General features: G+C 38.7%; 3 protein-coding genes across 5 annotated transcripts; all 3 read left to right on the top strand.

The window, feature by feature from the left end:
* Positions 1-2,783: 2,783 nt before the first annotated feature.
* Positions 2,784-19,838, top strand: si:ch211-171h4.5 (sialoadhesin). 3 transcript variants are annotated; one of them, XM_044336640.1, is made up of 12 exons: positions 2,784-2,857; positions 3,253-3,306; positions 4,323-4,531; positions 5,855-6,008; positions 7,980-8,140; positions 9,368-9,521; positions 12,175-12,311; positions 13,353-13,491; positions 15,001-15,100; positions 15,325-15,343; positions 19,105-19,182; positions 19,532-19,838. In XM_044336640.1, the coding sequence occupies exons 2-12, from the start codon at positions 3,258-3,260 to the stop codon at positions 19,613-19,615; spliced, it is 1,284 nt and encodes a 427-aa protein (XP_044192575.1). In that variant the 5' UTR covers positions 2,784-2,857; positions 3,253-3,257; the 3' UTR covers positions 19,616-19,838. The 3 variants fall into 3 exon arrangements, 2 of the variants coding, with proteins under 2 accessions (XP_044192575.1, XP_044192574.1); XM_044336639.1 differs by having other exon boundaries at positions 19,511-19,838; XR_006399216.1 differs by lacking the exon at positions 15,325-15,343 and having other exon boundaries at positions 19,532-19,576.
* Positions 19,839-34,751: 14,913 nt separating this feature from the next.
* Positions 34,752-39,294, top strand: LOC122970321. Its single transcript, XM_044336453.1, has 6 exons — positions 34,752-34,862; positions 35,081-35,356; positions 36,248-36,421; positions 37,320-37,415; positions 37,549-37,716; positions 39,014-39,294. Exons 1-6 carry the CDS (start codon positions 34,752-34,754, stop codon positions 39,182-39,184), a joined length of 996 nt encoding a protein of 331 aa, XP_044192388.1. The 3' UTR covers positions 39,185-39,294.
* Positions 39,295-43,784: 4,490 nt separating this feature from the next.
* On the top strand, positions 43,785-50,660 carry LOC122969230 (serine/threonine-protein kinase SBK2-like). The gene is made up of 5 exons (XM_044334770.1): positions 43,785-44,090; positions 48,034-48,178; positions 48,298-48,500; positions 49,400-49,561; positions 49,731-50,660. The coding sequence occupies exons 1-5, from the start codon at positions 44,085-44,087 to the stop codon at positions 50,367-50,369; spliced, it is 1,155 nt and encodes a 384-aa protein (XP_044190705.1). The 5' UTR covers positions 43,785-44,084; the 3' UTR covers positions 50,370-50,660.
* Positions 50,661-55,409: the final 4,749 nt, after the last annotated feature.

Genomic DNA, 55,409 nt, shown 5'->3' with positions numbered 1-55,409 from the left:
TTCCATAAAAGTCCTGCGGGCACTGCCCTCACAACTTGAGTGCAATCACATTAACAAAAAGGCTGCTGCACACATAAGGTCAAATACAAATTAAATAGAGATGTTAATACACCACTGTTATAAGTGTCTAATTTAATTATCATTTCTATATTTGCAAGAAAATAAAAACCCCTTAAAGTCTTTCTATCCCCTAACTAAAGCGGCACTCCACCGATTTTACACTTAAAGGTCAGTTTACTCATCATGGTTACTACTCCTCATCCTGTGAAAACTGTTGTGTAATATCTTCTGTGGCTCTGCAGGAACGCTGTCAAATCTGAGAGAATAATCCCGATTATGTCCTAGTGATGTCATCAAGGTTGTCTCAGCTTGATCTTTGAGACGAGGCACGGAGGGTCAGTCTAATGAAAGATTCTGTTATACTACATTATGGGAAGTGTAGGGCTCAGAGTTTTTAGAGCTTTGACCCATACTATGGACTTCAAAGTCAGAATTTGTCAGTCTCTGCTGCATGTTTTTTAAACATCCCTTTATTAATCTGCCTCTTGCAAGTGGCTAAAACTAAATGTTATTATTACTCTTTGACTTTGACTAACATGTGATCCATTAGTAGTGCGATCTTTGAACAAATAGAACGAGAACACTCTTGACATCATTACTTTTCATCTCACAGCTGTTCCCTAGCACTGCTTACAATGCACTAAGAAATAAACTGCACTAAGAACTAAAAAATGGCTTTTGCCCACTAGTATTGAAGCCCTCACCAGGAAAGTCAATATGGAGTTATTGTGGAACATTTATCAGAGCTGAGATTCAAATCCAGGACATTCTTGCAGCAAGACCACAACCACTGAACCAACCTGCTAGACAGGTATGTTGACCTAGTAGGAGGAGAGCAGAGTCTCGCTCACCGCAGTAAGGAGCATTTTTGTTTCAGGAGTGCTCTGCTCAGCTAGTTAATTAACAGGTCTAACAATGGCAGTGAGTGAGAATTAAATCTGGTTGATGCAGTTGGCAGGACTCTCAATTAAGATAGATCAGCAATGAATGGAAGATTAATAAAATCTCGGATCATCAACATGTGCAACAAAGAGACACATGCATTCAGTAAATTGCATAAAGTGCTGCTGGCAAACAAAAAGTTGAATCAGATCAAATTGTTTACTGCCCACAGCTGTGGTTGTTAGAGGCCAACCGTGAAATAGAGAGCTTAAGTTTCAGGGAGTGTTGGATCAGTGTTTCTCTAGTCGCTTTCACATAAATTCCAGTGACTGACACCAAGTCATGCATCACTTTCTTTAAATGGGCAAACACACCAAACGGGTTAAGTTTGACAGCACCCAGAGGATGTGTCAAACTTAAAAGTAACCTAATAATAGAGTGAAACCTAAATTTAATCTTTTTTTACATTCCGAGAATTGCAGGATTACAAGAAGGCGTTCTAAAGGCCCCGATAGGCTCTAAAACAAACATAGATGTGGAAGAGATTGTGTTTATACTACATTGAGTGTAGGCATAGGTGGCACTGCAGTCATCTGTGCAGTCGTATGGTTTAACAGTGTGTGCAGATATGCAGCAGTGGAAAGCACACAAGCTCCACACAACCCCCATGAGGCATAGTTGTTGCTGGTGGTATGAATATATATCTAAACTAAGTTTCTGTCGGGGGAAGATAAAAAGGCAAACCATAGCTGCAAGTTATCGCCGCTCTGCACAGAACACACAGCTCATCGCTCGGTTTTACGATAGCATGGCCGGCAGTATTACCTCCTCCTTAGAGAGTAATTCCCCAGACCCACACACAGAGACACCAAGCCGGCACCGCTCTCCTCCAGTTATTTCTGTGAGAAATACGGAGGGCGATGGGCACACTGACACAACATCTAATGCTCTGTTGAGGCAGCTGATGGTGATGTGTTCATGGACTGCTCCATCAGCTAGGCCCTGTCGATGGACCAATCTTCCATTTATAGAGGGTTTGGTGGTGGAGAGGGCCGAATTGGAATATCACAGCTAGTCATACGTCCTCTGATGCAGTTTTACAAGGAATGGCATCACAGCTGTGCTTTATCAGAGTGGATGGACAAAACACTGAGACTGGGTTATTCACTCCAGTTCTGCTGTGTGCCTCCTCCATTCTATAGCAGGATTCAAATCTGTCCTCCCAAGAGGAGATAGATTCCATCTCTGAGGAGATCCAGGACCTGTTGCTGAAACAGGCTCGATCATTCCCACTCACGACAGAAGGGGTTTTACGCCTCATACTTCCTGGTTCCCAAGAAGGCAGGAGGTTTCAGACCCATTTTGGGTGTCCGCATTCTGAACTAATGTATCACCCGAAAGACATTCTACATACTGACCATCAGGAGATTGCTGGAACTGGTTCAACCAGATGACTGGTTCACCATCATTGACCTGAGATGCTTATTTTCACTCAGTTTTAAAAATGCTATTCTCACTTTGATGTTGTGGGTTATAATGTCTAAATACAGCTAGAAAAAGTTATATTTGATTTATTTTCATTTCCATGATATAACAAAAGATAAGGATTTTGACAGGCTATGATGATTTTCTAGAGGCACTGTACATAATGTGCGGTATATAAATATATACACATTAACACATGCTCTCAGATGTTTATTACAAATTCACATCAAAATTATTTTTCTAACACACACAGCCCAAGTTTGACCTAACATTCACCATGACTACTTTTACACAACAAGAAAAATTTCTTACTCCAACACTTCCTTTTTTTAAGGTTCATTCCTCTTTCACTCATGCATACACACACGCACAAACACACACTCAAACACACAGGAGTCTGCCTTGGATGAGCTGCTCTATTATCTGACAGGTAAAGACATATGAATGTGTGTTGTCACTTGTATAAAAGAATTAAAAAAATGGTAATTGGGTTTTAACTCTTGTTTAACTTTTATGTTTCCTTGGTACTCTAAACTTTAATGTCTGTTGATTTAGTCAAGATTCTGTGTTTGGGAAACAGAGTAACAGATGTTTCTCACATTTTTTTCATTTTCATCAGTGTGACTCCTGTTTTTAGCTTGTTTGTAGTGACTGTAGAGTTAGGGGTTCAGTTCCTCAGTAGACTGTTATACGCTATATTATATAACACCAACTATAAAATGTACTATGTACTGCATGTTGAACTGTATTTGTTCCTAGAATTTATTCTTCATCCTAATTTTTATTTTCAAATGTCTGATGGTTCGAACTGTTCATCTCCTCCAGCTGAGATGGGTGTTGGTCTAGCAGTGGTCACTTTGTTCATCACTCTGATGCAAGGTTGGTAGTTCCCCCATTTGTACATATAGTCTTACCAGTTTTTCTAGTTGTTTGTGAAAGCTCCTTTGTTCTTTGTCAGCGAAATCCAAACACAGCTTCCTCCTTATGCTGGGAGAGTAAAGTATCAAAATTACATTGCATGAATGTGCAGGATGAACATGCTGATAGAGAGTATGTGCCTGTGCATCATCCCATACATCTCTCTATTAAAGGAAAGAATCTCTGTGGGTCTGTATGTATGTATGTCCGCTGCGTATCTCTTGTACCGTTCACCCGATCAACTCCACACTTGGCAAGTGTACGGCTGTGGACCAAAGGGAGTGCAGTGTCAAATTTGGTGCAATTTGGACAGGCAAAACATTTAGAATTGATAAACTTTGAAGAAACCGGCAATCAGTGAGTCGCTCCACTCTGTGTAGGGGTAGGGCAGAGCTTCAGGGCTCTGCCCACTAACTCCAGCATGTCAGGGAGAGACCAGAGACAAGGCGTGACCTATGTCAGAGAAAAGTGCTCTAAAAAGAGAAAAGTAGACAGCGAAAACAGAGCTTTTAATCAAGAACAGACATTCTCAAGCTGTGTCTAGACAGAAAGCATAGAAGTTAAAGGTATGTTTAGCAGATCAGCAGCTGTAGCAAGTGACTACACAGGAGGCGTTCAGGTACAATCTTAAGCATAGGTTACCCGCATTTTGGAAGCACTCAGAGTCCAGTTCAAAACCAGTTTCTCTTATATGCTCCAAGACCATGGTGATTGTGAAGCGCCACTACAGACAAAACACAAATCTTTGGAGCAAACATACCCACTCAAATCCAAACTAAATGCACAGAAAATAGGAATTATCGAAGAGGATCTGATCGATCCACTTTATGTTAGGATGCACATTATTTGATTTTTGAGTACTTATTATTTATGATATCTGTGAATAATAGAATGTCACGTTTTGAACAGACACTGCACCGGTCTGGATAAATCTGTGTTTTAAAGATTCTGTAAAGATTTGTTTTTTGCCCTTCCAGTTGTGCTGTGTAAAAACTGGAATTTGATGCTTCCTCAAAGAATCATGGCCATCAGTGGCTCCTGTGTTACAATCCCATGTCACTTCGAGGTCCCCGACGATTATGAATCAGACATCCACAACTGCTCCAGAGGCGGGGTTTGGAAGAAAGGAGTTGCTACTAATCCACCTGTCTTCAGTGCAAGCAATGTTCACGGTAACATCATACAAGTAAGTCCTCTCTTTCTTTCTCTTCTTCAATCTACTGAACATCATGAAAGTCGACAGCAACGCCATCAAGCAATGCCTTGATCATAGACCTGAAAGCCCTGATCTGTAGGGTTTGAAAATTTCTGACTTTGGTGCCTCCCCTCGGTACTGTGAAAAACGACACCTCATTTGTAACAAACAAAAATGTATAGCACAAGTGGCAACTATCATGGCTTGAGGCTAAAGCCAATGTGGAAGTACCTTAACCCCTTAACATCCACCCTTTTTACAGAATTTTCACCTATTTGGCACACCCAAATGGAAAAGCTTATAACAGAAGAACTATAAGTCCATTGTGCATGTATTAGGCTTCATTTGACAAGTGACATCTTCTAGTTTCTGGAAATGTGTTTGTTTAGCATGTGACTAAAACACAAACAAAATTCAATCAGTTCAAATAAGGCTCAAAAAAGTGTTTTTGGTCCTCGTCTATCATGAGTCATATTTGAAAACCAATAATTAGGACATGCTTTATGCCAGAACTATGCAGAACACCATAAACCTTCTACATCTTGTCAACCTGTATAAAATTCCAGACCCAACTGGCTTAAGTGGGTCGCCGGCGACCTGGTGGATGTTCAAAGGTTAAAGTGCCACCAACAGCTGCTCCAACTGACTCCAATTCAAAAATCATCAACTTCTCTCTAGAAATACTATTTCAATAATTTTTTTCAACAAGTGTTTATGGTCTCAATCACTAAATTCAAGCCCTCTAAAATGTGTGCTGGTGGTTATTTTGGAAATTATTGCTCCATTAATGAGATTTGTAGACTTATAGTAGGCTTTGATGTCTGTCGTAATTGACAGCTGTGATTTACAGATTTTTTTTCTTATCCATTTAATCTACCTTAAATGTAATGGGGAACTATTAAGGAACAAGCAACCTTGACATTTTGTAAGACAAATATGTCTAAATGTGAGTGTGGCAAGAAGTCGTCAACAGACATTTGCCCTGAATCATTCAGCAAACAGAAATGCACAGTGTCCTGGGTGTTTTAAAGTAGCCTGAAGACATTTAAAGATTTTTTTTTTCTCACGTCAAATGGAACTGTCTTGTGCATCATTTTATGATACTTTCACTAAAATTCTGCCTCATGTATTTGGGATCTTTGCTTAAATTTAAAATAAAGCTTTGTGAGTTTGAACAATGCTTGGTTGTTTAACATGCCTTGTCTTGCCCAGCATTTATTTTAAAAGCTCTAGATACCCCTGATGATGTTTGTTAGTTTGAATAAATGTATTTTGTGCTCCCAGTGCTACTTATTGCTCTCAAAACTCTTTCAGGGGCAAACACTCGGGGACGAGACAAAGAAGAACTGCACCACAGTGTTTTACAGCATCCCAAAGAACTACAGTGACATTTACTTCTTCAGGCTGGAGTGTCCGAACAAGGCCAAGTTCACTTTCTCAAACGGAGTCTACATTATTATTCAACCAGGTATGAGTTGCTCACGACACAGTGACTTGTGGTTCTTCGGTGTCTTCTTCAGTGACTTACCATGACTAAAGAAAAGGAAAAGGAAACGCTTTGTTGTCTTGTGCTTGTTGTTGTTTACCAGATTCCCTTTCAGTTGTTGTTGTAACTGTTGTAACTCTTTTAAAACAGCCAGAGAGACAAAAGAGACCAGACTAAAGGCACAACCTGTAGGAAATTCACCTTAAAGGGGATGTATCATGCACATTGTCAGGCCTATATTTTTAGTATGGGGTTCTACTGGAATATCTCTTTATTTAAAAAGAAGGAAAAGCCTGGGAACTGCAGCAAGATGCTGCCTTTCCACACTGTGTGGGACACGCAAAATGGTAGGCGTGTCCTGATTGGCTGGCTACGTACATGTAAATTTCATTAGGCAATTGCATGCGTGTGATTGGAGGAGCGTATTACCCATAGAGTCCAGTAGAGGGCGGAGTCTTTGTGAGATAGAACTGAATGACAAGCAAACTCAATTCTCAAGACAGGTGTTGGGACAAGTATTTATTTTATTTCAAGAGAAAAAATGAGAAAATACAGCTTCGATAATAGGGAATATTCATTCAGAAGGCTAACGACAGCTCAGTGATGATGATAAAATTATAGAACACGCATACAAACAAGCAAAATGCACAATAACATTTTTTAAAGCATGATTTTTCCCTCAGGCAGTGTGCAGCTGCTCAGGTTGATGTGTGTGGAAAGACAGGGCAGAAAATAAAAACAAATGATGTACTTAGTTCAAACAGATCAAACACAACATATGAAGAATAACCGGCTCTCCAGATCTCTGTCAGTATAAATCTTGTGTCTTTTGTGTCTTGCATCATTTGCACAAAAGAAAAAAAAATAGTTCTTTATGATGTTATTTCAATTAAATTCAACGTGGCACCTGTGTTTTTTTTTTTTATTTCCCATTACAAGTTCATGAAACAGCCAGAGAGACGAAAGAGACCAGACTAAAGGCACAACCTGTAGGAAATTCACCTTAAAGGGGATGTATCATGCACATTGTCAGGCCTATATTTTCATTATTGTGTTCTACTGGAATATCTCTTTATTTATCTCATACTAGCCCTTTATGGACAGGCCATTTTAGCTCCTGTCTGTTTAAGGCCCCCCTCCCACTCTGTTCCAATTGGCCAGCTTCCAGAGGCTACGTAAACAAACAGTAGTTGTCAGATTTCACTTATTTTTTCTCGTTTTTTACTCAAAATATAAACTTCTCAAATACATCCGTACATGAGCCAAAATCAGATCTGAAATTTGCAGCTGGACAACATGAACAACCTGAAGAACAACCTTAGCAACAAAGGCTACAGAACAGATAACTGTTTCTGGGCATGCACAAACAGTTTGATGGGAAAGTAGAGGTAACTTTGCGAAGGGAGCATTGAGAGCAGGCTGAAGTCTGGGCTTTTGGCTCTCAGAGAGCATTTCTACATTCATCTTAAATTCTGGAACTTTGCTCATGTTCAACATAGACATCCTAACAGTATAAAATAACAGAAAATCACAAGCGTAATATGTCCCCTTTAACGAACAGAGTTCTGAGTCTGAAGCATTTTCACAGTGACAATGAGCAAACAAGGCAAACCTTAAAAGTGACTAAAATAATGTAATGTAGGGAGGGAATGTAGAACTTTAGACTTGTTTATGTTTATGATGTTTACGGCAGCTCAGCTGCTTTAAAAGCAGGTTTTGTACATGTAACTGTCAGATTTTAAAATACGTTATTTTTGTCTCTTGCAAGACACTTTTCTACCTAAGTCGAACAAGAAACTTCCACATTCTTCAGTTTTTTAAATCTACACTGTCTCAATAACGTTTGTTTTGCATGTTGTTGAGATAGTTTTAGATAGTTCAGTAGTGTTCTCTGCTGTGATACTGCCTTGCATCTTTTGTTATCTGTTATCTGATATGTGTCCTCAACAACAGGCCCGTCCCCTCCCAAGATGACCTCCATGATTCAGATGTTGGAGGGAATCCAGATGATGAGGCTGCAGTGTTCAGTCCCAGTGCCCTGCCCCGCCTTGCCCCCCTCCCTCACCTGGCTCCCCCGGGACGACTCCAGACAGCAGCAGACACAAATACTGCAGGTGATGGACCTGCAGACTTTATGGTTCAATAACTACATAACACTACTTCCTCCTTTGCTCCTGACGAACAAAAGTCATAATTCCTACAACCGCTAGAAGGCTTTATCATTTAAACAACATTTTACAGAAATGCCTAGTGGTGAAATGTAACTAAGTACTTTACTTGAGTATTTTCATTTATGCTATTTGATACTTCTACACCACTACATTTCAGAGGGAAAAGTTGTACTTTTTTGCTCCACGACATTTATTTTACAGCTTCAGTTACTTTTCAGGTTAAAATTTTTCATAAAATAACATAATGATGAGCTTATAAATTACACTGCATTGTTAAAGATTAGACCAGTGGTTCCCTAACTTTACAAACTTACAAAAAAATCAGTGTGTAGTTATGTCTCCTTGTCATTTTTCATATGTTAAGTTGTTTGCAATTCCACCAAAGAAACATTTCCCCTCACATGGATATTAAATTCTCTCAACTCTTTGAAGTAAAACTCTCCATTATGTCACAAAAAACGCAAAGATTAAAGAAAAGTTCTAAAACTGTAATCCAAATGTGTAGCAGAACTGGGGTTTTTTTGTCTTTCCTACCCAATCTATCATCTCAGCCCAAATTTATGTTAACAGACACTTTTACTTTAGTATTTTAAGGATATTTTGCCAGTAATATTTCTATATATTTTACTTAAGTAGGATTTTAAATGCAGGACTTTTTCTTGTAATAAAGTATTTTACATTGTGGTATTGATACTTTTACACACAGTAAGTAAAGGATCTGAGTACTTCTTCCACCACTGGAAACACCTGATACTATCATTTTGAGACAATAAGTATACATAAGTGATAATACCTGACAAGTTGTATGTTCCATGATTGTAATGGAGTAATCATCCAACACAAAGCCTAATCTGGAGCACAAGGAGTACATTTACTTTTAAACCATAAGTACATTTTGCACATATTACTGCTGTTATTCTGAACGACTGCTACATTTACTGAAGTAAAAAAATCTGAATAGTTCCTCCACTGTTTATTCATTCTTTTTATAGTAATGGAAAAACGATCATCCCTGTTGTAAAATCAAGTTTAGTTGGATTTGCAGTTATTTTCCCAGTTGTTTTTGTGTTAACTGCACAATTTTATGAACATATTTTATTTCACGTCTGTCTCACCTGCCCTGACCATTTCACCATATTTAGGTGTTTTCTTCCTCTTTTGATAAAGCAGAATCAGGACGGACAGATGACCATGGTGTCCACACTGACCTTCATCGCCTCAGCCGACCTTCACAACCAGAGCATCATCTGTTCTGTCTCCTACCCTCTGGCAAAAGGGGGCAGCACTGAGCCGTCTGCAACAACTCAGAGACTCAACATCCAGTGTGAGAGACTCTGACCTCAGTGTTTGTATAAGTAGAAGTACTGATATTTTACTCACATGAAAATTAAAGTACTGATATCAAAATCTGCTAATGTGAAAGTGACAAAAAGCTCATCTGAATTGTCCTCAAGAGTAAAAGTAAAAAGACAGTGTGGAGTTTAAGAAATTCTTTCTTTTGCTGACCATTCAGTCCAAATGCTTTCTATTGATGCTTCAGGAGACCAAAAAATATTCTTATGTAGGGATGAACAGCAGATTTACTAAATTTATAACTGATTTAGTAAAACTGCAGACTTTAAGATGTGATTTTTTTCAAATTATCTGTGAAATTCACATGTTGCAGCAACAGAACAAACAGGTAAAGAGATAAAAGTCAAAATAATATTTAAAATAAAACAAGAAATTATAATTAAATTCAGATGCTATCACTTATATACATTACAATACCTTTCAATACCTTAGACCAGTGGTTCCCAACCTGGAGCAGTGATGGTAAAGTATACTTACTAAAATACTGTTCGTACAAACAATTTTTAGGTATTTGTACTTGAACTCTTGACTTTTTTGTATTTCTTTCTAAATCTATTCAACTGTCCGACAAGCAGGTCTGATGGAGTGTATCAGCCCCTTAACAGTTCAACCAAAGAGTGATTTACACTCTAAACTCCTCAGAAGATTTAATTTAAATAACTGTTTGAGGTCCAAAAAGGTCAGCTCATCCAATTCACAAAAAGCAAAAGATCCAAGTCCCAAGAATGAATGCAAATTTATGAAAAAGAACTAACTCCAGCTTGACCAGCTACTACAAGTAAAATGCTTATTGCAGAACACGTATACTTAAAGTACATTTTGCTGATAATACTGTATTTTTACGTAAGTGGATTTTGAATGCAGGACTTTTACTTGTAATGGAGTATTTTTGCATCGTTTGTATTGGTACTTTTACTAAAGTGAATGATCTGAATACTTCTTCTACCACTGCTGAGATGTCATGAGATGATTAATCAAATAGCAAAGAATCAAAAACACAAAATTGTGTTTATTTTTCAGACTTCAACAATCATAGCTATTTTTTTTATGAAACCCTGGATAGTTTTATCTCTTCAGCCTCTAAAAGTTATTCAAATTAGAAAAAGCTGAAGAGGGCAACTCACTCTAAGGTTAACACATACAATATTAAACCCATAACAAGCAGTCACAACTAGACCTTTCTTTGTTTTAAGGAGACATAAGTAAAAAAAAGTTACCGTAAACCACAGGAAAAACATTTGTGCAGTAATATATCAATGGAAGCTGCACTGTACTGCTTTACTGTAGGTATTTTTACTTTAAAAATATTTTAAAAATACAATTAAATAACACAAAAGTGTACTCTGTTAAAACAACAGAAGTTCATTTGGTTGCTTTTGCTCTGGGAACTACAACATAATACCCAGACATTGATGATTCATTCATTTCCGGGTTCATTTGTTCATTCATTAAATTATTCACTGACATATCTGACAGTTCCTTCCCTCCTTCTGCTTCCTCCCTGCCCTCCTTATGTCATGAAGAGTACACTGATGCTGATTTATTGCCCAGTGTTGATGAACGTGTCAGACACAATATAAAACAGTTTAAGACTACAGGTGACTTGTTTCTACATGACTTTGTCTGACTTTACCTGAAGGGAATTTTTTTTTTTTTTTGCACAGACGGAAGCATTTATCCCTGTTGTCACTGTACTGAAGAACTAAACGTGTCTTAACCTGGTGTTAACGGAAGTAATGGACCACAGAAGTATATGGCTGAAAGCAGAATACAAAATGTCATTATTACTGTATTGCAGGCAGTGGAATTGTATTTATTACCTGCAAAAAGTGAACTCACATTTGACCTGGCTCAGTAGTTGCAAACATCCAGCAAATCTACAAATACATGTTTTGATTGAAAGACCTGTCTTATAGTAGATTTAAGATTATCTTCTGTCACTTCACTTTTATTCATTGATTGATTTCTTTGGCCGCAGAAGTTGGCTGTTTTCAGAGAAAAAGCTCTAAAAAACCACTGTACACTACCTGCTCAGCACCAAACAGCAAACAGACACAGTTAGCTGTAGACTAGCTGGTGAACATAGTGGAGCATTTAGCAGCTAAAGAGCCAGATATTTCCCTCAGGAGTCGGTAGAGATCAAAAGTAGAGCTAAAAGAGAGTGAATATTGGACTTACATTCACCAGATGGACAGAAATATGACTCTAAATGTTGCTCCGTAACTGCTGGATGTGGAAATAAACAATGCTAATAAGTTCAACATATCAACTTGTAAGGAGATGATATGTCAGAGTTGTGCTCAAAACTCGTTTCTCAAAACTCAAAACTCAAAACTCAAACTCGTTTAAGGATGATTATTGAACTGTGCTGGGATGTGAAACTGTCTGAGCCAAGGTGATAAGACACAGCCCTGAGGCACACCAGTGCTGAGGGATAAAGGTCATCTTCCAAACCAATCACTTTACAAATGACTTGATATGTGAGATGTGTCAAAACACATACATCACAAAGTGTCTCTCTGATATGGAGGATCCAGGCTGCCTACTTGTTGTTTTGCTAACCAAGGATTTTAATTACATGTTATATTTTTAGCACCAAATATTATTGCCTTTTTGACCTCCAGATGCCCCGAGATTTACCGAGGCAACGCTCAGCGTGTCTGGTCCTGTTTCCGAGGGTCACACCGTCACGTTCACATGTTTCAGTGATGCCAACCCTCCTGCGAGGAACTACACCTGGTACAGAGATGACAGTGGAATGGTGAGAGACATCATTCAGCTTTTATTTATTGATTTATTTGTGCAGCTACTTACTTTTTACAAGTGTATGATTGGTTAACCTTGGAATCATCATTTCAAACATACATATGTGGATAATTCTCTCCTGATACTTTTGTGTATTTTCAGTCTTTGGTTCTTTTTCATGATTTGAGCTCCTCAAAGGGCCCCTTAGCTCCAAGTCATTTTAGAGTAAAAACACTCACGCTGTTACTTTAAGGCAACAGATTGGAAAAAAAACCTCTTTCCTGTTTCAGCATGACAATTATGCCTTGAGGCTATACATACTGTAATGGCATACGCTTATGATATTATTAGAGGCAACTAAAATTTAACCATATCCCATTTAGTAAACAGAAAACCAGATTCTCGACTGAACTTCAATTCTTAGAAATTATGTATTTTCTGATGCATAAACACAACTCATGTTGGGTTTGTATGTGCCGAACATAAGAGATAAATCTGAATTTAACTAACTTCACTTGGACACCAGCATCTGCTTAGTTGGCCCTCTCTTCCTTTCTTACCTTGATAAGTCACAAACATTCTGGTTTTGCTGTAATTAGGACCTTGTGTTTATAACAATATGGAGTCTCTAAATGTCCCTTTTGGGAATACACCTGGACTTTTTTATGAAGAAAAAAAACACTGTAGGATTTGTCACACTGTGTGCTATCTTCTTAAAATTTGAGGCAGGTATTCACTGCTATTTAGCCCCTTACTGCCCTCAGCCTGTACAGACAAAGCCACAGGCAGTTATTTAGACTGCAAAAAAAAATTATTTACATTTTTACTAATTTCAATGACCTTCTGACCTCTGTTTCGGTATCACCTCAAGTGTTTCTGGCACTTTCACACCTTTCTGGTTAGACCTTATTTATGCTTATAGTCACTGTGTATCAGGAGCTATAACCATTTTAATTTGGGTAGGTCAGTTTAGCTTTTGCTCCAAAATAGGAGTAGAGTGGAAGATCCCTCTCACTGCAGCTTTAACAAAAGCATGTACCATCTTTCCGCATCCCAGTTGACCATGATGGGTGACAGAGGCACGCTGGTCCTACAGGTCACCAAGAGGGACAGCGGGTTGTATATGTGTGAAGCTGAAAACCAGAGAGGCTCTCAGAGGTCCAGGTTGGTGTCTCTTGAGGTCGTCACCGCTGCAGGTAAAAACAGAAATCAACTATTTATCTTTGAAACTATATGCTTTATATGTGCTCACACTGTTATTTTAGTCCTCTGTATGCCAGAAGGTGAAGGTAACACTGACACTGCCACTATTGCTAATCTTAAAAATGATCTTAATCTCTAATTGTACCTCCTCAAACAGCATTTAGTAAATACACTAATTTTGCTTTGTGGCGGAAAGTTAGATGAAAACATTGATACCAATCATAAATGTCCATTAAACAGGAAGCTACCACCAGTAGCCTGTCTGGCTCTGTTGAAGGTAACAAAATCCACCTACCAAGACCTCTAGAGCTCTTTAATTGTCACAATATATTTTGTTTGTGTTATCTGCACAAAAACTGAAGTATAAATGACAGTTTGCTGTTTTACTGTGGGTTATGTGCTGGACTATTCCCTGCTTAGGTCGCTGCTTACCTGGTAACTGCTCAGAGCCAAGACATTTTCTTTGGTTATCGTACAGAACAAACAAAAGCTACTTACAACATTTCCTAATTGCACACAAAAAGGTCTTACCTGAGCTCCAGTGAATGGTATTTGGTATGATATAGTAACCGCCACTGTCAACATTAATAAGGCAAGGTAAGTTTATTAGTGTAGCACCTTTCAACAGCAAGGCAATTGAAAATGTTTTACATAAAACATAAAAGGCATAAATACAACATGTATAAAATAATTATAAAAACGACTTTTAAATTGAATGTAAATGTAGTAAGAACCTTGTAATAGTCTAGAATAAGGTCACATAACACATTTACTGACATCAAACCCTTCTTCATTAGCTACATTTCTGTGGTGCATTCATTGTGGAATAATATTCTCCATTATCACAGCGCTCATCAAGTGTAACCATGTAGCGACCACGCTGGTATTTTTAGATATGCTGACATTTGTCATTTTTCCAGTTTTTGTGTAAAAACAATTATACTCTACGTTCAAGACATAAAGAAATCAGCTGCACATGTTCCTTCATCAAATTGTTTTTCATACCTTTAAGCTAAAGTCCTGCCTAGCTCTGGAGAGATGTGTTGTTGATTTGATATGTTGTCATGCACTGATTGGAATAATACTGCAGGTCATGACTTATGATTCAGAAAGTAAGTGGATAATGATTCACTACCTGCTGATGAAGGAATTTACCTGAGATAAGCAAAATGTAAACAGAGGAAAATTCTTACAGTTAAGATACAGGCAACACATATTACGTAATGTGAGGTGAAGTAAAGTTACACGATAAGAGGAATTTTTGGAAATGAAGGAAATGGCCGACTTAAGCACACAGGGCAAGTTGGGGGAAAGTACATAAAAGAGATTTTAAAAAAAACTCGCCTACTTGATTGCAAAATAACATCACAGACCGAGGATATATTTCATCTCATATCATTTAACTGTTACCGGTTATTTCTGCACATGAAGAAATGTTTTTTTTAAATTTTCATGACTCTTAATAATCTGTTGTTCTATCATGTTGTTATTCTGTCTTTCAGAAAGCAGCGAGTGTTTTATGGTATTTCACTACGTTATATGTGGAGTTGTGGTGCTTCTCTACATCCTGACTGTGGTTGTGGATGTGTACAAGTATCAAAGGTAAGAATATACTTCTTGTGTATCCTACTTGCTCATTTGACCTTCTCACTCCCTGTTTGGGCATCTCCCTTCATGCCAAAAGTATTGTTTAGACTTCATAGCGTAATTATTAGACATTCTCAGTTCTTTAAAATAGACATTACATCTCATTACTCTGCCAAAACATCCTTTCGGGTAATTTTGACTAACATTCCTTCTCTGTTTGTTTACCTTCTCCTCCCAAGTCTTTCCAGGAGGCTGAAGGTAAGTGGAATTTTTTCACTTCAAAGTGAGTGACAGCTGGAGCCAGACAACACACAGTGTGAAATATTATCCTCCGAGCAGTGCTAATACAGTATATCTGATAAGGAGTTTTGACACCCTCTGCACGTCACGATCTACTCACAGTCTAGTCTCACTGACATCCTCGGTCGTTCAGAGAATGAACAGGATGACTAATCTTTAAACACATGATACGTCATTTTCAGGGTTAGTCTATCCCCCGCAGCATTCACAAAATAATTAATTCTCAAAATTTTTCAGTACAACGCCTTAAAAGGCAATTATAAATATAGTGTGTGCTCTGTGCATCTAAGTGAGATAAACCGTTTTCCCAAGAGAGGATCACATGCAGGAAACATGATTAGGATGTGAAAGCTGGGGTCATGAATGGGTGAATGTAATCGCGTCCAACTTTCAGTTCATGCTGGTGTTTACATTTTTAATGCTTTTATATAACAATGATTAAAATTCAACATTTAACAGAAGATGCTTTAGCTGCCTACTCTTTTCTTGACACACGTGGAAAAAAAAAAAAAAGAGATATTCGGAGCATGATAGTTCATTCTTGACCTGTGGGAACAGTCCATTCACTGGATGAAGAATGTGAGATATGATTGAAAGCTCAAAAAAAATATTACGTAATATATTTCACCCCTACATTCAGTATTAACATTTTTGCAACTTGCCAAATATGTTAATTAACATTTTTTTCATTATGTTGAGAGTGTAAAGGTAATGAAAGACCAAAGGGTTGGCTTATCATTTTAATGTGCAGAGCAAATGCCAGGATGATCATTTGCTCTGTTAATGTGTGCATGACCTTGAGAGAAGGAATGTGTTTTATGAGGCCCAATCTTCTTGTTTAGGCTCAGATAATGTAACATTGTCGGTCTGGGAATAAACAGGAAAGTTAAAAGGTCAAAAGCCACAGACAGATTAGGGCTCTTGCCTTCCTGTGTCCTTGGCAGATGTGGTTGTTATCCAGCATAAATGGGCATATGAATTTATACCTCTTGGCTGTTTGCCATTGGTTGTAATCTACAAGTTTGATCAGATAATTTCTCTGTTCCTTCTCTCGCTATAATAGAATAGATTTGTTCTTTGTTCGGTGAGACGAACTGATGCAAATCTTTGTGTGTTCTGTCTCCTTATTGTATGATAATATTTTTTAATCTTCAACCCAGCAGTGTTTTGTGTATTATTTCATATGTACATTTAGTGTTTTCAGACAATTTCCACAACAAGAGATTCAGCCAACATGTAGCAAAATGGATTTGCTGTTCCAGTTTAGTCGTTAATGACTGTAATTTCTATGAGAGGGTTGATATGTGTTATTATCACACAATACTTATGAGATGAAGGACACATACATTTACACTTCACACTATCAGTGTTAACAACATGTACTCTTTGCTTCAGAGTTTTAACTTTTTGCCCAACTGTAGACAAGTTTAACTACCAGATGAGATTTTAAAAAATGAGATGGGACATGTTTAGACATATTTTTTCCTGTTATACACAATGTCTCATCATTGATCAGATTTCAACATTAATCTTGTAGTCGCCATAATCAAAATTTCATTATTAACAATGGATAACATGACTACTTGTATGTGAAAGAAATCGCTCGTAGTGATAGGCACAAAAAGAATTATCATCTGACTCTGCTGTTCCCGTCAGCTCATCTAAGCCACTGTCGGTGATGGACTCACTGTGCTCAGCTAGAGCTGCTGGTCAGTCCTCAGTCCTTTTGCTACTGGACCTGTCAGCTGCCTTTGATAAAGTTAACCACCAAATCCTCCTCTCCACACTCACTAAGCTTGGTATCTCAGGATCCGCACTCCGCTGGTTCATGTCCTATCTGTCAGGGCGATATTATAGTATCTTGGAATGAAGAAATGTCCAAACTGCACAGCTTATCCACAAGGGTTCCTCAAGGGTCAGTGCTTGGTCCCCTCCTTTTCTCATTATACACCACCTCACTTGGCGCAATCATCCATTCCCATGGTTTCTCATACCACTGCTATGCTGACGACACCCAGTTCTTCCTGTCATTCCCAACGGAAGACCACTCAGTCTCCGCTAGGATCTCTTCATGCCTTGCTGATATATCAGCATGGATGAAAGAATGACACCTTCAGCTTAACCTCTCTAAGACTTCTTCTTGTCAAACCAGCCAGTCCTTCCATACAACAAAACATCAGCATCCAGCTCGAATCAACCCAACTCATGCCCACAAAGTCTGCCCGAAATTTGGGTGTCATGATTGATGACCAACTAACCTTTAAGGTTCACATGGCCACATGGTCGATTCGCCCTGTACAACATCAGGAAGATCAGACCCTACCTGTCTGAGCATGCAGCACCACTCCTGGTACAGGCTCTCGTTATATCACTCATCAACTACTGCAACTCCTTACTGGCAGGACTCCCTGCATGTACACTTAAACCTCTGCAGACTATCCAGAACGCTGCAGCGCGTCTGGCCCAAAACAACACGTCACCCCACTGTTGATATCCCTCCACTGGCTCCCAGTTGCTGCCCTGACACTTGCTTACAAAATAGCAACTAAAACAGCTCCTGCCTACCTGAACTCCCTCGTTCAGGTCTACACTCCCTCCCGCCCACTACGCCCTGCCAACGAAAGGCGCCTGGTACCACCACCACAACAGGGCCCTAAGTCACTAGCTAGACTCTTCTCCTCTGTAGTTCCCCGGTGGTGGAACGAGTTACCAAACTCTGTTCGATCTGCAGAGTCCCTCTCAATCTTTAAGAAAAGACTAAAGACCCAGCTCTTTCACGAACACCTTTGCACTTGATGAACTGTAGGGAGAGAGAAAAAAAAACCACACTTCTACTCACTCTAATCATTGCCTTGTTGCACTGCCTGTTGGCATCTATGTCCTATCGGGCCCAATCTTAAGCTTTATGGCACTTACTCGTGTTGTTGTCTCCTGACTAGATCCTTGCTTGTGTTGTATCAGTCTCATATGTACGTCACTTTGGATAAAAGCATCTGCTAAATGAAAAATGTAAATGTAAATGTAAAGGAATGCTAGCACACACACACACACACACACACACACACACACACACACACACACACACACACACACATATATATATAAATATAGCTAACAAGCTTAAAGTTTTGGTATTGCTAACTTGCTAAAATCATGTATGTACATACTTTTACAGCTATCTCTGGTTCACTTGATGTTAAGTGAAACTGTATCCATGCACAAAACATTAGACATGTTTTTCTTCCTCTTTCCCTGCTGCATACTGACAAGGAAGATAAAGGATTATATTTTCTTTTCATTGCACCACTACAGTTGTAAATCATTCAAATGGTGCAGAACCTTCTATGTTTACTTCCTTAAAATTCATTCATTTTTTTTCACACCCACATCCACATTACACAGAGTAATGAAATTCAGTTCTGGCATCTAATATTGCTCCCACATCCTTAAATACTTGAAGAAGAACTTGAGCTGGGACCGAGAACAAGCCCAGTGTACCCTATTATATGTCAAATATTGCATTCAGAGTTGGTTTTAGCAACTTTTGTTAAATTTTCCTAAAGTTATAGCCAACATTTATAACTTTAAATGTTAATTTATGTCTGTATCTAGGTTGTCAGTGTCTGTCAACTTCTCAAACAAGTGTGAAGGGGGATGGTAGTGATGTGTGGTCAGTTGGTCTTTACTGGATTAATAAGATTTTTTTTCAAATTCATCAGCAGATAGAGCTGAAGGGGGAGCACACCTACATGGATCTGAGGAGCCTCAGTGTCACCTCCGACTATGAACAACTCCAGGTATCTGCAAAGCATTATTCTGGTTTCCTACAAATGTTAAAATGAGACAAACTAGATTTCAAAATGAGATATCCTTTATTCATTTAAAGAAAAAGAGTTAACTTCATGGCTTTATGTCAAAAGTAGGATTAAGATTAAAGATAAACTGAAGCAGGAAGAAAGGATGATTTAACAGATTTTTATCAGTCTTATTCATGTTGGAGCACGTTTTAATATGTTGGAACATGCAGTTTATGTATACATTTAAATACGAGTATGTTCATGTGCCTACTGTTTGTATGAACTCTATTGTTTGTTTCTTTTTGTGTCTTTCTTTTATTTCAATAAGCCTCAACAGCCTAAAACGCAGCCACGTCCTCAAGTTCAAAACAATGAGGGAACCGTCGCCCCGCAAGCCATTCGCAAAAACAAGCCACAGCCAAAGCGGACATGAAGTCTTGTGTTGAAGTTTTCATCGGAGTGCTCTGCATACAGTACATATGTTTAAGTAGCTTTAAAAAGATTTCCCATCCAGCAATGATGAACACAGTATAAAATGCCATTCTTTTTCTACTTGTTGTAAGGATCTAATAACAGTTTCATGGTTATATTGAGTTAAATCCCTTTTTATGTCATTATATATTTGTAATTTACAATAAATTTCTGTAAACGTGAAAAATGCATGACGTGCCTTTTTGTACTGAGTCCATGCCAGTGGGTTAAGCTGGATTAAGGGAGACATAAAGACTACAATGTTCCTGCGTAAGAGACTAATAGCTGACTAAGAGGTTTAAGATTCACTCCCTAATTTTTATAACTCGAACTATGGTGAGTAAGCTGACAAATACAAAATAAAAAGATGCAGTATTGTGAACACTGGGGGTTAAAAACATGTGGTGTATGCTATGCTTGAGTTAGAAATGCAACCACTTATATGGTTTTAGCCAAAAGACCTTCTGTATGACACAAAAAATGATTATGGTACTTTTTCCTTGTTTATTTCCGCTGAAACAGAATAAAAACCTGAAACTTTTAGGTTTTTTGCTTAATCAGCAAAGTAGAATTTACTACACATGAACATGCAGGCGTGTGATGGAAGTCTTTTTCACTATTAAGCAACAATTACATGTTGTCAACCAATAATCAGAGGTACTGATGCATAGATGTACTTTTCCTGATCTACATGACATGTTAAACACACTGACTGACAAAAAACAGACATGAACTTTGATCTCAAACTTGCAAAAAATGTTTGAGAGAAAAACAGTTTTAAATTTCACAGACTTTTGGTGTTGATGTTGGAAACGGTAAGTCATTTCTAATGTAATTTGTTGCATTTCATCATTTATAAGATTCCACTTTTTTGGCATCTATATTTTTGCTCCTCCAAGTCCAAAAAATGAGTCTTTCCAGGCTAACAGTCAGCAGCAGCATTACAAAACACCTGATGGACTTCCGAGCAGCATTCAGAGACTGCCGCATGTTTCTCCTGGCATCTGAAGCAGAAAGTTTGTAGCTATTTTTGACATTTATCACCAGATGTGACGTCCAGGAAACATAAAAACTCCTTAAACAAGAAGAAAAGAGATGAGACATGAGCGGAACATGTAATGTTTTGAGTTATTATGGTAAAAAATAGACGCAAATTCGTGTGAAAAAAAATAGTGAATCAGAAAAAGTAACATAACTATCCAAAGAACGTTAGATGAGATCAGAGGCATGTCGGGGTCTCAGACAGACCACCCCGCATCCTCAAAAAAAAAAATTCCACAGGAAGCACTGACACGCCAGTTACTTCAGCCTTTGCTTTGATTTCATGCTTCAGTTATTGTCTATAGAGAGATCTGGCTGTTGCCTGGCTGCCATGCTGAATTCCTGCCTAATGTGATGGTTAAATTGGTGGCAGTTTAGTCTGTGAGGTAGAAACCAAGCGGCAGAAAGTTTGATCCTCCAAGACAGTCAATCTGTGTGAAAGATCTTTAGAGCAGTTGCTGGCTTGCAAAATTGCATGTTTGGACTTTTTTTTTTTCTGACTATGCTCTGTTGTCATCAGTAATGAAAATAATAAACACCTTCAGCAAGGCTTTCAAACTGTCTTTGTGGTCATATCAGATTCAATGAGCAAAAACTGCATTTGTCAGTCATTTGCATGCTACCTCCCCCGCTCAGCCATTCACTGATGCATTCCTCACATTCCTCTGCTCAACAGAGGCCAGAAAATAGAGAGAGAGAGCTAAGGGGATGGTGGAGAGGAGGGAGGGACGGTGGGGGGGGGGGGGGGGTAAAAAGTTGGAGATATCCGGAACGTGGGTGGTTGGGGAAATGATGACACAAGTGGGTTTGACAGTGAAAACGACTATTGAGGACAAGCCCCCCTCAACCCCTCCTAACACTCACACACACACACACACAGCGCAGTCATTACCCCATATGGCATTATCTTTGATGACAAAAGAAGGGCAAGAGACCGTTATGACGTGGTTTCCTTTGTTTCAAATGCATCATTTCTGAAGAAACTTTCACTGACACAAAGTTCAGCAGTTCAGCATTTGATGCCAGACGCCACCAGTCTGATGACAGGGACATATACATAAAAAACAAATGAAGAAAAAACTGGATGAGGTAGTATATTTGATGATTTGATTTCAGGACGCAGCTCTCATGCGTCAAGTGTTACATATCCTGGTGGGAGGAGGTATCACTATCAAAAACATTTCATAAGAAGCAGGAAACTAGTAGCTTCTTGGAAACTCTGCTACGTCATTCCTCTGATGCAGTTTTCACCGACTGAGGGTGCAGCTTTAACAGAAGCCAAACCACTGTTCAATAATTGAAGTGAGTAAGGTAACTGATGATCCATTTACTGCGTTTTGAGCTGACACTGAGTGAGTAAGTAATGACTTACTGCGGAGAATCTTGGGGAGAGGTCTCCTAAAATTTCCACTTATGCACAACAAATCTGCAATAACAACAACTCAAAACACCTGGTTAATCACTTTCAGCGCTCTTATAGCGTCGTTTTCCCACCATACACTACCTGCTCAGCACCAAACGGCAAATAGATATAGTTGTAACTGCTTAGTGGTTTTTACGCACATTTACGAATCATCCTCCGGAGACCGGGCCCATTGACTTGTGTCCTCTGTACTGGACATTTCGCTCACACGCATCTCCTTTTACTCTTTTGAGCTACACTATCAATCCCTACTGTATTGTAAAGAGAATATCCTGGGCTTTCTAGTGATATGTCATGTGAATGGCTAGGATGCTGGGAGCTTCGTCTTCCTTTTCGTCCAAAACATAGCACACAACATAGCAGCAGGCACATTTTATGGAAAGAGGAGAGGTAAATCAAATATTGTTTATCTATTGTTTTTTTACTATGGTAATCATATATGTTCTTGTGTATGAACTTGTCAGGAATTATATATTTAGTTTTGCGAGCAGTTTAAGAGTATTTGTTTTATGAAATAATAGCCCTTTATGAATGTCAGTTATAGTGGACACCAAGACCTGATGAATAAAAACCTATTTATGTACCCATAACACAGTGTGTAATGTGTAGAGAAGAACTTCAAAGGCGATTATTGCTTTGCACTTTTCATTTATTACCTATTTTTTACAACCTAACTTTGTGGAAAACAGAAGGGGAACAACAAGTTATGGAGAGTCTCTTGTAAGCACTTTGCACGTGTCAATAGCTCATCTTTATCTCCCAATTATGGGAGTGATGTCCAAATTGGGAAATTTAGTGGACTGTGGACTGTTACGTCCACTGTTAGACGTAACAGCGGAGCAGAGGAGAGAGACTGAGATAGCGATGTAACCAACCTGCCCTAGGGTACCCCCCAAAAAATACACAAAAGAACAATCACTAGATGTCTTAAGATGAGACAAAAGTCAATTTGAAAAGATGGGTCTTCAGTTGCTTTTTAAAAGCTTCTACATGTCTAAAGGAAGAGAGTTCCCCAGTATTGGAGCCAATACTTCAAAGGCGCGATCACCTTTTGTTGAAGCTGAGAGGATTCTTTAGCGGGTAGTTGAGGGAGATTCAGATTTGGAGCTGTCAGATGATGAGAGAGATGAGGATGAGTTTGAACCTGGGATAGAAGAAGAAGATGGTGAGGAAGAAGAGGAAGATGATGCAAGAGCCTCAGATGAGCAGACAGGGATAAGCAGGAAAGACATTGTCCTCTGTGGCCGAGGAGTAGCACGTATGTTTTATTCAGTTCCAGTAATTAGCCACTATTTTGATATTCATGGTAACAAAATACAATTAATTATGTTTTTACAGCAGATGGATAATTCCATTCCATTCCACTGAAATGGTCCTGTGGTCCACCACAGTGGACATTAGGGATGTGCAGAGAGTCCAGTATTTGTATTTGTATCTGTATTTGTTGAGGCAGCAAAATGATTTGTTTTTGTATTTGTATTCAAATAAAAGTGGAAAGAGGCTTAAAAATCCTGTTTATGTTTTTATTATGCTTTTAATATGAACTTTTTCATGAATAAACTCCCTTCCGAAGGAGGTCCCCACACCGGGTCTTGAACTGGAATTTCCAAGATCATAGACGACTGCGCTGACTACTAGGAAAAAACTTTACTCATCGCCTCATTGCAGACGGACCTCTACCTATTTATACACCCATAGCACAGAGACAGCACAGTGTGTAACATGTAGGGAAGAACTTCAAAGGTGATTATCGCTTTGCACTTTTCATTTATTGCCTATTTTTTACAACCTAACTTTGTGGAAAGGAGAAGAGGAACAACAGGTTATGGAGAGTCTCTTGGGAGCACTTTACGTGTGTCAGTATCTCAGCTTTATCTCTGAGGGAACATCCCCAACTCCAGGATTGATGTCCACATTAGGAAATGTGCATCATGTAGCAGGTGGATGTGACTCCCCTCGTTGAGACCTGCTGATGTGTCAAAGCGGAGCAGAGGAGATGTAACCGACCTGTGCACTGGTATTTGACATGGCTTTTTTTTTTCTTCCAGAATACAAATAATTTTTAAAATATTTGTACAAATATTCTTAAAAAAAAAAAAACAACTCACTATTTGTGCTTTGCCGAATAACGTATTGTATTCAGGCACAACCCTAGTGGACATGCTGCAAAATTAAAACTAAAAATACATTCTAAAAAGTCTATAATAAGATAAGATGTTTAGATAAGACAATAAGATGTTTTTTAAGCCCAAATACATCAAAAACTGTCATGTGAAATCCAGCAAAAATGCCTCTGACTCTTGTCTGATGTCAAGGGGAGAGGCAGGAAATTACACATTGACGTAAAAGCGGACAAAGAAATTGGAGGGAAATATGGTAACATTTCATCATAAAAATCTCTTTTGAAATGCTTTAAACATTTAAGACTGTTGACATGACAAATTGAGCTTAAACAGGCAACCTTAAACACAACAAGAAACATTTTATTTAAATCTATTATATCCATGGATACATGATAGAAACAGAAAGTTTTTGTGCTACAGAGATGACTTTCATGGAGTGGAAATGACATAATGCTGAAGATGCATTACAGAGAAAATCCTTTGAAGAGTAAAGTCTAAACTCTGCAGAATGTCCCCTTAATTTCCAGTAAACAACAATGACTGTTTATGCCGTTTCTTTAGCAAGGAAATCGTCCAGCCAGGAAGTTATAACTATTATATTGTAATGAGATGTAAAAGTCTCTGTTCTTTCAAACTATAGAAATTTCACAAGTGCAAACATGCAGTAAAAGGGGCGAAAAGTGGAAGTGAGAAAATTTTTTTCTTGAGTTATAGTTTGTTTTCCAAGTCTGTTTCATCAACTTTCAGTTCTGGCAGGAAGCCATGCTGAGAGATGCCCAGTATAACCACAGACCTGTAACTGGTGGGGCAGCTGGGGGTCAAGAGCATATTCAGTGTTTGCTCTTAACCGTCTAGTCGTCGGAGGAGGAGGAGGAGGAGGAGAAACGGTCTTTGTTTACTTTACTTTATCATCTGTCATACATTTATTATTAATGGACTGTGCTGCTGTCGCTTCATTCACACATTTTTCCCCCCCGGTTTCAACATCTTTGTTTTTTAAATTTCTTTCATAGCAAATATGCACAAAAAAAAAAACTCAACAAGGAAGAAGAGAGAAGACTATATAAGAGGGTGTTGTCCAAAACTCTATTCATAATCTGAATGAAATGTCTTTTCTCCGTGTTACCACTTTCCTCCTCAGAGTTTTCATTTTATTTATGTGTGAACAAAAGACAGAGAGAGTTTTATATTTCAAAATTTAATTTGGCTGAACAAAAGAAGAAAGTGAGGTTTTTACTTAAGGCTACAGAGAGAAGGAGGAGGGAGAGAGAGAACCGAATTGCTCAATTTGGTAATTTTATTTTACTTTTTTAAAAAATTTTGATTATGATTTACTTGATTCAGAATCATCTCAGCAAACAAAGAAATTTGAGGCTTTTTTTCTCAGTCTGGGGGGTGGGGGGGGTAGGGGGGGGGGTTGTCCAGTGTGGGCGTTGATGCTTGAATGGCGACGACGATGGCTGATGACTCAGGTGATGTGTCATACTCTATGCTATAAAAGGGAACTTTTACATTTGTCCACACACACACACAAACACACACACAGTACACACACTGGACTCAGAAGGGTTTTGGAGGTTTGTTTACTACAGCGGCAGCAGAAAGATGAAATGTAAGTTTGTTTATGGTACTTTTACAGCCGGAGTAAAGATGTTTAACAGTGTTTGTGTGTATGTGTGTGTGTGTGTGTGTGTGTGTGTATGTGTGTGTGCGCGTGGAGGAGGGGTACTTTACTACACGTGGTCTTTCAACCTGACTGAGTGTGAGAGAGAGAGAGTTTGTGAGTGAGTGAATGAATGAATGAGTAATTATATGACATTGGTGGCTGGCAGACGTTGTTAGTTTCAACTTTAAGTGTTCAACCGTCATAGAGTTGCATTTGAATTTCAAAACAACGCGCTGTTTGGTGTCAGGTTGGACTGTGATTGGCTGGTTCTGTATGTGTGTGTGTGTGTGTGTGTGTGTGTGTGTGTGTGTGTGTGTGTGTGTGTGTGTGTGTTAGGGATTTCACCAACTAGTCTGAACTTGTCATGAGTATGATTTTGTCCAGCATCATCTTTTATTGTCAATGTTAAAATGTATTTTCTTGTATATTGAGTCACATGTTACAGTATTTCAGCTTTGTTGTTGTAATATTCTCACACTGAATTTAAATTTGAGTATATAATCATGTATATACTGTGTGGGTTCATGCCAGCACTATCCTGTCGGGATCAGATTACAACGCAATATTTTAATCTTTGAGATGATGAGGTAATCATAGAGGCAATCATAGAGGCAATCATAGAGGCAATCATAGAGTCATAAACTGTTGTCATGTCATGGCAGATCACTATATATGGTGAGCTCCAACCAATCATAGCTTGCTGTCTTTTACAGCATGTGTGACATACATCGGTGTCATATGACAGCACCGTTAGCAAATGTTTGTGTATGTATGCACAGTTTAATGAATGAAAGCGAACCATGAACCAGGAACCATTCATGCTCGCTCGGCTTTGAAGGTAGGCAGCATACTGCACATATGTGTAACGTCACACCCACGGGTGTTGAGTAATGCTTCTGACCCAACCGTGATAGGCTGCCATGTTTACAGTTGTGCTCTATTCTCCAATTGGTCAACGTCACGAACACCTCATAGAGGTTGCCAAACTTGGCGAGAGAAGGTGATAGAAATTCTGTCAGGCATCCAGGATGCTGGGTCATGTGATCTACATTACATTTTAATTCCTAATGCCTCATGTCTGGCGGGTTGGGCAATGATCAGGCTACTATCTTGTAGTCTGACTTAAGTCATACATAACATACTGTATCTGTATGTCTTTTTTTTCTTAATTTTTTTTTTGCATTATCAAATCAAAGATGGTTAGTCGACAAGTATTAAGCCAGTACGTGAAATATCACATGTGTGTTTGTTTGAGAGGTGAAACACACTTAGTCTAGTGGGCAGACAGTGATGTCATTATTACACATCATTAGGGCACTTACTGTAATGTAATTTGCTGCACACTCACTGTCCAGGGCTAGATGATAGATGTATGAAGAGATTGATTAATCAATAAGGTACAGTGAGTCAGATATGTTGCCAGTGTGTCCCAGTGGTCAACTGCGGTACTGCAACAAAAAAAAAATTCACTCCGATGATATAAGACACATCCCCAAAACTATTGACAGCACATTTTGAAGTGCAAAAATTGTTTGATTTCGATTTTTTAAGCCATGACAGTTTAACATTTGTAAAATTTTCTCCTAGAGAAGCTACATTTTTGTGTGCGATGTCATGTCAATGTAAAGACTATAGGCTCAGAATAGTGTTCAGTTCTTGTAATAGAGGAAAAAAGCCACCTGACACATTAACCAGATTCCAGTGAATGATTCCAGCATGTTCACTTCCTTGAGTGATGTCACACTGTCCGTGTCAAGCCTGTTGATAATATATAAGGAGACAGGAAATTGCAACATGCATAAGTGCATGCATTTGCAGAAAAGCAAACGTCCATCTGGTCATTTACTGTGTTAAAAACTTTCACTAATCTTTGAACACACAAACAAAGAGAGTTTTCATGACAGTGCAGGCTGGCTTCTGCATTTCCATGTGACTGTAATGTAATTTAAAACCAGAGTTATTGAAATTATATACAATTGCGCCACTTTCCAACATGCCTAAACATGATCCCGATCATCTGAGGATTCACAGATGTCTTCTCTCTCGTTGCTGCCAAGTGAAAAAAACAAAAACTCTCCTAGTTTTCTGCCCAAAGGAGCAAACAGAACAGAAAAACTCCAACTTTGGCTACTTGGAGACACTGCAACAAGCTGTAAACACCATTTTGACATAAAATAACTCAATATTCACTCTCTTTTTAGCATTTTTTTTTTGATCTCCTCTAACTCTGAGGGGAAATGTCTGTCTCTTAAGCTGCTAAATGCTCCACTGTGTTTACCAGCTATTGTAGCAAACTTTGTCTGTCTGCAGAAAGTAGTTGCTTGCTACTAAAATAAGCTAACAATTCTGTAGAGCTGAGGGGAACTACAGAGGTACAGAGGCAATTATTCTTTGTGGGTTTGTCATTGTAAGCTATTTGAGCTGTTATATAGGATAATGATTTCATAGATTTCATATTTTTCTCAGCTTAAGAAGCAAGTCTTCACATTGCACTTAAAAGCCTATTAAATATGGTTCGCTGCTTTCTGAAATACCATGCTTAAAAGCCAAACATTTTACAGTATACTTGTGGTTTACCAGTTCCTTGAAAGTTAAAGGTTTGTTGGTTGGCTCGGTTGGTTTCGGAGGAAGTTGTCAGGGCACGGACAGGGCAACTAAATTCCTGGCAGACAACCGCTCACCTCTGTTTAGAAGTTCATCGGAAGTTCTCGAGGCATTCACCGTGTCAGACAAAAAAACACAGGAAACTCCAATGTTTCTGTGCAGCGTCTGACTCAGCAAAAAAGGGACATGAACTAGAACGGAAGCTGTGGAAGTGAGTGTGTGATGTTTTGCGTGTGTGAGTGAGCATGTGCTGATGAAACGACCTGCTAAATACATCAAAGTCGGCCGATTCATTCTGCTTCTTCGGCAATTTTAATATGAGCTGTTATGCTGTTGTAGCGGTTTGCTCTGCCAGATAAGTGACTGTACGCTACAGTGCTGGGGGATGTTTTTATACTTTGCTGATGTCTTCTTCAGTAATTTTCCAACAGCCATAAGAGCTTATTCCAAATGTCTTGTTTGCATCCTTAGCTGACTGAAAGTTATTATGAAGCGAACATCTGTTTGTTGTCATTTAGGGCTCTAATGGGATTATGAGTGTTTATGAGTTAAAGTATTGCTCCACTTTGGAGGCGGAAACTCTCTTACAGCTGCAGTTCAACCACAGTTTTTCACGCAGAGTGCAGAAGTGAAAGGTTTCACTTCCAGATGTTATCTTACATCACCTCACCTGAGCTCTGCACAGCTGTCTGCACTAAAAATGTTTTCAGACAGACTAGACTCTGTCATTTTTGGCTGGGAATGACTGTGTGACTCACAGTGAGACACATATCATACAATATTTATTTTCCGCTGTATAGGAGGAATATTTTTTTTCAGACAACCCATATTCCAAGTCCTAGAATAAGAAGTAGACATGATTTTTAATCAGCTGTTCATGTATCCTGTTTACTTTACCAGGCTGCAGCTGCCATGTGACCTTGGACAGGAATAAACAAGTGAATGAAATGAATGACTGAGGGGAAAAAAAAGCCTCGACAGAGATTTTAAAACAAAAACAGGAATGACAGAGGACTCTCAGTAATGTGCACATGGACAAATGAGGGCCTAGATGCATGTTATGTAGACTGTGCTACCTGCAAAGTGGAAAATATTCGTTATGTTTATGTCACACAGTTTACTATCCGCCTACAAATATGATAGCCTGACTTACTGCAGAAATTCTGAGAAGCAACTGTCTTCCTGTCAAAAACGTGGTATGATTTTATGATATACAGTTCTAGGAACTCTGACACACAAAGAAAGAGCTTTTCATCCATCACAGGACAACTTTTGGGTTGCTGTGACCCTCTGAAAATCTCAAAAATACACCTAATTACTTTCTATTTCTATAAAAAGACAGTAAGGTAAAATAACACAATTAAAATATATTGTAATTAAAGCATTTACGGCACTCGAATGCAATTTGCTTCGTGCCTCTTCTCTCTGAATATTTTAAATGTCCAAAAAACGTGAACTAATGCATATGCAAAATAAAAGTTCTTTATTTATCTCAAGGAATATTCTTTTTTAAATCCTTAAACAGTCCTTAAATCACGCAACCGTGCTTGTTCTTATATAGCTTTCTTGGATCTAGTGGCTGATGTATGATGTATGTGTCTAAATAATCTTAACTCAAGGTCCACTTACTAACTTTTTCCTAAGATTTTAAGACCATGAGATGCCGTTTTCATCAAAAATTCGCATAAATTCTGCTTATAACGCTGATTCGATTCTGCTGCTGTTTATTTGAAAAGATACTGTAAGTTTGTTTTTTTTAACACTAAGTCTGCATGAATCCATTGTGACACCTTTCTTAGATATAAATAATTAATAATATATAATGAAATAATATACTAATAATAATAAATGCGGTTTTCGTACAGTTTAGTGCAATTCAAAGCGCTTTACAGAAGACTGACAAGCTCATGATAAGAAATATAAATGTGACAGTAAAACAAAGTATATCAATCATATATAAATTACAAATCTTCTTTAGCCATTTTCAAGGCGTGACTATGTCAACAAAACAGTTAATAAATGTACAAAGAGGAGGGAAAATAGAAACATTGGAAGGTTACATGAAAGCAGAATTAATTCTATACTCAATAATTAATGTTAATGAAGATGATGTATGGTTATTAACATTAAATTGTTCATTTTAAGTCAAAGAGCCACGACTGCAAGCAATTACAAAGTTTGCTTTTTTTTCCCTTCGTGGTCGGGATTTTCCTCGTCGTGACCTTTGATCGTGAGGAGCCATAAAGCAGACTCACTGCTGTAGGTGTGTGAGTGGTAGTAAAAGTGTTTAAAGTGCACTGTGTCAGACTCTCATGACAAAGTGCATGTTTTCCCTCTAAAGAGTGCAGCCTGAGGCGTCTGCCCGATGATGTCACCGCACAGAGATTAATCTGACTCAGACCGCTGCGCCAGCTCCCCTCTCCTTTTCCAACAGGAGGCCCAGAGCAGGCTGGGAGAAAAAAAATCCCACAGCATACCTCTCATTCCTTATCCCTGATCTAACACTAACAGACAGTTCACGTCTTTGTTGCTCTGGGTTATGGGTTTTTTTGAAGTTGCAAAGAGCAGCGGATAGATTTACAGACAAGAGCTAATCTTGATTAGAGTGTTTTTTTTTGTCCTTGAATAGAGATCATCATTGATTAAGCAGTTGAGAAGAAAGCTCAAGAGGCCAAGACGAAACAAACAACAAAGGATTGAAGGGGAATTATTCATTTTCAGATTAATTGAAACAGTTCAGGACGAAAAGACAAACAGATGACAGCTGGGTGATTTTTCTCCCTGCACTTAAACACAGGGTGAGGCAATCAGACATAGAGCGCCATTCATTTACTGTATGAAAGCTGCTCACACAGCTCATACGCCAAAATAATCAACAAGTCTTTATAGTTCAACAGCAAAATATATTGTTAGTCAGTGCCTGTCAGATTCAGAGTCATTCTTTAGTGTGTAGCACTCAAAACAAGGTATAAACTAGCAAGAACAGCACAACAACACAAGTATTCAACCAAACCAACCAAATATCTTGTATCTCTTTTATAGAAGAAACCCACACCAGTTGTATTTTGTCTAATTAAACCAATGTGAATAGATGGGCTTTGTGGTAAAGGGAAATTCTGACTGTTGAGAGGTCTACGGTATCAAAGCCAGGCCCTTGAAGCAGCGTAGCCCCGTTTAGGAATCTCCCATCGAAAAGCTCCGGGAGATGGGGTGGTTAACCAGACGTATATTTGCCAAACCAAGCACTTAGTCCTCTCCCCTTACAGTGCTTTCTCTTGTAAAACCGAAAAGTACTGTTTTGAAAACACCTCTGATGAATCATAAATCTCACCTTTGTGTTGCTTTTCCAAGAAAGTTTTCAAGTGCAACGTCTTCTTTGCCTCATTACTGCTCAGGCTGAAGGGTGGAAAAACACCCACTGGTACTCGACGGTTGGTGAGAACTGTGGTCGTAGGGGGTGTTTCTCCCCCGCCAAATAGCCACAAGGGGCAAAAATGAGCAAATTTCATTTCTCTGTCTGGGACAGTTCCGCACTTGACTCAAAGCAGTGGTTCCCAGCTATTTTGGTTGGTGACTCCTTAAAGGACTGGTTCACAATATTTGTCTTTATTCTGTCTTAAAGCAATAATGAGGAGCCCAAATGAACATTGACATTTTTCTTGTTGTGATCATTCCTCCTGTTCCTACTGGCCATTAGAAGATCCATTCATAATGCACTTACAGTGTAAGTGATGGGAGCAAAAATATATTTAAAGGCTTATCTGAAGTTAATATGAAGCTTCAGCGACCAAATGAGTCAAATCAAGTAGATATCTTTCAACGTTACAGTCTTTTTAGCTTAACTTTTTGTTACTATACTTCCAGCTCAACTGTCCGAGGAAACACAAAGAGGGAATTTGATGCTAAAAAGACTGTAAATGTGTCAGATATGTGACCAACTCAGACTGCTGAAGCCTCATATAAGCTTCACATCGACTTTTAAATACATTTTTGCACAAAATGACTGTGGACACACCCTGGATTTGAAGGAGATTTTTTAATAGTCAGTATGAACAGGAAGAATGATTACAGCAAGGAAAACTTCCATCACTGCTCATATAAACACCTGACTATTGTTTTAAGACAGACTTGAAAAATTGTGAAACTATCCTTTAAATTAAAGCAACGTCTCTTCATCACTAACTGCGTACATCTACCAGTTATGACCAGTTTAACTGAAGAGTGACATTTTTCCTTGTTTAAGTAATTTAATTAAGTCCAAACATTAGGACAAACTCAATAACGATAATTGTGAAGAACTTTGTGTCGGAAATTTATTTTAACCTTTCCTTGCTTTTTAATCATCGTGCAACCTCTAAGATTTATATACAACCCCCTGTGGGAATCTCTCCCAAGTATAATAATTTTGTTTTTTCTTGTTGTTTTGACCCTCATTGTCCTGATTTTTGATCACATTGTACTCGCCGAAAGTAATTGCTAACATCTGGGGACGTCTGAAGACAATCAGACATGCCTGTTGTAAACAAGCCGACAGTTTAGCTTCTATAAACCACTTTATTTAGGGGTAAAACTGAGAGTGAACACCCCTGAAATGTTGGTTATAATCATAAAGGTCAAAGTTGAATCATTAAGTTGGTTTGTAAACTCTGATGGATCTTTACAGTGGACAGTTTTGCTTTCGTAATCTCATCCAAATAAGTTTGGCTAACCTGAGGGTTTGTTGAAAACCTGTATGACCGCCTGAGTGTTCGTGTGTCTCGACTCACTGTCACTTTTTTTCACCGCATGCCCATACCTCTGTAATAAGGTTGGTACTGTATAATGTTATTACACGTAGGCGCAATGGCCAAACCTACAAGAATACAGAAAGACCCGAGTTGTAGAAACAGAGCAGAATTATCCTTTAATACATCCGTCCACCCTGATCTCCTCACCAAGAGAGTGTGAAGCCGTTTAAGAACGTAATGCATTATCCATCTCTCAACAGAGACAGTTATTTTTCACAGGACCACAAGATCTATCTTGTCAAGAAAATGTAAACATCAGCTGTTTTTAGCTTGAAACTAATCTCATAAACGAAAAAACTCCCTGTTGGTTTTCAGATGGAAAATTGTGATAATTATGTTAAAAATGTGAACTGACCTGCTGTAAACATTTCCCCGAAATACAAGATATCACACTTTTTAGAAATCGTTCTGTCTATTTCCTCCACCTACACACACATTCAACCACTCAGTGCGCTAGTCTAGTCTCTGACCTATTTATGTGTGAAACCTCGTTCACACCACAAACTGTCAATCTCAAATCTGAGCTGCTGCTCTTATCAGATTTTTCGAATGACTGTTAATGTTGGGATCACAGAATATTATTTATATCTGATAACAGAATGAACTGACAGTGATGCTAAAAAACAGTGTGCGCAATGGTGTTAAAGAACGTATGTTCCGCTGCATCTTTAAAACAAGGTTACAGTGCGAGCTGTTGGGCTTTGGATGAATTTCTGCCATTTCCCAAATACAAATCTAGTTGTGTGTTTTTGTTTGTTTGTTTTTTGTTTGATCCCATTGTTATGTTTGCTGTTGTCTGTGTTAATTCTCCTTAGGAAGGCACCTTAATTCATAGTAATATGTCAAGTAAATGGTGTAAGATTTCTAGACCTGCAATGACCCATCTTCAGAAAATTAATCTGCAACTCTTTTGATAACCAAATCATCATTTCAGTTATTTTTCAAGCAAAAATGCCAAAAATTTCTGGTTCCAGACTCTCATATGTGACAATTTACTGTTTTTCTTTGTCATATATGACAGTGAATTGAATATCTTAAGGTTTTGGACTGTTAGTCAAACAAAACAAGCAAACTGAATGTCAGGCTCGGGGAAGCAGGAGTGGACCCAAACACAAACCCAAGCACACAACCCAACAAACTAATGATTCAGTCCTCTAAAACCCACCACCCAAATCATACAAGAAAACCTTATGAACCGAGGGACTAAACAGACGTGCAAAACCAGGAGACCCCACAGAACACAACATAAGACCAAAAAAACACCCAGGCAAGTCCAGGCAAGATGTGACAGAACCCCCCCCCTTAAGGGACAGATCCCAGACGTCCCACAAACACCACCAAGGGACACAGGATGGACGGCCGCAAGACGGGGGGAGGAGAAGGCCAAAACTGACAGTCCATAGGCCATGAAAGAGCAGGTAGCTAGGGAAGTGGCGCAGGGGTAGGTAGCCAGAATGCAGGGAGCAAAGGAGGTCGTGCTCAGGAAGGGCCAGGACATGGGGAACCAGGAAGATGGTGCACAGGCAGATGGCCAGGACACTGGGAGCCAGGGAGATGGCACTCAGGTGGAAAGTCTGAGGCCAGACAGGGGCAGAGCATAAGAGTCCAGGTGGACGGCCAGGGGGCTGGACAGAGGCAGAGCCATAAAGTTCAGGGGGACGGCCTGGAGGCAAGACAGACAGGTGAAGTCGCTCGGGAGGGCGACCGGGGTGCAGAACAGATGGCAGAAGATGCTCTGGAGGGTGGCAGGATGTGAAGAGCTTCACTGGTGGTTGGGCTGCAGGCTGGCAGCGAAGGCAGAAACCCTCTGGAAGTTGGACTGCAGGCCAGAGGCAATGGCGAAACCCTTCAGGAGGCCGGCGGGGAAGGCAGGACCCTTCAGGAGGCCGGGCAGGGGGCCGACGGCGAAGGCGAAGGCTGGGCGGAGCCGCCGCTGAAGAGGATGACGCTGCAGACTCGGGGGACGCTGCAGGTGACGCCACTGGGGCCGCTGCAGGCGACGCCACTGAGGACGCTGCAGGCGACGCCGCTGGGGCCGCTGCAGGCGACGCCGCTGCAGGCGACGCCGCTGCAACTAATGATTCAGTCCTCTAAAACCCACCACCCAAATCATACAAGAAAACCCTATGAACCGAGGGACTAAACAGACGTGCAAAACCAGGAGGCCCCACAGAACACATACATAAGACCAAAAAAACACCCAAAGTCCAGGCAAGATGTGACACTGAAGACATCACTGTGGCCTCTTAGACATTGTGAATGCAATTTTTTCACTATTTTTCGTTAGTTGCGGCCCTAAAACTTTCCTTTCTGCCTTGGCAGATATAGACAATGATGATGAATACAGCTGTGCGACACCCATGTGGTCCCGATTTTGGTCGGAAGCAAAAATATGTTTCTATGCAGCATTTTCTGATGCAGCTGATTCATGAAGAAGACAGAATCTGAGTTATTTTACTCTTAGCTCAGTAGCAGCTGTGTGTGCAACTCAATGTTACTCATCATTCTTTTATAAATAATGTTGACTTGATGCTAAAAGTTGAAGAACTGGCAAACTTCTTTTTTTTCATTAGGTAGATTGATTACCAATAACATTTATCTACAAAGGAGTGTGTAAGCAGCATGTTAGCAGCTTCAGTCCTCCGTATGTGTGTCTACACAGGATGCATTCAGGCAGTATTAAGTGTAGGTCACCTACATTTTGGCAGCTCTCAGAGTCTAACACAAAATCAATGTGTTTACTTTGATAAAAGTGGAAAGATACACTTCAGACGTGTGAGACAAAAGACTGAAAAACGCTTTCTGCTTACACACCGTGTAATGGTCAAAGACCTCACAACTACCATAGCAATGGTGGTGAAAACACTTTGACAACTGCAATTACAGAAAAGACAAACACATACAGAAATGCTGCAAGTTAATTTTTTTTTTTTTGTATCTTTTTCTTACCTTTGCAGTAATTCCTGACTTCACCCTTTGTCTTCTCCACCTTCTGCTTTTGGCTGAGCTGTTTGTGCATTCATCATCTCGTCCCACCCAGAGTGTCTCCATCTGCAATACGTTTTCACAAATGATCCATCAGGTGGACAGACTGACGAACTTATCAAAAAAGCTCCATGACTTGGTAAGATTTCTCTGCACTCTCCTTTAATTTAAAAGCTTTACTTGGAAACAGTTGAAGAGTCACTTTTAATGTTGTATGATGGAATGTTATACATTGATTTGAGCAAATCAACCTTATATCCATAAATGCATCATGAAATATCTTAAATCTGTACAATTACACAGTAACCAAAAGCTTAACAGTTAATCTTTGCACTGTTTTTGTTGCGTAGAAATAAGTCTTTTGAAAGTAGCTTAGATTACATCTTATGTTGTATTTATGGAGCTGCAACTAAAATTTAAAATCATCAATTGATTATTGATTGATTATTTTCTCAATTTATCGATTACTTGTTTGGTCCATAAAATGTCCAAAAATGGTGAAAAATGTTCAAAGACAAAGTGACATCCTCAGATGTTTTCTTTGATCCAAACTAACAGCCAACAACTCAAATATATTTAATTTACTGTCATAGAAGACTTAAGAAACCAGAATATATTCACATTTGAGATGCTGGAATCAGATAAATTGGACCTTTTTCTTAAAAAATGACACCTGAATTAATTGATTATGAAAATAGTTGGTGCTCAATTTACAGTCAATTAACTAAATGCAGCTCTAATACAATCACTCAGTAACTTGAAGTGAATACTCAACAAAGATTTTCTTCATGGTTTTTGGTTATTTGTATGTTAGGCCTAACAATACATATATTTATACATAAACATTTAATTATATACTTATGTATGCATTTAGTTTTGTTAGTCATGATTAGTCCTCCATACAAACACAGATACTTAGAGGACAGGCTGGGAAGGGTCCATCTTACTTGAAGAAGTCTGTTTATTCATCAGAAGTACTGATTTAAGATGGAACTTCCTCTGACATTTTTCTTCACCTCTGATTATATTCCCAACAGACAAATGATGAACTCATAAACTTAATCGGTATGGAAAACAGATTGGGCAGTCTTCCTCACATGCAACAAACCGCTGCAGATTTCAACTCAGTGAAGGTAATGTTTCTGGAATCAAATCATTCATTTTTGATTTTTTTTTTTTCACAACATTTGGTTACTGTAGAAATATTTTGTAAGTCAAAGTCTGTCTGAAAGTCTGTCAAACTGTGTCTATTTAATGTTCCCACAGATGAATGAGTCTCTCTCCCAGCTGTATGTGTACACTCAGTCCTTCAAACTGCATGTTGATTGGTTGAAAACAGCCAAAGAAAATGTCAGTTTGTCCTCCCAGTCAGTTGATGGCACCATCACTCACCTCCTGCATCTGTCCACCCTCACCAGCACATTTCTCCACCAGGTGAGAGGACCAGTATCGCTTATTGGTTGGGTTGTATGGAGGACAATTCCAGCCAGAATTAAAATCAAAATAGAAAATGTAGAATTACAAATAAAGATAATTGGAACATAAATCAATAATACATATAAGAAAGGAAATTAAATGTTATAACAAATGTGATAAATGATAACAAATTAAAATAAATTAAAACTTATGATAAAATGGGAATTTAGCATAAACAGAAATGCTTGAAAATGGTAATAGACCCATAATGAAACCAAAAAATACATTTTACCAGATTGGAAACAGAAACATTCATATTAAAAGTTCATATTAAATATTTATATGTAAATGTGTAGTTAAAAACAGATTTAATAAGATATTTACCGAGATGGAAGGAAAAATGTATTAAAGCATTTTTAAAAAGCAATTTGATAGGGCGTCTGTTGTCAATAATAAATACAGATATTTTGAACAAACATTACAGTTGAAATTACAGTTTAGACGTTTAAACTTATTTGTTAGCAGCTTAAAATGATGACAGTCCAGGAATTAAAGTCATTTGCTAATCACTGCTAATCAGTAAAAGGTAACAGTCGTCCTCCAGTCACAGTATATGTTGCACCATCATGTTATTTGTTTTTCATTCTCCATTTTAGAACATGACATTTACTTTGGTTCAGCGTAATTTGGTTCAGTTTCTTTCAAATGTTTTTTTTTTTATTGAGAAGCAACCTTGTACCAGTAACTTATAATACAGACACATTATGCTTCTTTTTTTGCATATATAACAACCAACATGCATACATACACAGTACAAAACTTAAACTGGGGACAAGTACAACAGACTCATAACACCACCCCTCAAAACCACTCGTACAAAGCCTTATTCCCCATGGTGTCATCTAATATACACAGTCCATCTCATTCTTCCCTTCCAAGTGCAAAAGTAGTGGTTGCCAAATACACCATTGTTTGAAAGACAATGCCAATACCTCGTCCCAAATATCCCCCAGTATCTCTATACCTAAATCTTTTCCCCAGTCTTTTCTAATACCATCTGTTTCTCAAAACTGGGGAGGTGCGTTTGGTTATAAGAACATAGTACAGCTTCATCTAAATTAAATGTGATAAAATGGTGTGAATGCATAACACAACTGTGGTTCATTTTCAACCTATCAATATTCTCTTCTTTACCTTTTCTCTGCAAGTATAAGGCTTTATTCTAAGTGTTATTACTCAACTCTGTTGTGTTAATTCCTTTTGTTCAGTTGAGAATCATCCCATTAAAACCAAACTGTTTTCTCTCTGTCTTTAGATCAATCAGGAGGTGCCTCAGCCGCCGTCTCTCTCCCTCCCTGTCGTCTCCACGGCTTTTGATGTGCTCAAGTTCTCCGTTGAGATCTCTGAACGGTTATCGGTCTTCTGTCGCTGGTCAAAAAGAATGTTACGGTATCTTCACAGAAACTCCCACTGCCCTAAACATTAAGCCCCCACCTTTAGCAGATAAGCCACCGCTAATGTCTTACTATAAAACCGCCGTTAACTTAGGTGAGTTTGACACATTTCTTACACATGCAGACATTGATATCAAGGATGCAACAGTGCGTGCATCCTTGATATGCATTATGGGCATTGTAGTGCGCTGTTTACACTGGTGTAGGCTGTCATCTTAAGGGTGATGCACATTTTCAGTTCTATATTTATATTCTGGGGCTCTACTGGAACATCTTTACATGATTTACAGTTCAAAAAACTCCTTATTTATCTATTATTTATATGTATGCAGCCCCTCAGTTCAGCCTTTGTTGTACATGATTGAGCACCAATCCAGCTAACGAGTGGCTGTCTGTGTACATGTGTGACTGATCTGATGTCGGTTAAAGGAGGGTGTTGAGGTAACTTTGAAAAGGCAGGGCACCTCAAGTTTTGGAACTCTGACCATGTTCAACATAGACCTCTAACATTATAACAGTTTAAAAATAACAAAAATCCCCAAAAATCATTATATGTCCCCTTTAACATCAGAAACAGAAATCAAAGAGAATGTTGTACGTTGCATTTTACATGTAGCTTTTTTTTTTTTTTTAAAAATGTGTAGTGCTGATGCACTGTGCTTACCAGCGACCCTTACTCTCTTTGAGATTGTTTACATTCACAGTGCTTCATAGTATTGATCTACTCATGAGCTAGGGATGAGAAAATGTGGGAAAAAAAATAATATTTTTCTACTGTTATTGTTTTGTTTTGTTTTTCTAAATGTATTTAGGTACTATTTATGAGCTTTTTGTATTATGTATGACAGATGCAGGCGTCTCAGTTTTTTCTATGGATAATTCGTTATGTAATATTTAATAATATTAATAATAAAGTATTGTTATACTGTAGTGAAATTTACATTACCAATCGTGTAATGCATATTGTGTATTTATATACTATTTAATTTTGTTTCATTTTTGTACGTTTTACTGTAAGTTATTAATAAAAATTTTGCATTGAAACAAAGTGTGGACTCCATGGTGATTAATACAATCTTTACACCAAATCAGTGATCCTGTAATGAGGGATGGAAATGTCCAGTCTTACTCCAGACTGAAATATCTCAACAACTATTGGATGGACTGTTATCTCATTTTGTGCAGATATTCATGGTCCCCAGATGATTCATCCTGATGACTTTGTTCCATCCATCCATTTTCTATACCTCTTATCCTGGTTGCAGGGGAGCTGGACCCAATGTCTCGTCATTATCGGGTCAAAATTTTAATGTGGCCATTACTGTCACTTTTCAAGTGAAGTCTCACTCTGAAGGGCAGCAGTCTAATGTTGACAAATATGCCTATTAAAAAGCGTAAAAATAGACATATTACATATTGATGGACAACTCCACACCTCAGTTTAAATGGCAGCTCTCAACTCTGAGCCGTGTGTGTAACTTTGAAAGGGAGACTGTCCTCCCAAGAAAAACAATAGAACAAGTCACAATGTCAGTCATTTGAGAGACAGATGACATCCAGCGGCCGTAGTAATTATGACCCAGAGCAGTGGTGCAGTTGAGATGTTTAAATTGACAAATTTCCTCCTTTGTCGGAGAAGGGGTGGATGGATGTTACAACCCAACAGTGGGCTGTTTCCAACCGCAAGTCAGGACAGTAACTACAATCGTCCCCTAATGTTAACTACATGGTTATTATTGTAGCCATGACAATGAAGGTTGCCTAAGTTTAAGGAAGTAGTAATTATAACCAAGTTTCTCTAACCCTAACCCTAACCCTAACCATAACCCTAACTTTAACAAAGTGATCATTTAAACCCAAACTGTGATCTTTCCCTGAACCTAACCAAGTGGTTTTTGTACCTAAACCTAACCAGACCTGAACCACAGCACTGTCAATTCATGAAACATCTTTCTTTTTTTTTTGGAAAGCACAGACAAATGATGTTGTCCTGCCCATTACTGCCGATTGAGTCGCCAGATTAGAAAACGCCCCTATGTGTTGTTCTGGGGTCACATAGTCAAAACGACATATTTGTTCTTTTAAACTGGGGACTTGTTGAAAGGACACACAGCTGCCCAAGAAACATTTAGTAGCCAAGTGTCCAATTACGTTTTAGCCCCTTAGTCACTATGTGTGACAAGGGGAGATATCTCCCACACACACTTCTTTCTATATTTATGTAAACCCACTCATATTAAAGCTGAGACTTGGCACTTTAATGTATCCATCATTTTATTTCAAAATGCTGAAGAACAACAATTTTGTAACTGTCCTAATACTTACTGTCTGGACTGTATATGTACCAAAGCACTTCTTATTACAAAACATATAGAAGTGGATCATCAAAACACAATAGAAAACTGTTATGAATTTGCTTTTTTTTCTATTTGTTTTAACACCTACAGTTGTGAGTAAAGAGTTTATACATCTCTTCACAACTGTAAAACATTCAGCTCAATAGTCCATACAGCTATGCAAACATACTTAGATGAAATACTCCTGTTATTTTCCACTGAGGTTTAACTATCTAAATGAATGACCATAATAGAGCTTCCAGAGCAGCTCCACTTCTGACAAATATCAGAAAACTCCACATCTGCTGCTGAAATGCAAACACTCGTTAAGAGCCGAGGTTAAAAGCGTCCACATGGAGCTGTGTGACACATGGGAGGGGGAGGGGGGAGGGGGGGGGGGGGATGTACAGACCACTGATGTTCAGCTGTAAGTGTGAACTGAAGTTGCACACAGCGACTTGCATAATGTCACCGTGTTGACATGTGGCCACAGACAGATGATCTCACACACAGACAGACATTCCCTGTAACTCAATGACACCCCCTCTCCACCCCCCCCAAAGTCTGAGTGATCTTGCAGTTGTATGTGCGGTCACTGCTGGCAGCTGAGATCTGGATCTGTGGCTCAGATGGGGTCTGAGTGTTAGAGGAAAATTCTTTGACTGGATTTAGAAAGAAAGAAAGAAAGAAAGAAAGACAAAGAAAGAAAGAAAGAAAGAAAGAAAGAAAGAAAGAAAGAAAGAAAGAAGGAAAGAAAGAAAGAAAAAGAAAGAAGGAGAAAGAGTGTTTTTGTTTTTTTGACTGACAGATCAACAGCTAAATATCGACTGGACAACAGGAGGTCGAGGGAACGCTGGAACATTCATCTGTGCTTTCTTGTCTTCACAGCGAAGGGACAATAACTGTTACTTTTAATTAGCGTCATTATGTCCCCGTGAAATTTCTGCTTCCTGCTGCCAGAGGACCCTGTTCACTGCAGTTAATTATGATGTTCAGTTAATTATCCAATTTTCACCCAGACTTTTGTATCATATACTGTTTTCACCTCAATTTGTGCCACTGTTATATGCAATCAAACTCCTTTTAGTCATTAACAGTCTTTCACATCCTTGATTTCCAGACTTATGGCACAGCCCATGTCTCAGCAAGGTACTGTATAGCAGGCCATATGCACATAAATAATCACTACTTTGACATGAGAGTGGTACTCTACAAAGGATACTTTTAATTAAAGTCCCCCTCCACTCAAAAATATGTTTTTCTTGCTCCTACAGTTGGATGTTTGAGCTTCACAATGCAGATTGATGTATGCACAGAGTCTGTTTTCTCATTAATCTGCAGAAGTTTCTCTGTGCTTATCGAAAATAAATATTTTTTAGGGATGGGCCTATGAGCATGATTTGTGACATCACAACTAGTTTGGAAGACAGTCCTGCATGGCGCAGTGTGCAATTTACACGAGCGCGATTTGGAAACTTGAAGCTTCCAGTTCACATACACTGAGACACACTTACAGTGAAGTAGCAGACATCTTGTGAAATTAAATATATTTTCATATTCATAAATACTGGAATCTTTACTGAGGGAGAAGGAGTAGATGCCATTTTTTTTGATGTAGCAAATATACTTTTTTGTGGAAAAACCATATCAGACACACTTTATTGTTCCAAGCAGAGTACTTTTATATATCTTAATACATGTCTGGAGGTGGTCTTTAAGTTTGCTTATAGAGGGTTGAATGTGTTGAAATACAATTTACCATGCTTTGAAGATATTTGTAAAAGTCTTCAGTAATTACAAAGATTATGTCATGTAATTTAGGCAAAGCTAATCCTTAATCCTTTAATGGCGCATGCTTGACCTACATACTCAAACTCACCTTTTCTCATCTTTCAGTGTTCATATAGGCACCTGACTGTTGTTTTAACACAGACTTGAAAGACTGTGAACCTATCCAAGAGGCCCTCATTTCCAAAGATTCCACGAATACTTAAGAACACACACACACACACACATGCAAACACACAAAAATGCCCTTAAACACACTTTTCTCGCTCTACACAGCACAATACAGAAGGGAGGGAAGATGGCCTACAGTGGGAGAAAAGAGGAAGATATAAATGTCCACTGAGGGAAGTAAGGAACATAGGAACCTCATACACTTTCACTTCTCACTTATACACACACACACACACACACACACACACATACACACACACATACACACACACATACACATTTTGGGATCCGCCCTGCAGTGCAGCAGCAGAGGGAGGACAGGGGGAGGAGTGGAGGTGAGGACACTTTAGGATAAAAGTTGCAGCAGCAGCAGACATGCAAACCTGCAACGAGCCCATTGGGCAGTTTGGAAAGTTTCCTCACTGACTGCAAACTACATCAAAAGTCCAACTGCAGCAGACTGAGACGGTTGTGTACTGTACCTGTTGGTGGAAAGAAGACTCAGTGTGCAGCAGATGAAGATCTGTGGAGGATTTCCAGACAGGTGTACCTGCTAGATGAAGAGCAGGACGTATATTTTTGTTGGACAGATTTCTTACTGAGAATCAGCGGCACTAAACTGAACCAAAGCTACAAAATGACAGTAAGTCGAAGCTGGTGCAGGGATTCCCCAACCTGAGAAACATTTTTGTAGACTTTAAAGGGTCAATTCAATTATTATTTTCATCTCTTGTATAATCTCACCGTGCATATCGTTTTGGTGTTATTTTGGCATGGGGGTAAATGGAATTTAATTTGTGGTGTTGAAAAAATAACACAATTGCAAAAATACATGTAAAGTTCAACAGAAACGTCTAGCTCCAGAAACAATGTTCTGGTTACTTTACAATAATCCACAGACGTCACAGTTTTCTTTGGAACTACTTTCTACAGAGGAAGTAGTCGCTACCAAAAACTGCTGATGGTGAGATCTGTTGATCATCTAGAGTAACAAGGACACAGTTTCTGAAGACAGATGTTGCTCAAAGCAGAAATCTCACAGACAAATAACTTAAATGGATTAAACTAAAATCAACAGCATGGCAGAATACAAATATAAGTACAAAAAAATAATTTGGATGAATTTACCCTTTAAATCGGAGCAAATTATCAAATATTTAATGTATTCATGAACCATAATTTGACCATTTCATCAGCAGGTACAATGCAAAAAGATAAATTACTTTACTTATGACCTATTTATTTCTTATTTGACTATTTCATATATATTTTACAACAATCATAATGTAAATAAATGGTCAAATATGCAATATTTATGAATGTATTACAGTAGAAGTGTGACACAAATGACATAAAGTAGCATTCAGTTTAATGTCACGCTATGACAATAATCACCCCCATTAAGTTCCTCATTATGTATTTCATTTGCATATATATTCATATTTATATATACTGTATACATTGCATTTATTCCATCATACTCTTGTATTTAACAGTAATTAAAGGTACAGTCTGCCCACAATGAGCAATGCTTTATAATGTTTTGAAAGTTTAAATTAAAAAATGTAACACATTTAAATAACATGTTAACAAGATTCATAACAAACCACTCTAACCCAGTGTATGTTGAATTATTAAAATTTAATTATAACATGTAAATAAATCTTTATATATTAATTAAGAATGTTTCATATGCAGTAAGCTGTTACAGTATAACACTGACATATTGATGCTTTCATGTCTTATTATATGAACAGATACATTTAATTCATGTAACTTGTAATTCTTGACAAATGCTAACATGAACACTCAATATCTGATTGTATATTTTAGAAATAACTTCAACTTTTTGGGTATCATTTTCTTTCTTTAATGGTATGAAAATGTAATTGATTATAATATATTTCAAGAAATGCATGAATAATGATTGGAAAACTAGCACAAATAGGAACCAAAATCTTGAAAAGTTGAAGTACTGATTGTGTGTTTTATACATTATGTTTCATGGTTGTTTATTTGAAATGTAATTTAAGATGCTAGGTCTTATGCTGAAAGCTATTTTAGTTGGACAACACTTTCAAAGTTGAGTTGGCTTCTGGGTGTGTGCCAGTGCTGACAGAAGTGTGTATGTCCACATACACACTTTTCATTCATCACAGCGGTGTTTGTGGTCTGCAGAGGTCAATTTCCATGTAGAGGACATAACTGGGACATTCATCTCTCTCTCTCTCTCTCTCTCTCACACACACACACACACACAGAGAGAGAACAGAGAACAGCAGAAGAGGTCCAACCTCGCCTCTTACATAACCTGAGTGTTCGGCCAGGCGTCCCACAGAGAAGCTGTTGGAGTTGTTCTGGGCTGGCTGAGACCAGTGTCACCTCCTCTTACTCTCCTCTAAACCTGACCAATTCTGAGCATGTCAGCTATGCTGCTCACTGAATATTAACCCCCGAGACCCTGATGCTCTACAGTCTGGTTTTGTTTACACCATCAACAACAAACTTTAAAACTGTGTCCACTTATCAAAGCAGGAATCTGACTCTACAAGTGAAAAACTGCTTCTGCTTTAATAAATACGATGCAGGTTTTAAACAATTTCATGCACAAGTTTTGATGTTTTGACCTAATAAATCTTTACTTCCTACCAGATTTTAGTCATTTTGATTACATTCATTTCAATACTTTTTTTTTTTTTTTTTTTTTACAGATTTTTAAGTTTTTACAAACACATACACACCCATTAACAGCAAGAACAACAATGGAAAAACATATAAAACAGTAAAATCCCACTACAAACCAATATCAAACAACAACAAATGCTGCAATATACAAACATTAAAACAAATTTATACTGTACATAAATTGTACAGGAAAACAATAGGAAATAAATAAATAACACATACAGATTTGCCCTCCAGGCATAAGCAAACAAATCAGAGTCTTTGTAGGAAAGGATGCTAATGCTAAAACTTGTAAAAATTGTAAAAAAAAGTAACTGACTAAACTGGTTGAGGCATCAGTAATTGCTCCAACAACTTAACCACATGAAAATCCTGTATATTTTATGATAGCACTACATATAAATGGACCTCAGTTAGATTCAGTTAAATCTAAGAAATATCAATAAACTCTTTACCTCCAATCTTTCAAACACCAATCACCATTATATTCACTATAACATTACAAAATGTGACAGTGGACACAGTGATACATAAATGCTAATAAAATCAATCACTCGAAACAAAAACTGATTTTTTCTTTGAGCTACAGGCCAGATAATCAGTTCATTTCAGTGTTTTCAGCATTAATCATGACATCTGTTCCAGACAGTCCTGAATACCTCAGTAATTGGATCAGAGCACAGAGAGGATTGGAGTTCAATTTCCACCTCAGACCACCCACACTAAAAATGTACTCACGCATAGTGCTAAAGCATTAGAGCTTTGATCATATGACATAACATGCACTGTTGCTGCAACAATCTGATTGCTTTTGTTAGTTATAAGAAAGTTTAACAGAGCAGTTTTGCAAGTGATTAGAAAAGATTCAAAAGCATTATTCTCATCTTATGAATGTTTATGCAACTGTCGGTGTGGCATGAGTTTAGAAATCCATGAAAACCCCATTTGTCATTGTTGTAGCACCTATTCAATTTTGCATCATTTGTTAGGATTGTCATTGCCAGAAAAAATCTGCACAGTTGATCCTAAAATCTGGCCAAAGAACTGCAAGTCATCGTGTTTGTGGCTTCTGGTGTGAACGAAGCCTCAGTTGTGATTCGCGGTATCTGTTTCCAGCACATTGACAGCTCTGACTTGTTCCCTAATGGGCTGTAATGAGCTGTCCTGCGTGTCTGGATGTACGGTGACACCAAATCCCTGCCTGGCCCCAAGGGTGCCAGCTGTGGTGGAAACATCCACATTCCACCAGACAAAACAAAGATCAGTGTGTGTCCCAAAGGATTTCATGAAGCTATTAACAGACATGTTTATATCCATGGATGAGTGTTGCCAGCATCACCATGACGACAATCATCACTGCACCGGCTGTGACAGATTTCAAAGAGCTACTAGTTGTTCCACTCTGAAAAGAAGCGATTTTACTCCTCAATTTATTGGTTTTTTGGAAACTGGGATTTTTTTTGGAAATATCTGATCTATGTCTGACTTGGCATTTAATAATATGGAGGTGCCTGAAAACCAAGCAAACATGAACACCTCACATCAGTCTGTCGCTCATCATCAGCCATTATTAATGCTATTAATTCCACTTGCGCTTTATCTGCTTTAACATTAAAAATGTCTAAAGTGAAAAGGGTATCAAGAACATCCCATCTGGCATGAGTTGTGTAGTTTGTGCACCTCAGCATCAACATGACAACTGTCTACGTCGGACAGACAGATGAATTACTTCTTCACCTTTCAGGTTTGCCATTTGTCTAACTTGTGCTCCCAAAAAAGGTGTTTTTGGCTCTGCTCACTCAGATGGTACCAGTATGATGATGTAATGGAAGAGTGGTTGCACAACTTCAATGCACAACACATTTAATGACACCTTTGTTTTTCTGTGTCTGTGTGTTCAGGCTGCCACGAAGCTTCTGGATGAGATGTGTCATCTGACGGCTCAGTCTCTGATAACAATGGACACATCGGAGCACTTCAAAGTGCTAAAGCTGTTGGGTGAAGGCTCATATGGAAAAGTCATGCTGGCTGTGCACAGGAAGAGAGGTGAGGAAGGAAACTAGAGCCTGTTTATGTTATCATGGACTTCTTTAATTAAAGCCTTCAGCAAACACAGAAACAACATTTCTAGATTTGTACGAATATCTCTCCTTCTTATCCTCCAGGTACTCCGATGGCTCTGAAGTTCTTCCCCCGTAAGTCCACCTCTCTCTTCTCTTTCCTGCGAGAGTATAATCTCTCTCTGTCATTCTGTACCCATCCATCCCTGACCAGAGCCCTGGGAATCGCCTACTTCACATCTTCGCACTACATCTTCGCTCAACAAGCCAGTCTCTTCGGTGATCTCTACGACGTCATCATACCTGAGGTATAAAGTGATACAAACAGTGGTTTTAAAGGGGATATATCATGCTTTTTGTGATTTTCTATCATTTATATACAGTTTTAATGTCAGATGTTAAACATAGTCAAAGTGGGGAACGTATGTAAAAATGCTACCTGTAAGTCAAAAGCCAGGGCCTAGCCTGTTCTGAACGATCCGTTTGCAACATTACTCCTACTCCCCCATTGAACTGATGTCAGATAGTTCGCACACACCCACAAATGGCCGTCCGTTCTGTAATTTGTTGCTAAGATTGTTGCTAAGGTTGTTCAACGGGTTGTTTGCGTTGTCCACTCGCATATTTCAGATCAGATTTGAGCTTGAACATGTGCAGATGAATATGAGAAGTTGGCATTTTGAGTAAAGCACAAGAAAAATATGTTTGTTTACGTAGCCTCCAGAGCCAATGGAAGTCTGCTGAGGGGCATCTTCCTGAAGCTGGCCAATCAGAACAGAGTGTGCTCATCAGGAGGCGGGGCCTTAAAGAGACAGGAGCTAAAACTGCCTGTTTTAGACAGAGGCTGAACTGAGGGGCTGCATAAAGGACCAGTAGAAGATAATTAAGGAGTTTTTTTACTGTAAATCATGCAAAGATATTCCAGTAGAGCCCCAGAATAAGAATATATTGGAAATGGGCATGATGTATACCCTTTAACACTTCATAATACTGATAGTGACTATACTCTTGTAGTCTGTTTTGCTAGTCTCTCCTACAGCATGATACAGATACTGCTCTTAGAATAATTTTAAATTTGGTGCTCTAATGTCAAAATTTCATGGTAAAGATTTTCTACCACACAGGAAGCTGTAAATGCTGTTTTGTAAGGTTTGAACTCATCAAGTTCCTTATGGTCAAATCATTTAATCACTCTTTTTCTCCCCAGGTCGGTATGGACGAGGACTGTTGCCAGCGGGTCGTGTCCCAGCTGTGCGGCGCTCTGTCCCACCTGCACTCTCTTGGTTTTGTCCACAGAGACCTCAAACCAGAGAATGTCTTCCTGTGCGACTCCTCCTGCCGCTGGGTCAAACTGGGAGACTTCGGCATGGTCAGTATAAATGTCTGGTACCACTAACATGCAAGTAGCCTAACCTATTGTGAAAATTCAAGATATTTTTGCATATAACCTTGCAACAACTTTAAAATTACATTATATTTACTCTATTTGTACATATCAGTACATCAGTCAGTGAAATCGGCAAATCTTTTTACCTCAGGTGAAGGCCAGGGGCACCAGGGTCCCAGAGGTCTGGTACAGCTCCGCTTACTGCACCCCTGAAGCCGAGGTCGCTCGAGGAAATGAGGACAGCTGGGAGGGCATCAATGACGGCAATGATGGTGTTGAGAAGAACGAAGAGAAGAAGAAGCCGTCGAGGGTTTGGGTGTCTGTGGAGCCCAGCACAGACAGCTGGGCCTTGGGGATCCTGACCTATGTCATGCTCACCGGCAGTCATCCCTGGGCGGAGACAGCCAGCGATTGCCATTCATACCTGAAATATCAGGAGTGGTTTGAAAGAGCGAAAGGCCCTGATGACGAACTGGACGTGTGGGCAGAGCCACAGGGAGAGAGCATGGACTGTGCGATCAGTGTAAATGGAGCAGAACTCGAAGAGAAAGACCGTCCTCCCATAGCACCCCATTTCGCCTGTTTCACCTCACTGGCCCGCTCCCTCTTTCTGTCGCTTCTCGACCCGAGGCCCCAGCATCGCGGACGGCCTGATGATGTGTTGGGTTACCTCGGAGGGGACTGGATGATGGAGAAGGAGAGGGTTCGACTGGAGGAGGAGAGGAAGAAGAGCAGAGGGAAAGGAGCCATCAGGAATATGAAAGAGATGGAGGGGAGAGGAGAGCGATAAACAGAGACGATTCACACTGCTGTTGAAACCTTTATCATGTAATATGTGTTATCTCCAGGTTTTGTTGAGTTTATTTTATTAAACCTGTCAACATTGTTTTATGGAAACACATATTTTTGTTGTTTCTCAGAAAAGCCATTGTGGTCATAAGCTACGGACAATAATGAGCTTTTCTATGCTTTATATGACTGTGAATGGAATATCTTTGGTATTTGGGCTGTTGGTTGGACAAAACAAGCAATGTGAAGTTGTCACCTAACGTTCTCAGAACTTTGATATTTGCATTAGATTGTTCATTAAAAAAAGAACAAGACCGCAGCCTCTGTTCTACAGTATTTGCCATGAGTCATCAGGTCAGATTTCGAAGGAAAAGAAGTTGCTGTTCTTCCAGGAATAAAGCCTTTAAAGCTTGATGGCAGGTGGCAGAATGAGCAACTTTGGAAAAATCCCCTTTTCTAAATGAATGAAACATTGTGGGAAATGTGGGTTTTTTTATTTTGAGAAACTGTAGCAGAAACTGTAGGATTTACGTAGCTGTTCCAGTCATGGTCTGCACAGCTACTATGAAATGAATTTTGCAACATTTTCTTTGCAATTTACTACAGAGCACTATTTAAAATGAATTTTAAAAAAAAAACAGAAGTGTGTCACAGCTGCAGTTCTGGGGATTATTTGTGTTTAGTAGTGCTGTAATGCTATCATGTCCTTGTAAAAGATATCCATCTTAGCGCACTGTATCTATATTTGGGTCTAGACTTTGGAGTGTGTAACACGTCATAGGCTATCAACTGAATGCAGACTGCAGTAGTGCCCAGTTTATACAGTCATAAACACGTCCGCAATCAGACTGAGAGGCACAGTTTAAATACAACCACACTGAGTTTTTTTACTTGGCCTTGAAAGAATAAAAAATGGCTTAAAATGCCTTCAAATTGAGCACTTTTTGAAAGTAAAGATTTATCAGTTATGAATATTTTAGTAGCACATGTATGGTATTTTGTTTAGTATTCACATGTAGCACGGTTTCACTGTGGAAGTAGTTGGCAGCTAGCGACATTTAGCCAATGTGATTTTGTATATTAGCATCAGTAGCACTTGTGGCTGTTTCTGTAGCACTTTGTACATAACCATGAAATAAAGTTTTCTCTTATTCTTCATGCTGTATTTAATATACTGTACATGTAACTGTAATAAATCACAATACTGCATTACCTTGTGAGGTGTTGTGACGTAATGTACAGTAATTTTGTGTATTTATGAAACAGACAGTTTGCAGAATATACATTAAATACAAAAAAGACTTTTTTTGTTTTAAGAAGCTTTACTACAATAAATCATTTATTGTTTTTACTGTACATCAAAAATATTCATATATCAGCTAAAATTCTGCAAATAAATTGTTTTTTAAAGTGATTTTAAGTATACTGGCCTTAAAAACATGCCCTGGCACGCTTATATTTCAGTAATGTCTTTGTAAGATTATACAGCAGTGTAAATAAATCATACACACACAGTGGGGATCATCTGGAGATCTTCCCCAGATGTTTTCAAAAATAGATCCATAGTCGTTAATTGACGGTACAACCTTTCAGCACCATATATGTGCCACAGTCCACAGATCTGACCGCTCACAGACCAGCCAAGTTACAAACTGAACACAGTTTCTCACATAAATACAGAGGGATGCAAAAACTACTGCAGAGGTGGGTTTGAAAGAAATCCTCTCACTGATCACATTCGCAGGTGTTCAGACCAGAAATAGCACTGCCTTAAAAAACATATTTGGGGCTGCGTCAGTATGAGTGTGTTGCTCCAGGTACAGGTGGGAAGATCCACAAAGTCCACTTTCAGTAACGGTCCCATGAGTCTGAAGGTTTATCAGATGTCAGAACAGCACAAAGGTTTATTCATTAACGTGTAACCAGGTAGGTGGAAAACTGCAACAGTACACAGGAAAACAAATGAGGTGGGTCCCTAATAGAAGTATAAACAAAGACTGCACAAGGTTTTTTGGAGACTATACTTAAAAGATATTGCTGATGATTTCCTATATTTTTTTTATTGTCAATACATCTCATTTGCAGAGCCAAACCAACAATTCATTTATCGTACTAACAAGTATTGTGTGTGTATTTAAAGATATATCTTATTCCTCTGTGCGGTAGACCTCCGTTGTTGTCCAAAAATGATTAAAAACATGTCGCAACTGCTTGGAACGTGATTCAGCTCACAGCGAGTCGCTAGCTTGTTGCGCTACATATCACAACCTTGATTTTGTACTACGTTATACATTGTAAAGAACTTCAGTACAAAGTCACAAGGTTTTCATAGCGCAACAAGTTAGCGAGGCGCTGTGAAAAGAACCATGTTCCAACACATGCTCAGTGGTTTCTGCCGTACAATGAACTACTCTCCGGAGACTGAAAAAGTGATCGCTGTTATTAGTCCTTGCAGCAGTTTCTTAACAAACCAACGTAACAGTAATCTTCAGGGTGAAGGAACATGTCACCCAGTGCAGCAGTGTGGCTTTAAAGTCTAATAACAGCGACGCACTGTTAACTGGACCGTGTTCCTGGCAACTGACGTGTTTTGAATAGTTTTTGGAAGGTCTACAGCACAGAGGAATAAGATATATCAGGCTTTGAATACACACACACAATACTTGTAAGTAGATCAGTTCATGGTAGGTTTGGCTCTGCACATGAGATTTGTTAACAAAAAAAAAAAAAAAACTAGAAAATCACCAACCATGTCTTTTAAAGTATATCCAGGAATATTAAGTCAGCCCTGTAAGTAGTTGGCTAGCTAAACTCTATAGATCATGAATGTCAAGGTGAAGATGAATGAAAAAACTGTTGCAATTAATTTTTTTTTATGTTTTGAGTTCAGTGTTATTCAAGTTTGCCCATTCACAAACTAAAAACACTGAAAAAATTAGATTCTTTGGTTCTGCCTTTTACACTCTATGAGACACATTTCATTGATTTAAGCCTGTTTGTTTATTACTTCTACTAATACTTCTGGTCTCTGTTTTCCAAGCAGCTACTGTACGATTGGTTCGCCAGAGAACATTTGATCTTTGACACTTCTATGGAAAAAGGGAAGTCAGCAGCATTTAGAGAGTGAGAGGAGGGTGAGGTTAGTGAGTGAGAGTGGAAGACCGCAGAATGCCGAACCCCTGCTCAGTCCAATAAAAACTACAGTTGTGAATAACAAGCTGAAGAGAAAACAAAACTCTCACACCACCTCAGAACAGACATCTGTTAAACACTAACACAGTAGGTCTTTATTTCCTGTTTCCTCAGAAATGTTAAAGATCCGTTTGAGGTTTAAAAAAACATAGTTGTGTCGGCTTTTATTGTTTATTTTACCAATGTAATTTACCTTTGCAGTACTGGAAAAAAAAACATTCTAAAAGGGGAAAGCTGTGATTGTAAATCCAGTGCTGAAGAAAGATGAGGCCTTGTTTACCCGATCCGATCCTCCCTCTGAGGCCTCAGTGACAACTCCACATATATCATACAGACACTTTTGCCCCTGCTTTAGTCATTGCAGTATCTTAAATTCAGATAAAAGTTTGCTCGTCAACCACTTTCCACGTCAATTTTAAAAATTCAAACCCAGGTGGTTGTAAAGATCAAAAAAAGGCTGTTTTTTTTTTATTTGTTTGTTTCTGAAAAGTTGACATTTTGGAGATACAAGGTTCTCACGCACACGTAACATTTAAAGGCCCTTGAAAATATCTTCTGCTTTTATGGCTTTGATACGTCAAATAAGGGAAATGAAGGTATAACGGGACACTAACGAAGGATTTATAACTTCACGTACTCACACGCACGCATCAAGTATTCACACACACTGACCCACTGCCCCCAATCCCACTGACAAACACACACACACACACACACACACACACACACAAACGTCCACCTAAATCAAGTCCACCTGGATGATTTAGGTGGACTCGTGGAGCGGGTTCAAGTTCCGTTTAAAACTTCAAAGCAGAAAGCGACCATGAGTGACTCTAACCTTTAACCTCTGAAACGTCTATCTTCACTCCACCCTCCGCTTATCCCAACAGTCCCCCTTCAGTCATCCCATCATTCATTCTCATGTAGTCTATCAGGTCCTGGTTTTAACCAAAAACCAGCACTTGGTGTTATTAAAGAGAGAGAGTAGAGATAAAGAGATCATCTGCTCTGAGGAATGGAATGGAGGAACTACAAGTTATCTCACGACCGTCCTGAGCCAAAACTCATGAATTAGTGAGCTTATTAAGGGGAGACAGATTGACTATCGTATCACACTCAAACGGCTCCGAGGGAGGAGACTGGCCGGTGTCCTGAGAACTATTCCGATCCCGACTCCACTCCTGACATTTCACCTGATATGTTGCATTAGCGCTATGTGTCTTCAGTATGCCAGGGTTTTGTATCAGTATGTGCGAGTGCATGTGTCTAACTGTTTGTGAGAAAGTGTGAAAAGAAAGGCTGGAAGGAGTGAGGACAGATCATAAATGTGTCATTGTTATTTAAAGGCAGTAATAAAAAAGTAAACACAAAAGACAATGTTTGACTGATAGTGCAGATTTCACCGCATGCTACAAAACTTATCTAATATAATAGTGACATATTTATCCACAGTAGAAGTGATAAGTTTCTGCTAATGGAAATGTGCAACGACATAATGTTGCCACACACAGTAGTTGGTATTTACACTATGTCGTTACCTTCAGGTGCTGCTGGAAAGATGAGAACTACATGTTTAAACAGTGAAGTAACTCAGTTTCTTGTCCTGTCAGAGGATTTTATTGAGTAGAATAACTTCTTGCAGGCCCTGCTGCCAAGTATATTTGAATTATTATGAGAGAAGGAATGCTGTAAAAAGAACCAAAAAACCTTCACACTGATGATTCACACTGTTGATCACTTTATTAACAAGGTTTTTGGTCCTTGGGGAATGTGGAGGATTTAAGATTTAAGATTTTCTTTGTCACTTAGATGAAGAAAACCTTTTTACTGCCATTATAAAAATTATGAT

Source organism: Thunnus albacares, chromosome 19 (assembly GCF_914725855.1).
Source record: "Thunnus albacares chromosome 19, fThuAlb1.1, whole genome shotgun sequence".
Classification (NCBI taxonomy): Eukaryota; Metazoa; Chordata; class Actinopteri; order Scombriformes; family Scombridae; genus Thunnus; species Thunnus albacares.
The sequence above is the reverse complement of the archived record's forward strand: the minus strand, read 5'-3'. Positions and strand labels throughout refer to the sequence as shown.

Excerpts from the sequence above, each read along its gene's own strand:
- si:ch211-171h4.5 (XM_044336639.1), top strand. The coding sequence starts at position 3,258 with ATGGGTGTTGGTCTAGCAGTGGTCACTTTGTTCATCACTCTGATGCAA. Across the intron at positions 4,532-5,854 it reads TTCACGGTAACATCATACAA|GGGCAAACACTCGGGGACGA; the intron begins GTAAGTCCTCTC and ends AAACTCTTTCAG. Across the intron at positions 9,522-12,174 it reads TCAGAGACTCAACATCCAGT|ATGCCCCGAGATTTACCGAG; the intron begins GTGAGAGACTCT and ends TTTGACCTCCAG.
- LOC122969230 (XM_044334770.1), top strand. Across the intron at positions 48,179-48,297 it reads GGCTGTGCACAGGAAGAGAG|GTACTCCGATGGCTCTGAAG; the intron begins GTGAGGAAGGAA and ends CTTATCCTCCAG. Across the intron at positions 49,562-49,730 it reads AACTGGGAGACTTCGGCATG|GTGAAGGCCAGGGGCACCAG; the intron begins GTCAGTATAAAT and ends TTTTTACCTCAG.
- LOC122970321 (XM_044336453.1), top strand. The coding sequence starts at position 34,752 with ATGCAGGGAGCAAAGGAGGTCGTGCTCAGGAAGGGCCAGGACATGGGG. Across the intron at positions 34,863-35,080 it reads GCCAGGGAGATGGCACTCAG|GCTGGCAGCGAAGGCAGAAA; the intron begins GTGGAAAGTCTG and ends GTTGGGCTGCAG. Across the intron at positions 37,717-39,013 it reads CCAGCACATTTCTCCACCAG|ATCAATCAGGAGGTGCCTCA; the intron begins GTGAGAGGACCA and ends CTCTGTCTTTAG.